Source organism: Aegilops tauschii, chromosome 2 (genome assembly GCF_002575655.3).
Source record: "Aegilops tauschii subsp. strangulata cultivar AL8/78 chromosome 2, Aet v6.0, whole genome shotgun sequence".
In the NCBI taxonomy this organism is placed as follows: Eukaryota; Viridiplantae; Streptophyta; class Magnoliopsida; order Poales; family Poaceae; genus Aegilops; species Aegilops tauschii.
The window spans coordinates 51,208,881-51,280,256 of record NC_053036.3 but is presented as its reverse complement, the minus strand read 5'-3'; the positions used below and the strand labels follow the sequence as shown (position 1 = coordinate 51,280,256).

At 43.8% G+C, this 71,376-nt stretch overlaps 5 protein-coding genes across 8 annotated transcripts in view; 4 read left to right on the top strand and 1 right to left on the bottom strand.

Annotated features, from left to right (window-relative positions):
* Positions 1-16,133: 16,133 nt before the first annotated feature.
* Positions 16,134-26,491, top strand: LOC109738385 (lon protease homolog, mitochondrial). The gene is made up of 20 exons (XM_020297487.4): positions 16,134-16,562; positions 17,074-17,139; positions 17,227-17,424; positions 17,517-17,582; positions 17,663-17,704; positions 18,210-18,332; positions 18,953-19,051; positions 19,621-19,686; positions 19,760-19,846; positions 20,111-20,150; positions 20,266-20,437; positions 20,516-20,640; positions 21,443-21,573; positions 21,669-21,773; positions 21,931-22,044; positions 22,489-22,656; positions 23,954-24,055; positions 24,400-24,627; positions 25,108-25,626; positions 26,022-26,491. Exons 1-20 carry the CDS (start codon positions 16,251-16,253, stop codon positions 26,202-26,204), a joined length of 2,946 nt encoding a protein of 981 aa, XP_020153076.1. The 5' UTR covers positions 16,134-16,250; the 3' UTR covers positions 26,205-26,491.
* Positions 26,492-30,824: 4,333 nt separating this feature from the next.
* Positions 30,825-33,723, top strand: LOC109738391 (acetylserotonin O-methyltransferase 1). 3 transcript variants are annotated; one of them, XM_045232570.2, is made up of 3 exons: positions 30,825-31,683; positions 31,760-32,026; positions 33,113-33,723. In XM_045232570.2, exons 1-3 carry the CDS (start codon positions 30,868-30,870, stop codon positions 33,116-33,118), a joined length of 1,089 nt encoding a protein of 362 aa, XP_045088505.2. In that variant the 5' UTR covers positions 30,825-30,867; the 3' UTR covers positions 33,119-33,723. The 3 variants fall into 3 exon arrangements, with proteins under 3 accessions (XP_045088505.2, XP_040257474.2, XP_020153081.3); XM_040401540.3 differs by having other exon boundaries at positions 31,760-32,070; XM_020297492.4 differs by lacking the exon at positions 33,113-33,723 and having other exon boundaries at positions 31,760-32,300.
* Positions 33,724-39,027: 5,304 nt separating this feature from the next.
* LOC109738409 (uncharacterized) lies at positions 39,028-39,922 on the top strand. Its single transcript, XM_020297516.4, has one exon. The coding sequence runs from the start codon at positions 39,225-39,227 to the stop codon at positions 39,843-39,845; it is 621 nt and encodes a 206-aa protein (XP_020153105.2). The 5' UTR covers positions 39,028-39,224; the 3' UTR covers positions 39,846-39,922.
* On the bottom strand, positions 39,866-50,787 carry LOC109738400 (serine/threonine-protein kinase TIO). The gene is made up of 23 exons (XM_020297505.4): positions 50,389-50,787; positions 50,169-50,284; positions 49,968-50,042; positions 49,379-49,471; positions 49,196-49,270; positions 49,013-49,105; positions 48,565-48,628; positions 48,047-48,131; positions 47,386-47,458; positions 47,232-47,300; positions 47,065-47,142; positions 46,761-46,863; positions 46,545-46,673; positions 45,670-45,808; positions 45,064-45,235; positions 44,595-44,693; positions 43,980-44,510; positions 42,241-43,386; positions 41,928-42,161; positions 41,671-41,814; positions 41,509-41,589; positions 41,198-41,386; positions 39,866-40,388 (listed from the first exon to the last, which is right to left on the bottom strand). The coding sequence occupies exons 2-23, from the start codon at positions 50,256-50,258 to the stop codon at positions 40,143-40,145; spliced, it is 4,008 nt and encodes a 1,335-aa protein (XP_020153094.1). The 5' UTR covers positions 50,259-50,284; positions 50,389-50,787; the 3' UTR covers positions 39,866-40,142.
* Positions 50,788-70,339: 19,552 nt separating this feature from the next.
* Positions 70,340-71,376, top strand: part of LOC109738420 (uncharacterized) — a 2,238-nt gene continuing 1,201 nt past the window's right edge. Inside the window, exons 1-2 of one of the 2 annotated variants that reach the window (XM_020297526.4) lie at positions 70,340-70,480; positions 70,584-70,742. In XM_020297526.4, the coding sequence (XP_020153115.1) occupies positions 70,683-70,742 (60 nt within the window). In that variant the 5' untranslated portion in view covers positions 70,340-70,480; positions 70,584-70,682. Of the gene's footprint in view, positions 70,485-70,583; positions 70,743-71,376 lie in introns of both variants that reach the window. The other variant, XM_020297533.4, reaches the window with a different exon arrangement.

Genomic DNA, 71,376 nt, shown 5'->3' with positions numbered 1-71,376 from the left:
ATGAGTCTCGGTCATGTCTACATAGTTCTCGAACCCGTAGGGTCCGCACGCTTAATGTTCGGTGACGATCGGTATTATGAGTTTATGTGTTTTGATGTACCGAAGATTCTTTAGAGTCCCGGATGTGATCACGGACATGACGAGGAGTCTCAAAATGGTCGAGACATAAAGATTGATATATTGGACGACTATGTTTGGACTTCGGAATGGTTCCGGGTGAGTTCGGGCAATTACTGGAGTACCGGGGGTTACCGGAACCCCCCGGGGATTCTAATGGGCCATATGGGCCTTAGTGGAGAGAGAGAGGGGCGGCCATGACAGGCCGCGCGCCCCCTCCCCCTTGGTCCGAATTGGACTAGGGAAGGGGGGCGGCGCCCCCCTTTCCTTCTCCCTCTCTCCTCCTTCCTTCCTCTCCTACTCCAACTAGGGAAGGGGGGAATCCTACTCCCGGTGGGAGTAGGACTCCCCTTGGGGCGCGCCATGAGAGGGCCGGCCCTCCCCCTCCTCCACTCCTTTATATACGGGGGAGGGAGCACCCCATAGACACACAAGTTGACAGTTGTCTTAACCGTGTGCGGTGCCCCCCTCCACAGATTCCACCTCGGTCATATTGTTGTAATGCTTAGGCGAAGCCCTGCGTCGGTAACTTCATCATCACCGTCATCACGCCGTCGTGCTGACGAAGCTCTCCCTCGACACTCACCTGGATCGAGAGTTCGTGGGACGTCACCGAGCCGAACGTGTGCAGATCGCGGAGGTGCCATACTTTCGATACTAGGATCGGTCGGATCGTGAAGACGTACGACTACATCAACCGCGTTGTCATAACGCTTCCGCTTTCGGTCTACGAGGGTACGTGGACAACACTCTCCCCTCTTGTTGCTATGCATTACCTAGATGGATCTTGCGTGTGCGTAGGAATTTTTTTGAAATCACTGCGTTCCCCAACAGTGGCATCCAAGCCAGGTCTATGCGTAGATGTTATATGCACGAGTAGAACACAAAGAGTTGTGGGCGATAATAATAGTCATACTGCTTACCAGCATGTCATACTTTGATTCGGCGGTATTGTTGGATGAAGCTGCCCGGACCGACATTACGTGTATGCTTACGCGAGACTGGTTCTACCGACCTGCTTTGCACACTGGTGGCTAGTGGGTGTCAATTTCTCCAACTTTAGTTGAATCGAGTGTGACTATGCCCGGTCCTTGTTGAAGGTTAAAACAGCACACTTGACGAAAAATCGTTGTGGTTTTGATGCGTAGGTAAGAACGGTTCTTGCTCAGCCCATAGCAGCCACGTAAAACTTGCAACAACAAAGTAGAGGACGTCTAACTTGTTTTTACAGGGCATGTTGTGATGTGATATGGTCAAGACATGATGCTAAATTTTATTGTATGAGATGATCATGTTTTGTAACACAGTTATCGGCAACTGGCAGGAGCCATATGGTTGTCGCCGTATTGTATGAAATGCAATCGCCATGTAATTGCTTTACTTTATCACTAAGCGGTAGCGGTAGTCGTGATAGCAATAGTTGGCGAGATGACAACGATGCTTCGATGGAGATCAAGGTGTCAAGCCGGTGACGATGGTGATCATGATGGTGCTTTGGAGATGGAGATCAAAGGCACAAGATGATGATGGCCATATCATATCACTTATATTGATTGCATGTGATGTTTATCCTTTATGCATCTTATTTTGCTTAGATCGGCGGTAGCATTATAAGATGATCTCTCACTAAATTTCAAGGTACAAGTGTTCTCCCTGAGTATGCACCATTGCGAAAGTTCGTCGTGCCGAGACACCACGTGATGATCGGGTGTGATAAGCTCTACGTTCACATACAATGGGTGCAAGCCAGTTTTGCACACGCAGAATACTCGGGTTAAACTTGACGAGCCTGGCATATGCAGATATGGCCTTGGAACACTAAGACCGAAAGGTCGAGCGTGCATCATATAGTAGATATGATCAACATAGTGATGTTCCATTGAAAACTACTCCATCTCACGTGATGATCTGTGACGCCTCGATAATTACGCTACAGTAATTCCCTGTTAATGATGCCACGTCACCACAATTACTGTTGTTGATCTCGCGTTAGTTCAAAACCGATTCAAATTCAAATTTGAATTAAAGGCAGACATCAAAGTTTTCAAACATTAAAAATAAAATGTTCGGGTTGTGCCAAATAATGCATAGGTAATCATGGTGTAGAAACCACACTTTTATAGAATGCTTAAATACTCTAAGATGAATAAAACCGTAGCGAAAACTATTATTTAAATACTTTTAAATAATAATTAATTGCGAGACTATTTTACTCTGGGTAGCAAAATTAATGTGGCAGTGGCATAATTTGTGACATCAATTTAGGTGCCACTTTGGTATATTGTTAACACTAGAATAAACAGCAACTAAAAGAAACAGAAAAGAAATAAAATAAATAAAAGAAAGAAAACAAAGAACCCCCCCCCACCCCCTGGGCCACGGCCCAGTTGGCCTAGCGACCAGGTCGGCCCACCCCGCGCCCCAGCCTACTAACCCTGGTCCGCACGACCGAAACCCTAACCCCCCCACTTCTCCCCACGATCCCCCACTCTCTCCTTGCGCCCCCTCCTCTCGGTCCCGATCTGGATCGAGGCAGGCGACCCCGTCGCCCCGCTTCTACCTCACCGGCGCCGCTTCCTCGCCGGACCGCCCCACCGTCGTCGTCGCCTCCTCGTCCTCCTCCCCGCCGGAAACGCCTCGAGCCCGGAGCCGCTCGACCCCGACGCCGGCACCTCCCCCGAACGACGCCGCCCCATGCTGGACTTCCTCCTCGGCCACCGCACGCCGCCACCGACTCCGGCCACCCTGAGCCTCCCCGAGCACGCTGCCTTGTCCCCTACACCCGCAGTGAGCTCCCCCTTCTCCTCTCTCCCTCGCGCATTCCGGCGCCCTGCTGCCCGCTCTGCCGCCCCTCCCGCTCGTCCAGCTCGGCGTGCTCGCCGGCTGCTTCTCATGCCCGTTGCGTCGCCGCCTCCCGCTTCCATCGCGTCCACCCGTTGCTGCCTACCTCACCGCCCCGCCCGCGCCTGCTTCTTGCGCCGGTTCCCTTCGCCCTTGATCGACCCAACGCGCAAACGCGCGCTCCCGTGCGCCGCCGCGTGCGCGACCCGCGCCATCCAGCCGCAGCCACGGCGCATGTCGACGCCTGCTCCACCCCGCACGCGCCCCTGCCCTCCCGCGCGTCCGCCTTGCTCGCCGTGGCCGCGCTCCGGCGACCACCTCGCCTCTCCCGCCTCGCGCGAGGCCGTAGCGCGCCTGCTGCTGCCTCCGGCGAGCCCCGCGCTGGCCGCCGGTGCGGTCTGGCGCCCGTGCCCCCGCCGCGGCCCGGTTCGCCCCTTGTTCGGGCGCCCGCCTCGTTAACCGCATCGCCCTGTGCCCGCTTTGGCCCCTCTGGGCCACAGACATGTGGGGCCTACCCCCAGAACGCTATTAAAAAAATAATTTAAAAAATAAATAACACATAAATAAGTAAATAGTAATTAAAATAATTAAAACATTTAATTAATTAATTAATTAATCCTGATTAGATTAGTCTAATTAACTAACTAAACTAATTAACTACTGTTAATTAACTAACAGTGTATGACATGCGGGACCCACCCGTTAGTTTGACCCAGTCAACGTCCTGTTGACAGCTGACGTCACGACGTCAGCATGCACTATTCTGGATAATGTTGATTTAAAATAATTAAATAAATCCTAAAAATGATTTAAATCTTTAGAAATTATTATAAAATAAACCGTAGCTCAGATGAAAATACTTTGTACATGAAAGTTGCTCAGAACGACGAGACGAATAGTCCGTTTGTTAGACACACGTCCCTAGCATAGCGAACATGGAACTTTCCCCCTCCGGTCCGTTTGTCCGAAAACGTCAAACACCGGGAATACTTTCCCGGATATTCCCCCCTTCACCAGCATCGCCTAGTACCGCATTAGCGCATACCTAGCACCGTGTATTGCCTCGTTATGTTTTGTGATGCTTTGTTTGCTCCGTATTTACTGTTTCCCCCCCCCCCTCTTCTTCTCCAGTAGACCCCGAGACCGGCGGTGATGCCGCCGAGTACGACTACGTCACCGACGACCCTTCTTCCTGTACAACAGAGCTTCCAGGCAAGCCCCCCTTGATCACCAGATATCGCCTATTTCTTCTCTCTACTGCTTGCATTAGAGTAGTGTAGCATGTTACTGCTTTCGGTTAATCCTATTCTGCTGCATAGCCTGTCTTTGCTACTACTGTTGTTACCCTTACCTGCTATCCTAATGCTTAGTATAGGATGCTAGTGTTCCATCAGTGGCCCTACACTCTTGTCCGTCTGCCATGCTATACTACTGGGCCGTGATCACTTCGGGAGGTGATCACGGGCATATGCTATATGCTTTATACTGTTACATTACTTATGATACTGTTCGGAGATGGGGGCTGAAGGGGTAGGTGGCTCCATCCCGGTAGAGGTGGGCCTGGGTTCCCGACGGCCCCCGCCTGTTACTTTGTGGCAGAGCGACATGGCAGGTTGAGACCACCTAGGAGAGAGGTGGGCCTGGCCCTGGTCGGCATTCGCGGATACTTAACACGCTTAACGAGATCTTGGTATTTGATCTGAGTCTGGCCACTAGCCTATACGCACTAACCAACTACGCGGGAACAGTTATGGGCACTCGGCGTCGTGGTATCAGCCGAAGCCTTCGTGACGTCAGCGACTGAGCGGCGTGCGCCGGATTAGAATGTAAGCTTGCTCTTGTATTAAGGGGGCTAGTTCTGCTTCCGGCCGCCCTCACAACATGCAGGTGTGCAATGGGCGATAGGCCCAGACCCCTCCGCCATAGGATTTAGACCGGCGTGCTGACCTCTCTATTGTGCCTAGGTAGGGCTGCGACGTGTTGATCTTCCGAGGCCGGGCATGACCCAGAAAAGTGTGTCCGGCCAAAGGGGATCGAGCGTGTTGGGTTATGTGGTGCACCCCTGCAGGGAAGTTTATCTATTCGAATAGCCGTGTCCCTCGATAAAAGGACGACCCGGAGTTGTACCTTGACCCTATGACAACTAGAACCAGATACTTAATAAAACACACCCTTCCAAGTGCCAGATATAACCCGGTGATCGCTCTCACACAGGGCGACGAGGAGAGGATCGCTGGGTAGGATTATGCTATGCGATGATACTTGGTGAACTTACCATCTACTCTCTTCTACATGCTGCAAGATGGAGGCTCCCAGAAGAGTAGTCTTCGATAGGACTAGCTATCCCCCTCTTATTTTGGCATTCTGCAGTTCAGTCCATCGATATTGCCCCTTTACACAGATACCCATGCATAAGTAGTGTAGATCCTTGCTTGCGAGTACTTTGGATGAGTACTCACGGTTGCTTTTCTCCCCCTTTCCCCCCTTTCCCTTCTTCCTGGTTGTCGCAACCAGATGCTGGAGCCCAGGAGCCAGACCCCACCGTCGACGACGACTCCTACTACACCGGAGGTGCCTACTACTACGTGCAGGCTGCTGACGACGACCAGGAGTAATTTAGAAGGATCCCAGGCAGGAGGCCTGCGCCTCTTTCGATCTGTATCCCAGTTTGTGCTAGCCTTCTTAAGGCAAACTTGTTTAACTTATGTCTGTACTCAGATATTGTTGCTTCCGTTGACTCATCTATGATCGAGAACTTGTATTCGAGCCCTCGAGGCCCCTGGCTTGTATTATGATGCTTGTATGACTTATTTTATTTTTAGAGTTGTGTTGTGATATCTTCCCGTGAGTCCCTGATCTTGATCGTACCCGTTTGCATGTATGATTAGTGTACGATTGAATCGGGGGCGTCACATGTCGGACATGGTTTAGTTGATTTGTATCACGTGATCACTTAGATGATTAGAGGGATGTCTATCTAAGTGGGAGTTCTTAAGTAATATGATTAATTGAATTTTAATTTATCATGAACTTAGTACCTGATAGTATTATGCATGTCTATGTTGTTGTAGATCAATGGCTCGTGCTACTATTCCTTTGAATTTTAATGCGTTCCTAGAGAAAGCTAAGTTGAAAGATAATGGTAGCAACTACACGGACTGGGTTCGTAACTTGAGGATTATTCTCATTGCTGCACAGAAGAATTACGTCCTGGAAGCACCGCTAGGTGCAACACCCGTTGCAGGAGCAACGCCGGACGTTGTGAACGCCTGGCAGAGCAAAGCTGTTGACTACTCGATAGTTCAGTGTGCCATGCTTTATGGCTTAGAACCGGGACTTCAACGACGTTTTGAACGTTATGGAGCCTATGAGATGTTCCAGGAGTTAAAGTTAATATTTCAAGCAAATGCCCGGATTGAGAGATATGAAGTCTCCAATAAGTTCTATAGCTGCAAAATGGAGGAGGATAGTTCTGTCAGTGAGCATATACTCAAAATGTATGGGTATCATAATCACTTGACTCAACTGGGAGTTAATCTTCCGGTTGATAGTGACATTGACAGAGTTCTTCAATCACTGCCATCAAGCTAGAAAAGCTTCATGATGAACTATAACATGCAAGGGATGGATAAGACGATTCCCGAGCTCTTCGCAATGCTAAAGGCTGCGGCGGAAGAAATCAAGAAGGAGCATCAAGTGTTGATGGTCAATAAGACCAGCAGTTTCAAGAAAAAAGGTAAAGGGAAGAAGGGGAACTTCAAGAAGAACAGCAAGCAAGTTGCTACTCAAGTGAAGAAGCCCAAGTCTGGACCTAAGCCTGAGACTGAGTGCTTTTACTGCAAAGGGACTGGTCACTGGAAGCGGAACTGCCCCAAGTATTTGGCGGATAAGAAGGATGACAAGGTGAACAAAGGTATATGTGATATACATGTTATTGATGTGTACCTTACTAATACTCGCAGTAGTACCTGGGTATTTGATACTGGTTCTGTTGCTAATATTTGCAACTCAAAACATGGACTACGGATTAAGCGAAGATTGGCTAAGGACGAGGTGACGATGCGCGTGGGAAATGGTTCCAAAGTCGATGTGATCGCCGTCGGAACGCTACCTCTACATCTACCTTCGGGATTAGTTTTAGACCTGAATAATTGTTATTTGGTGCCAGCGTTAAGCATGAACATTATATCTGGATCTTGTTTGATGCGAGACGGTTATTCATTTAAATCTGAGAATAATGATTGTTCTATTTATATGAGTAATATCTTTTATGGTCATGCACCCTTGAAGAGTGGTCTATTTTTGTTGAATCTCGATAGTAGTGATACACATATTCATAATATTGAAGCCAAAAGATGCAGAGTTGATAATGATAGTGCAACTTATTTGTGGCACTGCCGTTTGGGTCATATTGGTGCAAAGCGCATGAAGAAACTCCATTCTGATGGCCTTTTGGAATCACTTGATTATGAATCACTTGGTACTTGCGAACCATGCCTCATGGGCAAGATGACTAAAACTCCGTTCTCCGGAACAATGGAGCGAGCAACAGATTTGTTGGAAATCATACATACTGATGTACGTGGTCCGATGAATATTGAGGGCGGGTATCGTTATTTTCTGACCTTCACAGATGATTTGAGCAGATACTGGTATATCTACTTGATGAAACATAAGTCTGAAACATTTGAAAAGTTCAAATAATTTCATAGTGAAGTGGAAAATCATCTTAACAAGAAAATAAAGTTTCTACGATCTGATCGTGGAGGAGAATATTTGAGTTACGAGTTTGGTCTTCATTTGAAACAATGCGGAATAGTTTCGCAACTCACGCCACCTAGAACACCACAGCGAAATGGTGTGTCTGAACGTCGTAACCGCACTTTATTAGATATGGTGCGATCTATGATGTCTCTTACTGATTTACCGCTATTGTTTTGGGGTTATGCTTTAGAGACGGCTGCATTCACGTTAAATAGGGCACCATCTAAATTCGTTAAGACGATACCTTATGAACTGTGGTTTGGCAAGAAACCCAAATTGTCGTTTCTTAAAGTTTGGGGCTGCGATGCTTATGTGAAAAAGCTTCAACCTGATAAGCTCGAACCCAAATCGGAGAAATGTGTCTTCATAGGATACCCAAAGGAGACTATTGGGTACACCTTCTATCACAGATCCGAAGGCAAGACATTCGTTGCCAAGAATGGGTCCTTTCTAGAAAAGGAGTTTCTCTCGAAAGAAGTGAGTGCGAGAAAAGTATAACTTGATGAGGTAACTGTACCTACTCCCTTATTGGAAAGTAGTTCATCCCAGAAATCAGTTCATGTGACTACTACACCAATTAGTGAGGAAGCTAATGGTGATGATCATGTAACTTCAGATCAAGTTACTACTGAACCTCGTAGGTCAACCAGAGTAAGATCCGCACCAGAGTGGTACGGTAATCCAATTTTGGAGGTCATGTTACTTGACCATGACGAACCTACGAACTATGAGGAAGCGATTATGAGCCCAGATTCCGCGAAATGGCTTGAGGCCATGAAATCTGAGATGGGATCCATGTATGAGAACAAAGTGTGGACTTTGGTTGACTTGCCCGATGATCGGCAAGCCATAGAGAATAAATGGATCTTCAAGAAGAAGACTGACGCTGAAGGTAATGTTACTGTCTACAAAGCTCGACTTGTTGCGAAAGGTTTTCGACAAGTTCAAGGAGTTGACTACGATGAGACCTTCTCACCCATAGCGATGCTTAAGTCCGTCCGAATCATGTTAGCAATTGCTGCATTTTATGATTATAAAATTTGGAAAATGGATGTAAGATTGCATTCCTGAATGGATTTATGTAAGAAGAGTTGTATATGATGCAACCCGAAGGTTTTATCAATCCAAAGGATGCTAACAAAGTGTGTAAGCTCCAGCGATCCATTTATGGACTGGTGCAAGCATCTCGGAGTTGGAATAAACGTTTTGATAGTGTGATCAAAGCATATGGTTTTATACAGACTTTTGGAGAAGCCTGTATTTACAAGAAAGTGAGTGGGAACTCTGTAGCATTTCTAATATTATATGTGGATGACATATTGTTGATTGCAAATGATATAGAATTTCTGGATAGCATAAAAGGATACTTGAATAAGAGTTTTTCAATGAAAGACCTCGGTGAAGCTGCTTATATATTTGGCATCAAATCTATAGAGATAGATCAAGACGCTTAATTGGACTTTCACAAAGCACATACCTTGATAAAGTTTTGAAGAAGTTCAAAATGGATCGAGCAAAGAAAGGGTTCTTGCTTGTATTACAAGGTGTGAAATTGAGTCAGACTCAATGCCCGACCACTGCAGAAGATAGAGAGAAAATGAAAGTCATTCCCTATGCTTCAGCCATAGGTTCTATCATGTATGCAATGCTGTGTACCAGACCTGATGTGTGCCTTGCTATTAGTTTAGCAGGGAGGTACCAAAGTAATCCAGGAGTGGATCACTGGACAGCAGCCAAGAATATCCTGAAATACCTGAAAAGGACTAAGGATATGTTTCTCGTTTATGGAGGTGACAAAGAGCTCGTCGTAAATGGTTACATCGATGCAAGATTTGACACTGATCCGGATGACTCTAAGTCACAAACCGGTTACGTATTTATATTGAACGGTGAAGCTGTCAGTTGGTGCAGTTCTAAGCAAAGCGTCATGGCGGGATCTACGTGTGAAGCGGAGTACATAGTTGCTTCGGAAGCAGCAAATGAACGAGTCTGGATGAAGGAGTTCATATCCGATCTAGGTGTCATACCTAGTGCATCGGGTCCAATGAAAATCTTTTGTGACAATACTAGTGTGATTGCCTTGGCAAAGGAATCCAGATTTCACAAGAGAACCAAGCACATCAAGAGACGCTTCAATTCCATCCGCGATCAAGTCAGGGAGGGAGACATAGAGATTTGCAAGATACATACGGATCTGAATGTTGCAGACCCGTTGACTAAGCCTCTTCCAGGAGCAAAACATGATCAACACCAAGATTCCATGGGTGTTAGAATCATTACTGTGTAATCTAGATTATTGACTCTAGTGCAAGTGGGAGACTGAAGGAAATATGCCCTAGAGGCAATAATAAAGTTGTTATTTATATTTCCTTATATCATGATAAATGCTTATTATTGATGCTAGAATTGTATTAACGGGAAACTTAGTACATGTGTGAATACATAGACAAACATAGTGTCCCTAGTAGGCCTCTACTTGACTAGCTCGTTAATCAAAGATGGTTAAGTTTCCTAGCCATAGACATGAGTTGTCATTTGATGAACGGGATCACATCATTAGAGAATGATGTGATGGACAAGACCCATCCGTTAGCTTACTATAATGATCGTTTAAGTTTTATTGCTATTGCTTTCATCATGACTTATACATGTTCCTCTGACTATGAGATTATGCAACTCCCGAATACTGGAGGAACACCTTGTGTGCTATCAAACGTCACAACGTAACTGGGTGATTATAAAGATGCTCTACAGGTGTTTCCGAAGGTGTTTGTTGGGTTGGCATAGATCAAGATTAGGATTTGTCACTTCGTGTATCGGAGAGGTATCTCTAGGCCCTCTCGGTAATGCTCATCACTATAAGCCTTGCAAGCAATGTGACTAATGAGTTAGTTACGGGATGATGCATTATGGAACGAGTAAAGAGACTTGCCAGTAACGAGATTGAACTAGGTATGAGGATACCGACGATCGAATCTCGGGCAAGTAACATACCGATGACAAAGGGAACAACGTATGTTGTTATGCGGTTTGACCGATAAAGATCTTCGTAGAATATGTAGGAGCCAATATGAGCATCCAGGTTCCGCTATTGGTTATTGACCGGAGATGTGTCTCGGTCATGTCTGCATAGTTCTCGAACCCGTATGGTCCGCACGCTTAACGTTCGATGACGATTTGTATTGTGAGTTATGTGATTTGATGATCAAAGTTTGTTCGGAGTCCCGGATGAGATCACGGACATGACGAGGAGTATAGAAATGGTTAAGACATAAAGATGCATATATTGGAAGGTTGCATTTGGACATCGGAATGGTTCCGAGTGGTTCGGACATTTTTCCGGAGTACCGGGAGGTTACCGAAACCCCCCGGGAGAAGTATTGGGCCTAGTGGGCCTTATTGGAGGAGAGGAGAAAGGGCCACAAGAGAGGGGCGCACCCTCCCCTTGCCCAAACCAAACTGAACTAGGGGAGGGGCTGGCCCCCCTCTTTCCTCCCCCCTCTCTCTCCCTTCCCTTTCCCTCCGATGGAAGAAAGGAAAAGGGGGGCGAATCCTACTTGGACTAGGAGTCCAAGTAGGACTCCCCTAGCGCGCCCAACCTGGCCAGCCTCCTCTCTCCCTCCCTCCTTTATATATGTGGCCAGGGGGCACCCCAATAGCACAACAGACAATCTCTTAGCCGTGTGCGGTGCCCCCCTCCACAGTTACACACCTTGGTCATATCGTTGTAGTGCTTAGGCGAAGCCCTGCGCCGGTAACTTCATCATCACCGTCGCCACGCCATCGTGCTGACGGAACTCTCCCTCGGCCTCAACTGGATCAAGAGGCCGAGGGACGTCATCGAGTTGAACGTGTGCTGAACGCGGAGGTGTCGTACGTTCGGTACTTGGATCGGTTGGATCGCGAAGATGTTCGACTACATCAACCGCGTTACTAAACGCTTCCGCTTTCGGTCTACGAGGGTACGTGGACACACTCTCCCCGCTCGTTGCTATGCATCTCCTAGATAGATTTTGCGTGATCGTAGGTAAAATTTGGAAATACTGCGTTCCCCAACAATTGTTATATGACTTTGCTCTGTAATTGGATAACTACGAAATTGACTTGTTAGCTTGCTTATTTATCTTCATAGATGAAGTGGAATTCGTATGTGGTGTACACTGGGAAGAATCCACGAGTTTATGCATAATGGGAGATATGCAAGGAATAGGTGAACGGTTACAAGAACAACTGTTGTAAAGGATATATGACTAAAAAGAAGCAGAGAATCGTTACGTCGACTGTGTCCGCAAAGAGAAAATCAACAACGAAATATGCAAGACCGCGTGGACAAGTGGACGAGTAAAGAATTTGATTATCTTTATCCAGTTCATTGTCATTATGGTGTTGTTGTTATCATGAGGTCTTGTATGTATGTAACATGTTGAAGGCTTCTCTAAGAAGACTATGTGTACTAATGATGTGACGTGAGTTGTTGTACTCTAATGTGTACATCTATTTGTATTGAATTTAAATTACTGTTATGTAAATGTAATGTGTTTGATCGTTTACGTATTGTGTATTGGTTGTTGTGTATTGCCAATTGTCAGGTTTGTGTGTTCGCGGCTGAACAAGTAGTTGTGGCGGGTGTAGTATACAAATCCGCCACAACTAACAATATACTCTAGTGGCGGGCACAAAGGCATGCCCACCATTGTAGACTCTAGCAGTGGAGGGCGCACGCACGCCACCGATGCCATTATAGTAGTGCCTCGAAGTCAGTGGCGCCCCCCCGGGAGTATGGCCCGTCACTGCTAGGCATGCCTGAAGTAGTGAAGATAAAAGTTGAGTAGATTCCATATATAACCATTAACTCTGTCTCGACCAGGTAAGTTGTGGGAACCGTTCTGGGTGGATACAAGTGTTCTACTAGGACATGACTCCATATACTGTAAACACAATACAACTCAGAGTCTAACTATAACCGACCTTGTACACAATATTCGACACAATTCTAACAACACCTAGAGCGAATACCCATTTCTGAGCCCAGGCTCATCTGCACCTGGTTAACAAAAAAATTCACAAAAATACAAAAGAAATAAATTTTTATGTATGGTAGATAATTTGGTGCGCGAGGTGGGCTCCAAGTTTCAGGTCATTTGGACATATGAGTAGCTCTTAGCAAAAAAGACAAATTAGGATCAAAACAGTACATGAATCATGAACTTTTTACATACACGAAATTGTCTTTTTGCCGAGAGCTACTCAGATGTCCAAATGATCTGAAATTTAGAGTGCACCTCCGGCACCAAATTATCTACTCCCTCCATTCCACAATGTAGTGTACCCACACATCCCGAGGTTCAAATTTGACCGTAAATTTAACTACTGAGACCGACTGCGGCGGGAGCAAAAATTATACCACTGAGTTCATATTTTCGATATGAATTCAGTGATATAATTTTTGTCCCCGCCGTAGTCGGTCGCGTTGGTTAAATTTACGGTCAAACTTGGATCTCGGGAAGCGCGAGCGCACTACATTATGGAACAGAGGGAGTATCACGCAAAAAAATATTTTTTTATTTTTTTTCTAGTATTTTTTTTGAATTTTTTATAGCGAGGTGCAGATAAGCCTGGGCACCGAATCGCTCCACTTCACCTAGAGCGCCTTTGTTAAAAAAGTATGCTTCACCATATATCTAGATCTAGATGTGGTCTAATTCAGGCTGCCAATACCTGCATTGCAGGTATGTAGAGTTCTTTGTGTAAACTAGTACTGTAGTTGCAAACCAACCTGTGGGTTGGATGGTTAGAGTAACAGTGGTATCCCCAATCCATCTGGATTCAAGTCTTGGTGCTCGCATTATTCCTGGATTATTTCAGGATTTTTGATGATGTGATTTCAGTGGGAGGAGACGTTCCCGTCGACGACGAGACGTCTACGTTGGCTTCGTAAATCTTAAGATGATATGCCGGCTTAGTCCGTCGAAGGTGCTCATGAGGTAGGATATGCGTGTATGCATTCATATGGGTGAGCGTATACGCGTATTCACCGGCGGGCCTAGAGGGTGTGCCGCACACCCAGCATTTTGCATATATTTTTCACTATATGTCATCCTTTTTTCTGATTTTGTTGGTTTTGAAGTACTAGAACTAATTCACCTGAAGTTGTACACGTACATGCAAACGTAGCAAACCATAGAAGCAGCTTGACTGATTTTTCTACTAGCAGCACTACGTCTGTGTCCAGCCAAAGACTCCTGTACATACATGAGCCGGGTAGAAGCTAGCTAGCGTTTGCTCCAGCGTCGGCACGGAGGTTGGGAGGTAGTTTAGGCGGATGCAGATTGTGGTCTGCATTGACGACATCTGGAAGACGAAACATATGCTGGGCTCGTGGTTTGTGGATGGCAGGTATGGTTTCCTCCTTCGGCACCTTAGTCATGATGGGGTTCCAGATCTGGAGTTCGATGGCGTGTCCGGGGTATTGCCCCGGTCTGATTCGTTCAACGGCAAGGGCTTCACTTTTGGGGAGCCACCTTGGAGATCCGCAAAGCTGTATATCAGCGATGGAGCCGCGTCGAGCTCGGGTGAGGTGGTGATTCGTCATTTTTTCTTCGATGGCTGCTGCGGTGGTGCCTGAGGCAGGTGACGGGCATTGGTGTCAAGCTCAGAGATGTTTTGCTATCTTTTCAGTTTTGTCATGTTGGTCTTTACGTGACTTGTACTTTATTCTTTATGATATGAATGAGACACGTATTATCATGCAAAAAAAATTACATCGATCAACTCGACAAAAACTCTAGCGGCGACTCGTGTAGATTGCAAACAGAAAGAATGAAAAAAATAGGACTCTTCGATCTACCACGTTATTTTTTGAGACAACTTCGATCTACCACGTGATATTTTAAACTTTTTTTTTGCAAATGATCAAATCAATTATAAAGAACCACCGGAAGTATAAAATACCTCAAACATAATAAAAATTACATCGAGGTCCGTGGACCACCGAACGATCATTACCACCGCCAGAACAAGCCCACCAGAGCCGGCCTGACATTGTTAATGACAGCCGGGAAGTCTTTGTACACGTGCCTCTAAGGACCAGCGCCCCAGAGCCACAGTCGTCGCCGTTGAATTCTTGAATAGATCTGAAGAACCTGACACCAAATAACGCTGTTGCGTGCCCACGACGAGAAGTCCTAACCTCGCCGCCCCGAGAAGCTGGCAGGAATCTAGCTAGGCCGGAGCTTCGTCTAATCCGTCCCAACGGACGAACTTGAGGAGGATCAGAGCCGGAAGACTGTCTCGAAGAAGAAGCGCCGCCATCCATCCAAACTCCGCCCTGCGAGGACTAAAACCTTACCTATCTACTAGCCGGATTCGAGACACCAAAAATCCCCTCCCTGCCACCAGCCGTCGGAGCGGCAGGCGGAGGAGAGGTGAATCCACGGACTCGCCGGTGAAGATCGAGGGGAGGAAGGCTTTCCGTAACCGCCTTGCGAGAGGGGAAAAAGAGCTAGGTATAACAAGATTTGATATTTTCAACGTTAACCCACAAATTTTCTTCCGCATCCGTCCACGGACACGAATGCGGGAGCCAATCATCCAAACCTAACCACCTGTTTCGACTGCTCGTCTCATTTTGGACATCGCCGCTCCCTGTGCTTCCCTCCCCTCGGCCGCTCGCCTTGTCACCCGGTCCCTTCCCCTCCTTTCGCCACCGGCCGTCCGCCCCGAAACGCTTGCCATTGACCAGTCGGATGCACGGATCACCCGCATCAGCCGCCCGCTGGTCCATGGAAATAGGACATTGCAACCCATTTAAGCCCACATTCTTGTTTGTTTAAAGACATAAAAACTATTTATCCTTTGAACAAAACAATCGCCACAGTTTTGTTTTAATCGTAGGACTCTTACTTCTTATTTTTGTTGTATTTGCATAACTCAAGACAAAGAGCATTGGTAGTATTATGTCCATTTTGTTGAAAACATGAGGTCAAAATAAAGAAGGTTGCAGCTGAAGGGTAAACCGAAGTTATTCTTGTGTATCTTTCATGTAAATAATTTGTATTATAATTTTGCAAATTTGAAATTATTTTCGGAAACATAATATTGTGAGACTTGATTGAGTTATTTGTGTTATTCTTTTGCCATATATGATATGACACTTATATTAGGCAGATTTCTTTTCAAAGTGTTTCACCCACCATGTTTTTTCTAGGTCCGCCAATGCGTGTATTTATGAGCGTTTGCGTCTGTACTGTGTTAAAAAAATTAATACTGTAGTTGGCAGTGATTATCACAATTCCAACTGTATTAGCAGAAATAAAAAGAAAAAAAATAATCAGACGGCTACGAAATATTTAATCTTTTAGAGCAAAAAATAATCATAAAAAGGGTTTTGGAAGGGTTTCGCAGTTTGGCTCATTCCTTCCTTCCTTTCTTTCTTCTTCCCCAAACCAGAACGGCAGAGCACGCCGCCCGCACATTCGCGGCTGCTCGTCCAAACCCTAGAGTCGCATCGCCCACCGTCCGAATCCCTCATGCTGCGCGCGGCGGCGGCTGCCGCCGCTGCCTTCCCGGCGCGGTTCGCCGCTGTGCCGGCCGTGGCGGCGGCGGAGGAGATGCGGTCGCCGCTGCTCAGGGTCTTCGGGTCGCTGAGGGGCGGCCGGAGCTCGGTGATGGGGAGGAGGGCGCGCTTCTGCTCCAGCTCCTCCGGGAGCGACTCCGAGGCCGCGGCGGCGGCCGCAGCGGAGGCGAAGGCCGAGGATGCGGTTGCCGCAGAGGGTGAGGCGGAAGGCAAGGCGTCCTCCGCCATCGTCTCCACCAACCCCCGTCCTGAGGACTTCCTCTCGGTGCGCTCTCTCTCATTTCGGATAATAATCTTTTTGTTTAGTTGCCTGTATCAGCCATTCGGTGGAATTGTGCTTCTAACTAGTAGTAGATTGTGTATTTTGGTCTGAGCTCAGAATGATTTGTAAATGAATCCTTGATTCGTCGTGGAAGGCGGCTTACAGCGAGAGGAAAAGAAATGGAAAACAGGGGTAGTTATTATTAGGAGTAAATATTCATGAGACAAAGAGGGTGATGATAGGAAAAGAAATTGCGGACTGACCCACATCTAGTGGGAAATAGGAACAGATAAACTGGCTTAAATTCAGTGGCAGAGGAAGTAATGTATTTATTCTGGGGCCGATGTGATTGATTCATCTAATACTCTGGGTTGCACAGTGAAGGGACCAAAATGTATTTGATATGAAACTTGAAAAAGTCATAGAGAAGATTTTTTACAGTGAACAGTTGATGGGTGACTATATTTTCATGGTGCATTCTAATAAGCGTACCTTTTTTCTTACTTTACTCTAGGTCATTGCACTGCCTCTTCCACACCGACCACTCTTTCCAGGATTTTATATGCCGATCTATGTAAAGGTATGTTGTCGAGGAATTTGGTCTACTCTGTAATTTCCTTGCCTCGTACTGACATGGTAATTTTCCTCTCTTTTCAAAATACTTTAGGACCAAAAGCTGTTGCAAGCCTTAATTGAAAATCGCAAAAGATCAGCCCCATATGCAGGTGCCTTTCTCGTGAAGGATGAAGAGGGTACTGACCCTAGTATTGTAGCCAGTCCAGATTCATCAGACAATAAAACCATTGATAGTCTCAAAGGGAAGGAGTTGTTGAAGCGTCTTCATGAAGTTGGCACTCTGGCTCAGGTAATTGATGATTAGAAAGACTGGGATTGTCCTGTGCTAACAGAGTCTTACGTTAATATGTTTCCTGTAACCAGCCTTTGTTGTTTCTGTAGATAACTAGCATACAAGGGGATCAGGTTGTGCTTCTTGGTCACCGACGTTTGCGGATAACTGAGATGGTGAGATATGTTAGATTCACTGCTATTCAGTTTTGATGAGTTAGAGAACTTCCTTTACATCAAGATACCCAAAATTGCAGGTTGAGGAGGACCCACTTACAGTTAAAGTTGACCATCTGAAGGTAACTCTACAATGATATCACCAGCTCCCATGTTTTTGTTTTTGTATTTTCCATTATGAACATCTAATTCCTCCCTCCTGCCCCAAAGTGCAAAAGTACTGCTCAAATCCGTCACACAAAAAAAAGTGAACAAGCACACTAAAATTTTGTTTCTTGAAGCTATAAGGAGAAGTCATTTATGATTCTAATTTCTGCTCTAGCTGTGAATTTTAGCTGCATCCATGCAATACTATGTATATCACATACCAGTGTTCAGATCACCCTCCTTTTGCGATCTTATTTTGTGTGTGCTACTGTACCATTGTGTTTTTTTAGTGATGTAATTTTTTCTCACTTGTTTCTCATCGTGTACTTTTAGATGGCACAAGATTAATTGAGTCTGTAGTAAAATACTTTTTTCTTAGTTAACCCTGATTTCACTATGAAGTAAATGTGAGATTGCTTCGTTGCTATAAACAGTCAGAAGATACCTCGCATTTTAGACCATTTAACTTGTTCTTTGCAGGAAAATACCTACAACAAGGATGACGATGTTATAAAAGCAACCTCATTTGAAGTTATATCAACTTTAAGGGAGGTTCTCAAGACAAGTTCCCTTTGGAAGGATCATGTTCAGACCTACATACAGGTCTGAATTATTTCCTTAATTTCTTCCTTTGTTTGTGGTTGGTATGACACCAAATTTTGGCTTGCCAATATTTGGGCAAATCCAAAATATTGGCTATAAGTTGGTTGCTTACCAGACTGCATTGCCCACCTCTAGAAAAGTTGCCAATTGTTGGCAAGTTTGGCAATTTATTGGCTAGCTAATTTTAGGCTTCAAACCAAGCATGCCCTGTAATCATTTATTTGAATATTGTTTGAAAACCATAGAACTTGTCAAACTTGTGACACAACTGGTGTTTAGATTATTGAATGTTGTGTTAATATCTAACATAGGCAGGTAAGCATGTTACTGAACCTTATTAAGTTCTTTCATCCTATTTAGTTGCTGAAAGTGGATAACAGGCAGGGTTATCTATAGGAGCCAAATGAATAAGGGCTAGGATAGGCATCTCCTTTGCTCCCAGCTACCTGTACCTGCCATTAATGCCAGACTGTAATTACAATATATTAGAGCTATGACCAGTGGCCATGTAACAGTTGACATAGAAATCCCTGATGATAAATTTAACATGTATTTTTTCTTGGGTGCCATTGGATTACATAGTGGCATTCTGAATGTTTTTCTTCTTTCACTTGATTCAGCATGTAGGTGATTTCAACTACCCACGGCTAGCAGACTTCGGTGCTGCTATTTCTGGTGCCAACAAGTTGCTTTGCCAGGAAGTGCTTGAGGAATTAGATGTAAGAAGCTTACTTCATCCATATTACGTTTCTTTTACTTCTTTAAATCCAACGCCCTAAGCAATATGGATGTTACTTGAAACCTACCAAATTCTTACCCATACAGTTCTTTGTGAACTTTTACATTCGTTGAATGTCTAGATGCCATGGAAACTGTGAATTACCATGGGCACTGGACTTATTTGTGCTTCCCTTTGACTTTGTACTCTAAATATTTTATTGTGAGATATAATCATTTCATCTAAGCAATTGAACAGCATTCTCATGGATCAGCAGAAAGATTATTGTGTTTTGCTTTTTGTCCACTAAGCATACTTGTTGGCCTTCTTAAAACCAAATTGATAGCACAAGAATACTTGGCGAAACAATAATACTGGTCCTTGGACAAGCAAAAATTCTTTCCAAATACACAAAAATAAATAATTGTGAAAAAAAAGATCTACAGGATACTCTCTTTGTGTCATCAATACATCACTCATCTATGTGTTCTTGAATGAACAATATGTTGTTCGGACCACATCATAGCTTTCTTGTTCTGCTTCAATTCAAATGTGGCATTTCTTGAACAGGTAGATAAGCGTCTAAAGTTAACTCTTGAGTTAGTAAAGAAGGACATGGAGATCAGTAAGTTACAGGTAATTCATTATCTTAGTCTCCCTTGTTAGTTTTATTCTTAGCTTGAGCTTTCTTGTTATCTTTTTTTTACAGCAAGCAATTGCAAAGGCAATTGAAGAAAAAATTAGCGGTGATCAGCGACGTTATTTATTGAACGAACAACTTAAAGCAATCAAGAAGGTACTGATCATTCGTTGTTTCTCTTATCAATTTAATTATGCTCCTTCCAGTCTGACTTTCAAATAATTACTGTTGTATAAGCTAGCTCTTTTTAATGATCCATGACACCATTGATTCTCATTAAGCGTCGAATTGAACAATGCCACTATCTGGTGTCTGCTTCTTGAACCATTTGTGCACGCCAAATGTGAAATCACCATAACTTTTAGGTTGATCTGATTTTGTTGGTCCTTCATTATCACTCACCGTATCTCATGTTTGCAGGAGCTAGGTTTGGAGACTGATGACAAGACAGCATTGTCTGGTCTGTTCTTGAACCTTCATACTTCTTGTTGGCAACTAATGTGTTGTTTTTATCACTTTTAGAGCTTTCGCTTTTGTTGGCTTTTCATAATTGACTAATTATTCATGGGGTGCAGAAAAGTTTAGGGAAAGGATTGAAGCAAAGAAAGACAAGTGTCCTCCTCATGTTTTGCAAGTCATTGAAGAAGAGCTCACCAAGCTACAGCTGCTAGAAGCCAGTTCTAGTGAGTTCAATGTAACTCGCAATTATTTGGACTGGTTGACGGTATTACCTTGGGGAAATTATAGGTTTGTATTTATCCGCCTTTCTTTTGAAACATAGGTCAGTTATCTGAGCCTTATGTAGTGTTTGCCCTTTTGTTGCAGCAATGAGAATTTTGATGTTCATCATGCCCAACAAATCCTTGATGAAGACCATTATGGTCTGAGTGATGTTAAAGAGAGAATACTGGAGTTCATAGCAGTTGGGAAGCTAAGAGGGACTTCGCAAGGTTTACGTCCTAACATTTCCCTTTCTGTTTTGTGTTTCAAATATCATTTCTTTTGTTCACCGGTATGGTGTGGACCTACTCCCTCCGTTTCAGTTTACAAGTCCTGCGCGTATACCTAGGTTGCCAATTTTATCACCCTAATATAAACTATATAACACAAAAATTAAACCGTTTGAAAATAGAACATCTGAAGTTTATATTGGTATATTTTTTGTAATATAGGACTTGTATTAGGTTGGTCAAACTGATGACCCAGGGATACGCGCACGCCCTGTAAACTGAGAGAGAGGGAGTAGTTGTAAGTGCTCTATTGGCATCCTTAGTTATATACTGCATTCATGAAAAATGACATATAAAGGATCTGGTTCCTTTATTTCATCATAGCTCGTCATTTGGTAGAAGCTGGATTTTGGAAGCTGCATGCAGAGACTTCTGATAGACATACTGTAGCTGGATTACCGCTTATTTCTCGCTAAATTTGGTACTCCATCTGATCTGTCGCAATGAGTGCCATCTTTGACAAAGATGGTCTTCAGAACGTAACATTGACCACTCACCTTTTGTTATATATTAACAAACCAGTGAAACAATCATATCATTTAAATACTTGTTTTTCTAAATCTACACATTGTTTTCATACGCCATTTTTAATATTCAAAGATATATCTGTAGCCACCATAGCTTAAAGCTTTACTCTAAACAACACTAAAACACTTCTCTGTGAGTGGGAGTGGGTGGAGTACCTTCACATCTCACATGTAGCTATTCAACCAATGACTTTGTTCGTCTATCATTTATACAGGGAAGATCATATGTCTTTCTGGGCCACCAGGAGTCGGTAAAACTAGTATTGGTCGCTCTATTGCACGTGCATTGAATCGACAGTTTTACAGATTTTCTGTTGGAGGTTTGGCCGATGTTGCAGAAATCAAGGTGCGCAACAAATATCCATGTCACGTCTCTTGTTAAGTGTTGTATTCTTTAAAACTAGTTGAGCTGTTGTTCCAATAACATTTAAATAATCTTAGGGGCATCGGCGGACCTATGTTGGTGCAATGCCAGGGAAGATGGTGCAGTGTCTCAAATCAGTTGGGACAGCAAATCCTCTGGTATTGATAGATGAGATCGACAAGGTATTGTAACAATTTTTTTTATTCGTTTGAGTCAACGATTACTTGCATTTGTTTAGACATGGACTACATATTCAACACCAATTTATTTTGTTAGCCACTATGAATTTTTTGACTCAAATGCATTACTTCGAAATTTAACTGGCTTGTTTGCTGGCAGCTTGGGAGAGGGCATTCTGGTGATCCAGCGAGTGCACTGCTGGAACTTCTGGACCCTGAGCAGAATATTAATTTTTTGGACCACTACCTTGATGTTCCTATTGACCTATCCAAGGTTAGTCTGTTGCTTTCTCAAGGGCATTTGCCTGTTTTACCTATATATGCATTCGGGTAAGTTTACGGTTCAAAGTAATGTTTTCTAATGTCTCCTCAACAACTGTAGCAAACATCATCAGTTTACATCTCTTGGCATGCTGTTATGATTGGGTGTGCACCACGCTTGTTATTGCGCTATCACATGCAGTGTTTATGCTATTATTCATGAGGTGTGATAGAGCATTATTACCCTTGACTCCTTGAGAGTTTTGATTAAGTTAATGCGATATTGCTTTTTTGCTCGATTCCCTTCTCCGATCTTGCTAATTGCTGCTGTTTTGCTTGTGCTTCGTGACTTCTCTGCCATGCAATTTTCTGTTTATGATGTTCTTGTTCCATATAATAAGTTTTTGAACTTAATTATTGCAAAACATTCCCTGACATTTTGTTGTATGAAAATCAGGTTCTGTTTGTTTGCACAGCAAATGTCATCGATACAATACCTAATCCGTTGCTGGATAGAATGGAGATCATTTCAATAGCTGGTTATATAACTGATGAGAAGATGCATATTGCTCGGGACTATCTGGAGAAGAATACTAGAGAGGCTTGTGGCATTAAACCTGAACAGGTATCTGCAGATTTGGAAGTAGACTAGCCATTCAATCTGCTTTATTTTGTAGTATTGTTTATAACTTTAAAAGTTTAATTTCCTACAAAATGGAAGTCCACACCATGACATACAGAAAAACTAGTGGTCATGCTTTGCTTTGTATGATATAGATAGCTTAAATCTCACCAAGTTACCAAATCTCACCAAGCTATGCTTTGTTATGTATGACTTCTGAATTCTTACAACTTTCTATGCATTATTGCGCCACATAAGTTCTTATTTGTGATGCTGGAAAATGTGACGAGTTCTAGTAACTTAACAAATCCTAGTTCACCACAAGGCTTCCAGTGGACTTATCTTTAGATTGTTTTGGGATTACAGACTTAGGTGGTATATTCAACTATATTGCACTCTATGTGGTCAGCATATGGAAAATATCTACTGTATCTAGTAAGATAGTAACCCGTTGCCACTTCCAAAAATGATCTGCCAAATGGAATTCTCTTGAACCCACAATTCCAAACAGAGCCTTTACCCTGTGAAATTCTACTTTCACCCCGGGGGTGGGGTGGGGTGGGGGGAGACATGTAACTTGTGGATAAGTTTTACCTATGGTTGTGACTTGTTTTGCGAATTTTGTAAGCCTAATTGCAATGTAATGCTACCTCCATTCCGCAATGTAGTGCATATTACGTTTTTCAAAAGTCATACACGTTTATCTTTGACCAAGTTTATGGAATAAACTATTGACATCTAAAATACCAAATATATAAATACAAAAGTATACTTCATGATGAATCTAATGAACCTAATTTTGTATTGTGGATTTTGATATTTGTTCTATAAACGTGGTCAAACATAGATATATTCGACTTTTAGAAAACAAAATATGAACTACATTTTGGAAGGCAGGGAGTAGTTCGACATGTCCATCTGTGATTTCCTTTCAAGGTTGACACTCCTGTTATGCAGTTTCCTGTCATTAATATTATTATACATGAGTATGTCTTGAGAAACCTTTAGACCACCTATATAAGAGTATCTTTGGAAGTGCTTCCAGAGTGAACTAAAGAACAAAATGGAAATAACAATCAGATTAAGCTTGAAATTTCCACTTAGCTGTATCACTCGACTTATACAGTAATAGAGCTCGAGGCTTCCAGTGATATTTCTTTGTGAGTACTCCCTCCGTAAAGAAATATAAGGGCGTTTAGGTCACTAAAATAGTGATCTAAACGCTCTTATAATAGTTTACAGAGGGAGTACATTCTATTGTTAATTTCAGCTTTAATGGTCCATCTAAAAACATGTACAGGTTGAAGTTACAGATGCTGCCCTCCTTGCCCTTATTGAAAATTACTGCCGAGAAGCAGGAGTGCGGAACCTTCAAAAGCAGATTGAGAAAATTTACCGGAAGGTATGCAACACGGCTACAGAGTGCCAACCTAATTATCTTTGAGCTGTTAGTTTGTTGAAGCAAGGATGGGTTGTCTATACTCAATACCATGTAAAGAAAAGGAGGGCGACAAACCTGTTGTAATTCTGTGCACTTGAAATTAGTGTTTGTAGCAATACAGAATAGGAACATCATGACATATGCATTGTTTTTGGTGTCTGCTTAATCTTGATTAAAGTTACTTGTTCCCGCATTCCTGGCAGTGTACTGGCAATCAGACTATCTAGTAGTTCTTCAATAGTGAATAATTGAGTATAACTTTATCCTCGTACATACTTTACATACCATGTGACCCATCTTTGCAGATAGCTCTGCAGCTTGTCCGCCAAGGGGTATCAAATGAGCCCGCCCTAGAAGCTGTAATTGTCACACCAAGCGTAGAGCCTACTGATGGTGGTAGTGCAACAATCGTGAAAGATGAGAAGTTGAATGATCCTGCCGTCAAAGATCCCGAGGAAGCTAAAGAACCATCTCTGAAAGAAACTCTTGTAACTGAGCCAGCTCTGTCAACCGACACATTGAGCACACCAGAGGTAGTATGACCATCATCGATCCATTGTGTTTCTTATAGATACAATGTGAATAGCTTGATCCTGAATATGGTGCTCTACTGTGCAAACCCAATCATATACATGGTATTTTATGTGCTGCTGATTAACTCACCTGATGATAATTGGCCTAGGATAGATCTGAGACAAGCAATGCAGCAGAGTAAACTAGTATGTTTCATACGATATCTTGACTCTTGATGAAATGAACATATTAATGTTTCGTCATTTTTTTAAATAAATACTGGATACAACTGTTGCTCCCCATGCCCTGGCTACCGTGTTGCATGCAAATGTGTTAGCTAATTAACAGATGTTTAAATTTCTAACTGACTTAACAATGTATATAGATAGTCTATGCTGATGGGAGTTTTTTTTCGAGTGAGAATATTGCTGAGGAGAGTTGGTAATGATTGTAAGTTATAGCTGAAATCGTAATGAATTTACTAAGTGCTGATTCTGTAGGGCAACAAGGACACAGACGGAGTAAAGGAGGAGGCAGCAGACAAGGCAGTTAAGAAGGTACTAATTGATTCATCAAACCTTGACGATTTTGTCGGGAAACCCGTATTCCATGCCGAGCGTATATATGAGCAAACTCCTGTTGGAGTGGTCATGGGTTTAGCTTGGACTTCTATGGGTGGTTCTACTTTATACATCGAAACAACAAAAGTGGAGGAAGGAGAAGGAAAAGGTGCACTTGTGATGACGGGGCAGCTTGGAGATGTCATGAAAGAGAGTGCTCAGATTGCTCACACAGTTAGTAGAGCTATACTGCGAGATAAAGAGCCAGATAATAAATTCTTTGCAGACTCAAAGTTGCACTTGCATGTTCCTGCAGGGGCCACCCCTAAGGATGGCCCTAGTGCTGGATGTACCATGATTACATCAATGCTGTCCTTAGCTATGGGAAAACCTGCCAGGAAGGACTTAGCAATGACTGGTGAAGTAACATTGACTGGAAGAATCCTCCCAATCGGCGGGGTATGTTTCCTCTACTCCTTACTCATACTCGGTTTGTTGAATCCCTCTGTTGTTTACACACATGCAGTCTGGTCATCTAGAACAAGGGAACTTGCTTATTCACCAAAACATCAATTGATTTCATTGCTGTGATGTTTACATCTTGAGGCATTTCATCTTTAATTGTTCATGTTGACATTTACAGTTAGTGCTTGATCTGCAAAGAACAATACATGTCGTATCTGATGAATTGTATACCATGCATTCTTGTAGTCCTCTGCATGCATTTTACATACTCTAGTCTCTAGAAAAGCTAGATCATACTGTCATGGCCACTAATTGATCTTTTGTGCATGCTTTCATGTGCGCAAACACTTTCATCCTGACGTATTTATTATATCTAATCCTGAAAACAGGTAAAAGAGAAGGCGATTGCTGCCCGGCGAAGCTCGATAAAGACGATCATATTTCCAGCAGCAAACAAAAGGGATTTCGATGAGCTTGCTGATAACGTAAAGGAGGGTCTCGAGGTTCACTTTGTTGACACATACAGTGAAATATACAAGTTAGCTTTCCAGAATGAGACAGAAACAAGCTAGCAAGCAAGCAATTCAAACAGAGTATTCAGATTGCGCAAGGTCTTTGGGGCAAGACTGAATACTGAACGAAGTTTGCAGCTAGGCCATTCTTTTCAAGATCAGGAGTAACTTTTTGTTGTAATGATTTTTTTTCCTAGTGCCCCATGTGACTGTTTAAGGAAATTTTGACGAGAGTGTCCCTAGATAGCTGAGGAGCCATGTCAAATAAGAAAAATTAGAGGTTTGTTGCAAACCCAAGAATGTACAAGTTTTGCTTTTTCTTTAATGATTTTACGATTGTTTTATTATGGACTTTGTTGGTATCTTCAGTGACTGTTTATTTCTTTCTTGATTCCCCAATACACGGACACCGTAGGTAGAATAGAATGCAGCAGACCTTGAGATGTTCGCTTGGCCGTCTTTTTTTAGCAGAGCACAGATGGACGCAAAGTTTCTGCACCCGAGCTCAAATGAGCTTGGGTGAACAGTAAAATCAAAACAAAATCGATTTTTTTTTCAAAAAACTCCAAATTTTTTGGGAGAAACATTGACAAAAGTTTTAAGTGCTTGCAAAAATTCGTCATGAAATCACATTCCTAGAAGGTGTGGCAAAAAAATATCGATACTCTGAAAATGCTACTTTCAAAAGCATTTTGGAGCACTAAATTTGTTTTTTTGACATGCCTTACAAGAACATGATTCCATGACGAATTTTTGCAAGCACTCCGAACTTTTGTCAATGTTTCTCTAAAAAAAAAGGAATTTTTTGATTTTTTTTTTATTTTACTGTTCACCGAGCTCATTTGAGCTCGGGAGCAGAAAGGCACTTGCACATACCCTATCAATGAATGGACACACTGCCCATATGAGCAGATTTGAGAGACCAGGCCGGCATTGGTGGGCTGGTTCCACCAAAAAGAAAACTAAAATGTTGAGTACAAAAAAATAAAATGTTAAGTACTTTTCACGTCTTACCGTAGTGCCTGGTTTGATTTGATTGGTGATTGATAAACAAGAAGGAAAATAGAAAAGTAGAGAAGCTACATATTTATACCATTGAGATCGTTAGTTTAGTCAAGCAGGCGAGGGCATTTCCATCGCGAAGATTGAGACCCCACCGTGGTATGCGCTCCTCCCCCCCCTTTCATATCTCGGTCATCTACGGTCGAGGTACGAACCTCAGCCGTAGATGGATTGGCCCCACCCTCAACGTCGGATGCTGGGGGTGAGGGATGTGACGTGGCCTCTGGCATCTCGGCTCGAGGGCGGGAGGGATTGGCCTCCGCTTCCGAGGTAGCGGGAGAACCTCCCGCACGGGCCTGCGAGGAAGTAACCTCGTCCCCCTTGTCCATCTCGTCCACCTCGTCAGGTTGCTCCCTGAGAAAAGAGCAAAGTAAATATCCATGCACAAAAGAAGCCAAGACACAATTTGTTACAAACTTACTGATCGAGATGGGGGCGAACTCGGCGGGCCCGACCCACATGCCAGGAGTGATCCGCCGCCTGGATGACGGGCTCCCTCTGACTCCTTAGAAGGAGACGACTCGGCGTTGACTAATATGACCACCCTGGTCCTCCCACCTTGGCACAGCGAGGCCTCGTTGGACTCCTCTTGCTGCACCTCGGCGCCGGACCTGGAGCCCGAGCTCGGGGACGTTGTCTCGGATGGCCAGACCCTTTGAGGCTCTGGTCTCCCGGGGCCACATACAGGTCCACGACCAGCAGCTTCTCCAGCTCGTTGCTCACAGGCTCCCCACGCTGAGGAGTCGGAGATCGTAACTTGGCGAATGTACGCCAGTCTTGTAGCACAACAACTCGGGTTCAGTCGATTGGGCGAGATAAACAAAATGAAGCTCCTCGGGGGCTCGACATGCCTTGTAGTAGCTGACGTCATTCCCCTCAGTACGGAAGGTCTGGTCCTTGGTCTTGAAGAGGAGCTTCTGCATCCCGCCGATATCCTTCCCCCTATAGAAACCTCGGATGACCGAGGTAGCGCAGCCTGGGGCAAACCTCCATAGAGGAGATGCTCGGGCTTGGAGGGGTTGAACCTTGCGATGGAGCATGACGTGGATCACATCCACGTGAGTGATGCCCTCATCAACGCAAAATGCCACCCGATCCTCGAGGGCTTTGACCTCCTCTTGGTTTTCCCAGTCAAGGTTCTTGGTCGTCCAGGAGTGCAACCGATCTAGAGGCGCGTCCGAGAAGGGAGGGACTCCTTCCCTGTCCCCTAATGGCACATCAGCCATGTAAAACCACTCCTCATGCCACAACTTGACCGTCTCGATAAACTTATAGGTCAACCACTTGACGCCATGGATCTTGCTAACCATGTATCCTCCGCACTCCGTGACCTGGCCTCCATTGGTCTGCGGTTTCACGCAGAACAACTTGAGCCAGAGCCCGAAATAGGGCTCAATGCAGAGGAATGCTTCACAGAAGACAATGTAGGAGGCAATGTGGAGGATGGAGTTGGGGGCGATGTGATGGAATTGGAGGCCATAGGAATCCATAAGGTCCTCCGAAAAGGGTGGATCGGAAATCTCAGACCTCGGATGAGGTGGGAGATAAACAGGACACGCTTGCCTTCCCGAGGTTCTGGAACCCGGGAGGCTGAACGGGTGGCCTTCCCGACGAGTGGGAATGACATTGAACTTCGTATTGCGACGGGAGGCACCCGAGCGCCTGGAGCTCGGTGATATCGCCGGTGGTGACAACATAGCGGAGCCACACCCCCCTCTTGCTCGCCACTTTCTCCTTAGTGGTCGCCGCCGTTATGGTGCCCTTTCCCTTCCCAACCATCGATGGAGAACAGAAGGAGGAAAAAGGAGGTGGAAAGGTTGTGCTTGGGCTCTGGTCTCTGGGCACTGGAGCTTGAGGGTTGCAGGAGCAAAGAGCGAGAGGGGAGGTGTGAAAATGGACTGCATCCATCATCTACCTTTTATAAGACAGTAAAAATACCAAAGGGACGCACTGCGTGGCAGTAATTTTGCGAGTTCCCAACGCGATTTGCATTACGTGCGCGTGTGAATTGAGGGATTCTACTGATGATGCCATCGAAAATCCAGGGCACGATCTCTTTATTGATGGGACGTGCCAATGGCAACAGCCTCGAGCTACGCTAAACACGGGATAATGACTACTGATGGGACCTTTCGGTTCTACAGCACGTGGTGGCGGTCCGGGTTCGGTCAAAGTTGTCAGAACACGACCCAACCAGCGCGCCCACTCCAGCATAGGAAGACTTCACCGTTAAGTTAAGTAGGCGTAGGAAGGGTCTTCAGATCTGCTGAAAAGAAAATTGCTTCTCAGGAAGCTCAGTTGGGGCTCCTTGGATGTCTGAGGTATGATATTCCTCGGACAAAATTATGATTACTTTAAGGGGAGAGGCGCGAAGAAGGTGTTGAACCATTTTGCAAGACCGAAGGCCAATAACAGAGAACAAGTCGTCTGAGGATTGTCCTAGGCTTGGAAGTACGGTTCAGGGGCTACTAATGGTGTCCTAAATAGGGGGTGCTAACCACGTCAACTCCCAAACATGGGCTGGGCCAAGGACCTCCAAACAACCAAACAGGTAGGCCACGTCTGTCAGGTCCCACGACGTACTCAAGATGGAATCTTCCAAAGATTTGGCGCACACTCCAAGGCATATGTAATCATCGGCATGTTTTATCCCCTGATGTAACCGACCTAGTTACACCCTACGTACCCCCCGCGTCTATATAAGCCAGGGGGTTTAGACCTTAGAGGTAGATTCATTCACACATACGATCTTCAGGTAGATCAACATGTACTTTGTACCCCATCCATAATCAATACAATACAAGCAAGACGTCGAGTTTTACCGTTTCGAGAGGGCCCGAACCTAGGTAAATACTGTCTCTTCTTTGTCCTGTTACCATCATGCCAAGATCACCAGCTCGGGACCCTCTACTCGAGATCAGCCTCAGCAAGCTCGTGGCGAACATCAAACCTTTGGAGTTTCTGTTTTTTACGGGCTTGCTAAAACTCAGTTGGCCGAAACCAAGTCTCAGTCGACTGCATAGCTGTTGGATCTTTGCATGGGGATTCGTGTTGGACTAAGCACCATCCAACATCCCTCACAACATTCTTTCCCATCGTTTGCAACATGCCTTTCTACCGGTTGCAGCATCCATCATTGCTGGTTGTAGCATGTCATCTCATCGTACACAACATCTGCCCTCGTCGATTGTAGCACACCGTCACACCGGATGCAACATCTTCCATTGATGTTTGTAGCATGTAGTCACACAGGTTGTAGCATCTGTTGTTGTTGCTTGTAGCACTTCTTGCAACATTTTTAATCACTGTTCGCAGCATTTTTCATCACTGTTGGCAGCATCCAGATGTGCTGCTCGCAACACCACAACTACGCTGATGTCAGTCTACTAACGATTGAGTTCTAGCCACGCCTGTTTTTTTAATGTCTGCCTGCAAGTCAAAGGCTTTCTCCATCAATGTTGTCACGGAAAACAATCACCATCTTGCCTTTTTAATGCAATTTGTCACATCGCATCCAAAGACTTTTAATTTCCATGTGTTATGCCACGTCACGGTTAGCCGCCGGAGAGCAATCTTGATGCATTCATTGTCCAGAAGGTCAACCTTTCACCTCTATATGAGAACGGAGCTCAACAAAGGCCTTTCCATCATTCAACATACCATGGCGTCGCACGACCAAGAAGAGGAACTCACCATGTCCATGAGCAGCGACGAGTTGCTCCAAGCTCAGCTCGAGCTCTACAACCACTGCTTCGCCTTCGTCAAGTCCATGGCGCTCGCGGCTGCCACCGACCTGCGCATCGCCGACGCCATCCACCTCAGGGGCGGCGCTGCCACCTTGTCTGATCTTGCGGCCGAGACAGGGACCCACCCGACGAAGCTCTCCCACCTCCGGCGGCTCATGCGCGTGCTCACCACCTCTGGCGTCTTCTCCGCCGACGTCAAGGCTAGCGGCGGCGACGCCGTGTACAAGCTCACCCGGGTCTCTCGCCTCCTCGTGGGAGCTGGGGGCGAGGACTCGCGCCGCCGTGACCTGTCCCCGATGGTGGGCGTGTTTGTCAACCCGGTCGCCGTCACCGCTCTCTTCAGCATACGCGAGTGGTTCATCGACGAGACGAGCGCCGCCTCGTCGCTCTTCGAGGTGGCGCACGGCTGTACTCGGTGGGAGATGATAGCAAAGGACGCAGGCGACGACCGCGTGTTCAACGCCGGCATGGTAGCGGACAGCTGCCTCAGCATGGAGATCCTACTAAGAGAGTGCAGCGGCGTCTTTGGGTCCGTGGGCAGCTCACTGGTCGACGTCGGCGGCGCCCATGGCACCGCTGCCGCGGCGGTCGCCAAGGCGTTCCCGCACGTCAAGTGCAGCGTACTGGACCTCCCTCTCGTCGTCGCCGGGGCTCCTGCCGTTGACAATTTAACCTTCATCGCCGGCGACATGTTTGAGTACATCCCGCCGGCGGACACGGTTCTACTCAAGGTAAAAATACAAACAGCATAGCCCATTTCACTATAACAATACTGTGGGTTTATATAAGTATATATTTTTGTATCAGTGGATTTTGCATGATTGGCCGGACGAAGATTGCATCAAGATACTCCGCCAGTGCAAGAAAGCCATCCCAACAAGGGACGCCGGAGGGAAAGTGATAATCATGGATATGGTGGTCGGATCTGCGGTGCCGCAGCAGGGAACCGTGTCAAAGGAGGCGGAAGTTTTGTTCGATGTCTTCATGATGTACATCGACGGGATCCAGCGAGAGGAGCATGAGTGGAGCAAGGTTTTCTTTGAAGCTGGGTTCAGTGACTACAAGATTACACCGGTGACGGGAATTCGCTCAATTATTGAAGTCTACCCTTAAATACAGTACAAATCTTCATAATTCATGTTATGGATTTGAATGCAATGTTGTCTGCAATTGGTATCTTTATAATCTTATCATTATCACTTAAGTAAAATGAGTTGACTAACTCTTCCTCTATCCTTGCAAAAAAAAACATGTTTCACAGTCAAACGGTACGTTGCAAAATCGCCATGCTTTTAAGCTATAGATTGTGTATGCCACTGAGGAATTTACAACATCTTTATTCATGTGCAACATTTTCTTCTTGCAACCCAAACGAATATGAGTCTTAACTTCAATTTTCACATGTTTATAGAACATCACATTTCTAACATACCATATTCTTTTGAGAAATTTTTATAAACACTTCAAACGTGGTTTCCATGAAATTTTAAGTGTATTTGCTTTTCACTGGATACTTAATTTCTCATACAAAAATCACCGGGTTCAGATCCTCACAGGCACAAACTTATAGTATTATCATTATTATTCTTAAAAAAATCATCTATTACCCATGGTTAAAAAAACTGATGAACTATGTACTCCCTCCTTCCCGGTTTATAGGGCTTATCTCAAATAATTTGGTTTCCCATTTTATAAGTCTCAATTTGATTGTTTTCCATCACATGCTCAAATTTCAAGGTGCATTAATTCATTGCATGCAAGGATTATGAGAAACTTGACCAATGCATATACTTCATGCATGCATGCATTGCAATTAATGCATTGATAAACACAATTCCTTAAGAAAAACGAGCGCATTAATTGAGTGCTTTTACAAACCATGGAAATTATTCCACCACTCATCATCTACCTTGGTTGGTGAGATTTTTGAATAGAGCCTACGCCAGAACAATTGATATGTATCACGCCAGGATGATTAATGAGGTGGACACACACACTTTTCGTTCTAACCCTATAAATGTGGTTGGACCAGATGACATGCCTAGATTTTTCTATCCAATTGTTGCTTTCACAATCAAATCACTAACCACATCACTGCAATTCTTTTTTTTTCTTTGCGGTAGACGTTTATTTTCTATTTATCGAGAGTTGACTTGCCAGGCATGATTGGCCTTCATTATGGAGGAATGGATCGATCGAGAGGAATAAACCCTGATCCAAGAAAGAGGCGAGGATTAGCCACTCGTTGGGGCGCGGGGCTAGCTCCTCCTCGTCGGGCTCCGGCACCCGCCAACCGGTCTGTGGGAGCCAGTCGTCGCGAATGTATCCTTGCAGCACTTGCTCGTTCACTAAGAGCATGGTTAAGAATATAGACCGCAGCTGGCTATAACAAGTTGTCATGTCATTTGTAGTCAATGTAATAGCCAACACGTATAATAGTTGGCTTTAAAAAAGTACCAATCCCTCTATTTTTATATACAAGGCCACAAACTAAGATTATAGGTATCAATGTAAAATTTAATGCATGTTTTCCAAGTTAGCTTTTCTTTTCGTTTACTGGGATCATTAATATGCCGCATGCATGCAAGGAAACTGAGTGAAGGTAGTAGCTGATTGTCATTATGACTGCATGCATGCAAATATTAAATAAGTTGCTAGTACAAGGAAATACCATTAATTTTGCCTCGATTACCGTTAGTGGTCTTGTACAGATGCAAAATGTATATTCCATAGTGACCTTGTATAAGTAAATGAAGGGACTACTTTGTCAACATATGGCCCACCTACTCTCACAAAGCTTCTTGGAGTTTGTGCTACAGCCGGCTGTAAGTCTACAGCCCGCTTCTCTTCTCTCTCCTCTCCTCTCTCTTCCAACTCAACAACAATATAATATTTAAATCCTCACAGTCTGCTTACGTCATCTTATTATACTTGCTCTAAGAGGGAGAACCAATCTCCTCGCTCCCTCTCATCATGTGCCATGACGGCCGCCGCCGCAGCAACGGAAGCCTTGACAGCGGCTGAGGACCTCGTCGCCTTTGCCTTCTCCAACTTTCGCGCGCTCGACATTGACAAGAGATGGAAGCAGGGGAGGCAAAGAGTGGGAGTGGTTGCTCCGGCGGCGGCGTAGAGAAGAAGATGGGAGGTGTTTTGCTCTCCTAGACCCTTGCTATTTGTAGTGGCAGGACTGGAAACCGCCGCGAGAAACCCACACGCCATACATCAAAACGGGAAGGCAAAACGTCGATCGGGAGTCCAAACGGTTACATTTAAAACACACTACCCCTCGAAACGGTAGCTGGTCTTTTTCAATCGGAGCACAGAAGATGAGGAGTCCTTTCTCACAAGCAAGTCAGACGGATTGCCTGACAACACGCAAAAGATTTTGACGTGACAACTCGGAAAAGATTCGCAATGATGACACTTGACGATTTGCCTTCCAATTGGATGAAAGGATCAATCGGCTCAAGGAATTTGTTTTGGCACAGCTGTCAGGGTCAGTCCCAAGTCGAAAACTTCGTGCGCTTGGCACGATAAAATACCGAGCGTAAGATTCTCAAAGAAAACTGAGTGAGATGCCACTCGTCGCAGACCCGCTCCGTGTAAGAGCAAGGAGCGCCTTGGACACCCCCCATGGCACGAGCCAGATTTTTCTCAGAAAAAATCGAGTATTCGATGGCGCAAACTTGGTTCTCCAAAAAGGTGTCTGATCGGCTTTTTGCACGAAGGATATTGACTAGGGTCACTTGATCAGTTCAAACCCAGGCGTCTCAGACCACCACTCGAAATTTGATGATACACCCAAAGTCGGGCCACGAGCCATCCTCTCCCAAAGAGACTAAAAACAAGTATCATCAAGTTTTTTTTTTCAATTTTCTCACCCCTCATCTCCATGAGGCATGATCATAAGAGTCCGCCAAGGTATCTTCGCTAACCAACCAGTAGCGCTTCGGGTCCATCAGTCAGTTGAAATCTTGCCTGACGATGCACAGTCGGTTTTAGAAACGAAACTCGGTAGCTAGTGACGGGGTTATAACCAAGGGGTAGGTCCAAGGACACATATGACCCAACCAAAGGTCCAAGCTAGATATGGTCCAGGAAGACAACAAACCAAGGGCCAACTCACCAGGCCCATCGGAGTCATAGCCCAGGGCAAAGGATACCAGAGGGATACTCACTAAGAGACTAAGTGCCTGCAATCGGATCTCTCACCCCCTGATGGACTAGACCTGATAGTCGGTCGATAGGAAGACATGAGCAGTCAGAGCACCTACAGTCGGCTGCGTCCTAGGATATGTGACCCCCACAATGCGTTCATTATCGCCGTTACTCAACGGAGGAGTAATCTACTTAAATACGACAGTTACCAGTAGTAATAGCCACGTTCAGTTGGGCATTCATGCGATCATCAATAGCATTTATACCAAACCATTATGGCACTCACTCCTAGTGCACTCCATATAAGCCAGAAGAAGGCCACCGAGCCGAGGGTTGAACTCTCTCAGGTTGTAACCTATGCCAAGAGCAAGAACACCACAGGAGTAGGGTATTACCTCCAGCGTAGAGGGCCCGAACCTGTATAATTCCTTGAGCGTACTCCCATCCCTATAAATCAATAGATATGATTGCCTCCACATTCATATCTCATCAAGTTCTTTTTTAATCACTTCCTTCATCTCCATCTCATCATGATTTAAAAGATGTTTTTCAAAAAAAACATTGAGTATATCAAACTCCATAAGGAGTGCCTTCTTTTTCTCTTAATGTCAGCTTCTATATTAATACTCCAACCTTTCACTTTTTTCCTAAAAGCCTAACTTTAAATTGCAAAATCTCAATAGTAGAAGTGCAACATGTTGCGGTGTTCCAAACATCATGAACTAATTCCTTAAAACCAGGCTGAGAAAGCCACCATTTCTCAAATCCAAATATTTCAGGAGAGGAAATTTTCCTAGCACCAGTATCCAACACTAGAGGAGTGTGATTAGTCCCCACCCTAAGTAAGGCCACTAAAGAAGATAAAGGGAAATGAGCATCCCAACTCACACAAGTGAGGACTCAATCTAGCACGACAAACAATGGGATCCTCTTGATGATTAGACCAAGTGAAACCGACATTCTCCATCAAGCCACCTCTATGAATCGGTCATTAAAAAGGAAAGTGTACTGGAGATTAACAGAACCATTGCTCTTATCATTATCACTTCTGACCAAATTAAAATCACCCCCTTAGAAGGATAGGATAAGAAGCTTGCTCCATAATATCAAGAAGCTCGGCAAAGAAATCCATCTTGAACTCAGGGTAAGCAGTACCATAAACAATAAATAAATGCCATACAAAACCATCACACTTGTTTTTCACGAGAATGTATCTGGTGCACCGATGCTTCTGGTGCTACCGGTGCACCGGACGTTGTAGCATATTTTAAAATATTTTTAAAAGTCTAGAAAAAATCTAGCACATTGACACAACAACAATATATATTGTCACAAAATTTGAAACATTGCACGAGATACAAAAATGAAAATTTTGACATCAATTTTATAATGGGCCAGCCAAATCTAAAGCTCAATTTATATTATGTACTATTCAGTGTCGAATTTCTTGTTTTTGTACCTCGAGCAATACTTTGAATTTTTTTTTTAAATTTTGCAACAACATAGACCGATGTTGTGTGAATTAGCTAATTTTCTTTGAACTTTTTTTGAATATTTGTAAATGCGCTACGGGCATCCGGTGCACCGGTAGCACCATAAGCACCGGTGCACCAGATACATTCTCAGTTTTTCACAGTAGAAACCACACAAAAAGATTTATTGGAAAAACCAATAACTTCAAACATGTCGCCCAACTCAAATCCCCCTAGTAGTATTGACAGGAGGAAGGAAATGAAATTGAACAGACGGTTTTTATCATTGGCTTTGAGGAAACCCTCAGAAATAATCTTTATCTTAGTTTCTTGAAAGGCAATAAAATCAGGATTACTCTCAACATAGTATCACAAAGGCACTGAGATTTACCAGGTTGATCGAGACCTCAAATATTTGAAATGAGACCTATCGTATTAAGAGATTTTAAAGGGGTCTAACAAACCACAAGGTTTAACTTTGGTGAGAACTAGGGAGTTTTCCTAAAATGCCAGCAGTGCCCACTAGATTAAGAAGAAACCTCGGTCATATTCCATATTAACATCCAAATTATTAGGAAGAACTACTTCAGGATTATTATTAGCAAAAGCTAAGCAATTCTCCTTCTCATCGTCAATCATATCATTAATAATATCAGTTTTACTACTATCATCATCTCCAATCACCAACTTCATTTTATCAACTTGATTAGTCGGGGAAACATTGCTAAGGACATCAAAAGATGTACCTTGATAAGTAGCAGAGACTTCTAGGTTCTTCTTTCTCTTGTAGGCAACAACTCTTTCTATGATGTTAACATTCCCATGGTTCCTAGTAGCAGGTCTCTGCACAAGCACATATCCCCATTTGGAAGGACCAACGGTGAGCTGACTCTTCTTGTCAGCCACCTCATCTAAATATCCCAGAAGGGATCTCTTGAAACTGCCAGAACTGATCATCTCCATTGCCTCAGGGGGTAAAACATCTTTTTCCACTTCCAGTGTATCATCATCATCACAGTCATCCAAATCCACAGACTTCAGCATTTCAGAACACTACTTAAGATTCTTATATTGAGATCTTCCACTGATGTCATCCACTCCAAAAGCAGTGATAACAGGAGTAGAGACATTAACAGCTTCCATATCCTCAAGATTCAGACCTTTAGGGCTTTTTTCCAAACATTCCAAGATGAACTTCTCATGGGTAGTATCAGACAAGGGAAAGTAGTGGATGCACCCACCTTCGGTGCACCCACGCAAGAAAACATAGCAAAATATTTCAAAAAATTCTGAAACTTTGTGGGAATGATTATCAACAAATTTTATGGGTGCTTGCAAAGTTTGGTAGTTAAATAACATTCGAGGAACTCTGTACGAAAAAGACAAAATTACAAAATCTGCTCAAACAGTGCACTTACATTTTAACTTATTGTCAGTGATTTTGTCTTTTTTGTACAGTGCTCCTCCAATGTTTTTTGACCACCAAACTTTGCAAGTGCCCATAACATTTGTTTTCTTGCGAGGGTGCACCGAGTTGGGGTGTAGAAAAAACACTCTCCAAAGCAGATATATGAAAATCAGATTCAGCTTGAACTTTCTTGGCAGAGCCACCACCCTGCACAATCAGGTAAGCCTTGTCCAGCTCATCTATAGCATTATCCCCATTTTGGAGGTTTTCATCTTGGATGTCATCCATGTTATCATTAGGTAATTTGTCTGTATCATCATCAAAACTATCTTCATCATTGTCATCATCAAAAGGGTCAAAAGCTCCCACCTGTTCAAAACCCTCCACAGTGAAACCCAGGACGAAAATCTTCTTTTTCATCTCTTTTTTTTCTTAGTGGGTGTCTCTGCATGCAATTTTAATCCATCGCTTAAAGATAATGTAGTGAACCATTGCTTAATGCACCAACATTAGGGATGTAAGTGGCAAATAAATGGCGTCCGCAATCCCGTTTAGTTAGTTTTTGCTAGCTTGATAGTTCATTTTTCTCAAACAAACAAAAAACCTTTTTGAACTATCATATCATAAGTGGACTTTAAACGGGATTAAACGGGACCCGATTGACATCCCTCCAACATCTATCGCCAGCAACCGCGGTGCTTGTTTCCGATAGTTGGATGAGATCAAGAAGACGAAGAAGTGGCTGAAGTGCAGTGGGCTTGTCGATGGTGCGACGTCTTATGCAGTTATGCTAGATAATTTTGTATAGTGATTTTATCTTCTTATTTTTTGCGGCAAATAGTGATTTTATCTAGAAACCAGTATTTTAGATATTTTATCTTCTGGATCTGTTCTGTCCTGTGGCCACAACTGCAAGCATGAACGAACACGATCCAGTGAAAGTGAGTCGTGTGGATCGTAAAGAATGCGAGTGACCGAAGATCTCTGTTCCTACTCCACGCGATTTTTTTCTTTCTACTAATATCGCGTCAGCACACTCGCCTGACCAAACGGCGAGTATAACGGAAGAACAGACGTAGGACTAGCATATATCGTGAGACGCACGGTGTATGGGTCACCGTGCCGCCGGCGTTGTCCCGGCGCCGCGCCGTGACCGTCCAGCCATTGACGTTGGAGGTAGCGGAGCAGCTGTGGCTCGCTCCCGTCGATAGATCAGGTTCACACCGAACCCTCGATGGTTTTAAAAACCTCTCGCCGGATCCACGCCAACCGAACCTCGCAACCGCCAGCGTTTTTATACCCGCCGTCGCCTTCCACTCTTCCTCCCTCGGCCAGACGACATCAGCCACAATTCGCAGGAGCCGCCGCCGCCATGGGCAACCTGGTGTCGGCGAGCGCGGGCGGCGGCAAGATCGTGCTGCCCGACGGGAGCGTCCGGGCTTTGGGCGGCGAGACCGTGTCCGTGGCCGAGCTCATGGTGGAGCACCCGCGCCACTTCGTGGTGGACGCGCGCCTCGCGGCGTCCGGCGGAGGGGCCAAGGTCGCCGCGCTGCCGGCCGACCACCTGCTGGACGGTGCCGGGGTGTACGTCGTGCTCCCGGCCACCCGGGGCAGGGTCTCCGCCGACGAGGCCCGGCGAGCGCTCACGACGTCGCGGCTGCTTGCGCGGTGCCGGTCGATGCCGGCCAGCGCACAGGAGCAGCGGGGCGAGGCGGCGCCGTTGCTGGGCGGGCTCGGTGACCAGCAGCCGGAGTTCCTGAGCCAGGAGCTGACGCGCAGCGGGCCATGGAAGCCCAGCTTGAAGACGATCGAAGAGCGCGTGCTGCCGAGGAAGGTGCCTCACTGGCTCTTCTGACGCCAATCGACTCGTGCAGCTGCAAACGAATGTGATCTTGTTTATAAAAATAAAAAATGGCATGTGATTAGAGACTCTTTCTCTGAACCGATTTGGTGCTGCATATATGTACATATACATGGCAAAAGAGCGGAGATCTTACATACATGGAACAACTCGGTACGCCGGCCCGTGATACTGTTCTAATAAGTTACAATTCCAGAAACAGAATGGATTGCAGAATTGTTCAGCAAAACTGAACGACTGCTACGTTACAGAACAGGACCCCCTCGCGGTGCGCCTGCCAGGCGAAACTCGTCAAGCTTGGTTCGCTTTACTAGCGATGGCGGAGGCGTACTCGGAGATCGTTTGGTCAGGCGACTGCCTGAGGTGCACGATGATGGGGAGCAGCTCGGATGACCGCAGGAAGAGCCTGCACACGGTGTGATCGCACATCTTGCGCAGCGCGAAGAGCACGATTCTTAGTGGGGATTCGGTCAGAGCATCCTTTCTGCTGGGGCTCAGAGCAACCGCGGAGTAGCTGCTGACCATCTTCAGTAGGGCCTGCACATGAATAAGTCGAGGGATGAGAGTGTCTGATGAGTATCACAAAGAAATTAAGAATCGGCAATTTACCACTGAATAGACGACCAAAGCATTAGAAATGATGGTCAGAATATAGTAGAACTCGAATACATATATTCCAATTTTTAAATATGTATCTGATCCATCTAACTTCTTAAAAATGATGTCAGAATATAGTAGAACTCGATGGAATGAAGCAATAGCAGACTTGATACTTTTGCTAACACTGAGATGACAATAATTGACTTATGCGGTTATAGCCCATTAGTAGCTGAGTGAAGCGTTTTGCTCAGCCTCCATGGAGCCCTTTGCTTTGAAACATTCAAAAATCACATTTCAAGTAAAATTTCATGAGAAAATACATTGACTCGCAAGCTACACAAAAAAGTGAAAATCGTCTGTTTTTATAGTGCAGAGTGTGTGCAGACACTGTTCACTATTTTCAAAATCACCAATCTGTCTTTTTTTGTGTAGCTTGCGTGTCAATGTATTTCTTCATGAATATTTGCACACATGCAGTATAAATCCATATGATACTGTGGAATTTTGTTCGGTATTTTTGAAACATTGAATCATTTTTTCTGAATTTTTCAAGACAAAACTGGCTTCATGGAGCCCGAGCACCAAAAGGCATTGCTGTTTAGTAGCTTCACCATATATCAAGAAAAAGAATCTATGAAGTATGGATGTCGGTTTCCCTCCTTTACGCTAAAAGTAAAAAATGCAAGGATCGGAAGACATGACATGGCAGAACATGAATCATGAGCAGTACGCAAGGGGTGGCAAACCTGAATTGCGCCTTGGGATACAATGTCTCCACAGAGTACGTCAGAGTTCCTGACTAGATTACTCAGGGCCCCTGCAGCATTGCCTTTGGTTTTATCTTCCTCGGGAGCAAGAAGTAGCTTTGTGAGCTGAGGTATAGATCGTCTGAGTTCTTCATACAGCTTGTCATTGTGATAAGCAGCATTGCCTACCTGAAATAGCAACAGCTAAATTAGGTTCCAAAATCAATCACGAAAACATTAACAGGATTGAGGATTATCATCTCAGTATGAAGATAAAAATACAACAATCAGAAGCCAGTTTACAAACTTACAGCAAAACATGCAAACTTCCGCGTCCGCTTGTCAGGGTCAGAACACCTGTCAACTACAAGCTCAATCACCTTATTTGCTGCCTGTTCCCAGATAACAAGGTTAAATATCCCTTCCATAAAATTTTAATCTGCAAATAAATAGATAACTAAATCATGTCTTACAAATGGACCATAGAAGTAGGGACTGTGTCGGCACATGTTGCCAATGGCACTGCAAGCTTTTGCTCTTATATCGGGGTCCTCATTTGATAGAAAGTTCTTCAAATATTCAACCATGCCTGCCTTGTTGATGGGCTCATAGAAGTCCTGAGGCAATAGCGTAACTCGTGTCACTATGCATATCCAACAAAGTTTTGATATCTCAACGTGACTTCTTTGTGCAACCAAGACATGTGCAAAGAGGCCAACAAAAGACAAACCTTTGACATGCGTGCAAGATCAGAAATTATCATGAGGAAGTCGAGCAAAGTCTCCTTGGCAAGAGGACCTTTGAGTAGCTTTGCTACTCTAGAAGGATTGAGAAGACCTTCTCTTAGAAGCTGCAACGCAAGTGGACGGTAGCCCACCATTTTGGCCACAATGGCCAAGGGCCTTGATATGTCTTCCATATTGAGATTATCAAGACAGCGAAGTATACAACCAGGAACACCAACCTGAAAAGGAAAGGGAGGAGAAAGGTTATGGAAATGAGTACTTATGAATAAGAACAAGTTCAAAGTTAGTTAGTCAGACCTCTAGGAGAACTTGAAAGTATTGAGGCATATTATGCTCTATAGTTTTGAGCATTTCCTTGTTCTCAGTACCAATTCTTCCCCCAGGTGATCCAATGTTGAGGAGAAAACCACTATTGATGGATGCTGATGTTGATGGCATGTTTGGAGAACTCTGCACTGCGACAAATGGAAATGCCAAAATATCAACAACTGAATTTATCAGTTCCCGCACTCCCTTTTTCCCACCACCAAGACCAGTCCAAGCTGCCAAAACCTTGAGGTGCATATCAGACAGCATGTCAGTCAACAGCTTTAGATGTTCCCTTTTATACAAAATTTCACGGAAAACGCCACCAGGAAGGCATTGAGATAAAGCTGAAAGAGTCCAGGCAACTCCCAACGGTGATAATCCACTGCGGTGTGTTAAAACTTCTTTCCCATCAGAAGGCTCCCTTGAGAAACCATCGGTAAGCAAACGAATTAGGAGCTGTGGGATACCAACTGAGCAGGCTTGCTCGACAGCCAATGGTCCACCCCATTTCAATCTAGTTTCCAACAGCCCGATACTCCCATCACGAAGGCCAAACAGATTCAGTAAACCAGCATTATATCTGCAAAGTTCCTCACTTCCATCAGATAGCCAAAGCTTCAGCAATGTGTGCAGTGTTGCCATACGGGGAAACAAAGCAAGGGCAGTTTCACATAGGGAAGATCTGGTTTGCCCTCCATTTTCAAGTGAAATAAGCGTTGACAGTGCAAGTGTTGCAGCTGCACAGTGTGGCTGCAGGCAACTCTTCACTGTATCATCGGCTGAAGAGAGGTGCGCAAGAACAGAAAGCCGGGACCGCTGTTTCTTGTGGGAACTTGTTAAAATAATTGATGCTGAAGATTTCCCCTCCGACTTTAGACACGCTGCTATTGTTGCCAATGCAAGACAACAGTGCACTACAAGGGCATGAGGATTGGACAGTTTGCATTTCTGATTACTGTTCTGCTTCGACTCCTTGTTCAAATATGAGCCACACAGCGACAGCAGTGAAAACATATCAGATACAATTGTCCCATCTCCACCATATTCTATTTCATTGGCCTCCGGTGATGAATTCATTGGACCACACATAATAGCACAGAAAGACAGATTCAGCAGGCAGGCCCTAGCAATGAGCTGAAAAGCAACATTTAGAATATAATAAACTCAACTGTCATAAGTTGGGAGTTAAGTTACACTTTCAATGTACAAAAATATAATAAGCTCAACCATCAATAGTTCTTGGTGTAAAAGAGATAATCAACTGACAACCTTAAGCTTATTAATTTCTATAATTTGGGTATATTGCATTAACTAAAAATATAGCAGCAGAGTATAACCTCCATCAATGTGAATATACTAAATGTACTTTCTTTAATGGAAAGCCAGGCTCATATTGATTTCATTGTTACTCGATGTACAAGAAGATAACCAGAAGTACAGAATCTGAAGTCTCAGAATGTAGCGTAGTGGAATTATATGAGATAAAAACGGCAGGTGAGGCTGCTAGTGAGTTTGCCCGCGAGTTGATGAAATCAGAGAGCAATGGGGTACAAAGTTGTAGTTAACTGGAAACAGTGCAAAGAGGTGAAGAACAAATTGTGTTTGAGTTAGAACCGAAATATTCACCCTATATTATTAACATTCCACTAGGGCTACAAAAAGGATAACTGATCGTACTCAAAAGAATCATATGGAGAGACTTATTTGCCCAAGCATGAAAGAATTACCTGAAGAGAAGCATGAATAGCTGACTCTAAACCATTATGCAAGCAGTGGTAAACTGCAATCTGCATTGGCCGTGAAGCCAGAAATGATTTGACAAATATGTTTATCAAACTGCTGGAGTTTGAATCTGGTAATGAATCTTGCTCTTGCATTTTACCATCCAACTTTGAGTGACCTTGTCGCCATGAGCTAGCTAATGGAAATGAAAAATTGTGTGCACCAAGGGACACAATGTCAACAGCATGAGCGAGATACCAGATGGCCTTGCATGCCTCACATGCTGCCGGTACCATGTTTGTAGAACCTGATATTATGTCTGAACCTGAAGCTATCAGACACTCACACAAGAGTTCTAGTAGCTGTGACTTTCTTGCATGATCTATAATGTTGACGAGACTTTCTTCAACTGGATTTGGACTCTCAGAGGAGATGCTCGCTTTCAACACAGAGATAACCCTGGATAACATCAGAGCAAGACATGCAGTTGACTCGCGAGATATTCTTCCAGATGGATCAACAGTGGAAGCCAGAATCTGCAGATCAAAACTCTTAGCTAGTCAAGACAAAAGGAAAAAAAAATCAGACAATAGAGCCTGAAGTGAGTGGCAAAGGGTGACCTGTGAATAAAGATCACACAGAGAGGACCAGTGTCTGCCATAAGAATTTAGCACAGCACCTTCACTTGTATCAAGTAGCTTCCGTGCTATAGCTAGACACTGCCAAGAGAAGCATTGTTTAACAATGTCAATTATATCATAAAATACATCTCAACCGTTACATGTACAACAACAACAACAACAACAAAGCCTTTAGTCCCAAACAAGTTGAGGTAGGCTAGAGGTGAAACCCATAAGATCTCGTGACCAACTCATGGTTCTGGCACATGGATAGCAAGCTTCCACGCACCCCTGTCTATAGCTAGTAACGGTTACATGTACATTTTCAAAATTAATATTAGCATAGCATGCTCTTCATATATATGTCAAAAGAACGAGGAGTTTTCCTTGGGTAGCACTTCTATTTCACATGGCAAAGTCAATAATATTTCAAGTGAATATGAATCTGCAAGATGTCTGGTGTGAATACCTTCACTGCAAGGCTGTAAGCACCTGAAAGCTTCATTCTGATAATGAGACTTGTAAACTCTAGAAATAGACAGATGATGTCATCAAGTGCTGCACAAGACTGATAAGACCCAGCTTCAATTAGATTTTTAACAATTCTGAGAGACTGATTTGCACCATCAATATGCAGTTCCCTGCAAAGTTGACAAAGCATAAATTGTAGTTAGAAAGACAATAAATCAGACACAGTACAGCTGATCTAATAAAAAAATACAGTACAGCTAGTGATTTTTATTCTGAATGAGTAATTGTCAGTTATACAGTGTGATATCCTCATCCAAATAATCTGTTTGATAGAAAATCTGTGGACAATCCCAAAGTTTAAATCCTTATAGAGTGGAACCTACCACTAAAATGATGCCAAAATTTGTAACAAATACATGAAGAAGAGATAGGATGCATACAATCACACATACAAGTATAAACACTGTTCTTCAGATATTGTATGGATTTAGTGGATAGCAACCATATTGCTACAAGTTTGCCATTATCATTCTTCATTTTTCTACAATAAAACAATAACCTGAATAGCTCACGTTAAATGTGAAAGCATAAGCTACAAATCTACCTCGGGGAACTTGGAGGATTGCTCAACCAATTTTTTATGGGACTGAGGACAGTGGACAGGACTGCACTATCTCCAATAATGCTGCTAGCACCATTCACTGTTTGTGAAGTTTTTTCCAGCTTATCTAAAGCTGTACGCTCTGCAATGCAACAAACAAGTCTGTGCAGGTTAGTAGGTTTGTAAATGATTAATGAAAGTATAAAGTACAGCATTAACAAGTTACTAAGCCTTAAGACACTATTGCTTCTACTGGTGACCGTTCCAGGTGGGGTCCGATTATTCGAGATATTAGACATCGATTGATGTGGCTTCTACAGGATGTGCATGTACGCGAGATAAAGAGAGATTGTAAAAAAGTATGATGGTATATTGGTATGTTCAATTAGCTAGAAAGAATTCTGTGTGCGGTTTGTGGAATGCGCATGTACCGTCATGTACTTTACCACTCTGCATGAACAGATCATTCATAGTTAAGTAATATAATATCTCTTCCTAGGAAACTCTATACTATGACTAAGAATTAGTGAAGTGACTTAAATCAGTCCAGTATTGTCCTTCCCTCAAAGGCATGTGTCCCTTGTACCCTATGCATTGGCCCGTCAGCCAACCAATTAGCAATACAATACTAGTCGTCCACCGCTACCTTATCATCATTGGCTGAAAGATCAACTACATTCAGGATAGTTATATTATACCATTAATATATCATGAACTCTGAAGAACAACTCCCTACCCAACAGCTGGCAATTAGTGGCGTGTGGTATATTCAGTTCACAAAAACATCTAATTATACGGTCCATAGAAAAGTCAAAACTGCTGCCATAATAAGTACAAATATTAGTAACAATTAAACTTGTGTTTGGAAGAAAACATGCCTGATGGAGCATCCGAAATAGCACCAGGAGATGAACCATGATGATCGTCAGTAGTTGATGTAGGGCCATCTTTTTTACTGCTTTTTTGTTTATCATGATCACCGTCTGTATTGTTAGCAGCATTTCTACCTGCCAAACATTTGTATGAGTTTAAGTTGGCATCCAGGACTCTAAATGCTTAAGCCTGAGAACATGTTTAGCATTAAAATCATTTACTTGGTGGTTCAGCAGCAGAAGGTTGGTTCTTTGATGTTTGAATTTCATCAGCCTTCCGCGTGGCCTCAGATCTTTTCACTTCAAAAGGTGTGGATTGAGTGTCCTAGAAAATAATGGGGCCAAAAATCATTAGCTTACAGATGTAAGTCCGTGGTATGCAAATACTCCTTCTGTACACAAATGTAAGACATTTTTGCAGTTTAATTTAAACTTCAAAAACGTCCTACATATGTCTACAGAGAGAGCATATAACTAGTTATTTCTAGAATCCATTTTCTTAGAAGAAATAATTCAAGGCACTTACAGCCACTAAATCCATTGAATCATCTTTGACAAACGGGTGCTCCAACAATGCTGGCCAGCTTAGTCTACTTTGAGGCAACTGCTAACATCATACAGCATTAGCAAAGAAAAGAAGGAATAAATAAATTCGATTACTGTGCACTAGTAGGAAAAAAATTCAGTTAGGACCTTGTTTAGTAAACCCTTTAAGAAGCTCTTAAAGTTTGCACTCATATTATCTGGATATTTCACAGGATCCTGCCATGACACACATAGAGCATATGTGAAAAAAATGTTGAAATTCAAAGAACAGATATTTGAAACAAGCAGTAAACAGACCAACCTTGACAATGTGTCGTATAAGTGCGTAAACTGAATTTGTATAAAAGGGGGGTTGACCCACAAATAGTTCATATCTGACATTCAAAACAAAATAGCATGATGAGAGTAAATAGAGTGATAGACTATCAGACACAAAGTGGAAGAGTTTAACATGTGCACTACAATGTTAAGTACGTCAAAGCAAGCAAGCAGGGTTATAAGAAAAATATTCTTTACAAAAAGGGTGAACCATACACTTGCTACAGAAAGTCCTAATTAAGCATACCAACAAAGCAATAAGATGAGCTATTCATGATTAAATTGTGTATTACCATCTGGATAAAGTAAAGTATACAAGAAATGAGGGTGGAATTACATAGCCAGCCGTGTTCAGAATTTGTAGACAAAATGTTATATCACCTGACAAAATTAGCTTATCCCTAATCAAACTGGGGTCGATCTTACTTCATACCGTACTTGCACCAGAGCATGTCTGGACTGAGAGTTATATTTTGTTTGTTTCACTTATCCCTAATCTAGCTCACACATTGTTGGAATAAAATCATGGAATACAGGTCAGTAGGTCACACAAAAAGAAGCACGACAGTAGAATACAGAGTACACAAGAGACTATTTGTCAAAATAACAATGTACAATAGGGGAAAAAAGAAGAATTTACATACAAGATGACCCCAAGGGACCATAAATCTGCTGTGTGATTATAAGGTTGCTCCCTCACAAGTTCTGGAGCCATATATAATGGCGTTCCTGTGGGTGAGAGAAGCATGCTTAGTGAAATGGTCCAAATGGATGACTGGCAAAGGGGTCTCATAAGCCATCATGAAATACTTGGAAAACATCCATATAAGTATCATGTTATGCCACAATAAGCTAAGTAAGAACCAACAAGGAGATGCTCGACTACAATGGTGTACAGTATTGACTGTTCTAGAATGTAGGGACTAAGGAGTATTAAGTAAAATCAGAAATTTATTGCTAACTCCGGATAAATTCATTTTCAATAAAGTTTAATTCTAACACAAACATACATTTTATGTTAGAAATCCAACATGTTCAGACAAATGGATTTTAAAAAATCCAAAGATACTTACACAATAACAAATGAAACATATCAACAGAGGCATACATGAAGGAAATGATTTTGTAAGAAGATCAGCTAGCATGCAAAGATGAAATGTACCTTTTATAGAGCGTAGCACAACAGTATTAGCTGACATCGCACGAGCAAACCCAAAATCACAAAGCTGTGAATACGGCAGGAAAAACCTCAATCAGAATTCCAACCACAATAATTTAAATCTCTTATGGATAATAAATACTAGAACTAGAACAGTAAAGAATGTAGAAAGTGTCATAAATGACAGTAATTGAATTTGTCCTATGTCATCAGTTAGGTCTTTGATGTAAGGATTGTAGTTACTGAGATAAATACTTCTTTTTAGAAGCATAAAAAGACACAACTAGCCAACATCATACTGAAAGAAGCACACTGTGATCAGCACAGGTGTTTAATGTTTTACATCATAAGAAGTTCTTGTAACTGAAGTGTGTGCTTATGCCTAAATCAAAAATACTTCTCTGGCTGGTCCAAAACTATTAACTGTACACAGATGTGAAATAGTATATACCTTCACAATAGATCCTTTCCCGATAAGGATGTTCTGGGGTTTCATATCCCGATGGATAATACGATTGGAGTGCAAGTAATGGAGTGCTTTTACCTGAAACGAAGGCACAAGCTCAAAGCATGAAGGCAAATGGGTTCTAGACTGGTATTGTGCATAAGGAACAAGATAACGTTGAGTGTGTACCAGCTGCTTAGCAATAGCTTGAACTTGCTCTTCTGGAAGGCATTTATCATCCTCGAGCACCTCAAATAGCTCTCCCTGAAACAGGCACTGTCCCATTAGTACTGAAATTTGGCCAACCCAAATCCATTCAAACCAATCATTGGTGAGAAAGCACAATGTGATTAGAAAAAAGTACTTGTGTACCTGGGCAAACTCTGTGACGACACAAAACTCCTGAGGGGTTTCAAAAGCATCGATCATTTCAATTATATTCTCATGTTTGAGCTTCCTCAGAATCTACAGAAATTTTGACGAGAACAACCATTGAGATGGTACAGTGAGAATACACCATAGCGAGCTAACAAATACAACTATGTGGCAAACTATTGTAAGCTTCTAGCTATATGGTTACCGCTTGTTCTGTACATGATACATCATACATCTCTGACTCACACAGCAGACTAATAAACAAATAAATGACTGCAAGACTTGGAATTTTTTAAGGTGTTGCATGCCTTAAGTTTAGATTGAGCAACGGGTATCATCATGACTCTCAAGTTGCGCCCATCCCCCATGACGAACTGGAAGCCCCCCCACACCAAAACATGCAATTGAAGGAAGTTTGAGATTACCCTTACATCTTCAAACAAACTAGCAATTGTGAATTTGTGATGTGACATCCCCAAGCAAGGATGTGATTTGAAGGCACAGATAAATTGCCACAGGCAGGAAACCTGAATCTCTACGGATGTTGATCTGAATTAGAAAAAACTAGCAGCAGCAGAGCACTTGCCTCGATCTCCTGCCTTAGGTTGTGGATGTCCTTGTCGCTCTTCCCATGCTTAAGAATAAACTTCATGGCGACAGTCTGCATCAAATTCAGACAGGAGGAGGAATTAAAACTTTATATTGGGGGAAAACGCGGACAAATCGATCACTCCTCCGTTGGCACCACCGGAGCGCGGTAGAGGGGAGGGAGGGGTTTGATGCGAACCTGTCGGCTGTACTTGCGCCTGCCCTTGTACACCTTCCCGAAGGACCCCTCCCCGACGAGCTCGACCACGTGGTAGTCCTCCACCCCCATCTCCTGCTAGTCGCGCGCGCAAAACCCTAGCCGCAAATCCACGCTTCAGTCAGGGGGAAAAAAAGTCGAGCGCCAAACGCGACCCGAATTCGAGCCGCACGCCCAAGGGGAGCAGCAGAATCGAACTCACAGTGCACTGGTGGTGGATTCGCCGCTGTTGGAGCCGCGCGAATCGGGGCGAAGCTCCCCGCCGGCCGAATCCAGTCGAGGTCGACGACGTGAGGCGCGGGGAGGGCCTGAGGGCTTGGGGGCAAGTCAATCCGCGCGCGGCTCGACTTGGGGCCCGCTGTGCCTCGCCGTGCGAGCGTGCGTGGGCGCAGGGCCCGGCCGCGTCCTCCGCCGCCGGCCGCCGGAGAGGGGAGGAGGGGGCGAGTCGGGCGCAGGCGCCGCCGCCGCCGGCGATCTGGGTGGATGGGGGCTGGGGAACCGGAGGTCGCCTGATCTGCGCAGTGGCCTCCGCTCCGCTCCGCGCCCGTGCACTGGCTTCGGGGTTGGGAGTTCGATTTGGAATTTCGAATGGCTTTTCCGTGAGGGGGAGAAAGTTGCTCTGGGAGCTTAAATATTTTTCCCGCTCGCTGCGGAAAATCTCGGTCAGGTCAAAAACGGCTATCTTGAGTATTTGGGCCGTAATGCCTAGAGGTTTTCTTCCGTGTGTGTCATTAGCAGGCCTGTTTGGCGGAAGAGTGTGCCATGGCAAGCGAAATGTGGCCCATGAGAGTTTCCACCAAACAACCCCAGGTACTCTTTTTTCTATTGATTGATGAGAACCCAAAGGTACAAACTATATCTATATACCATCTATAGCTATATCTATATATGTATCTATACCAATATAAAAAGACCCAAAAAGACATATCTAATTAATCTCAGCCATCAGACCATGTCAATCAAATGACCTATAATTGCTACAACAGTGGGCGTTCAACATGTTTAGCATTCAATTAATATCATACCGGATATCAACGTATGAATTAATCACATAATTAATGCGTAATTGATATCCACCTAATATTAACGTGCAATTAATTTTCTCCCTAACATTAACGTGCATTGAACGTATCATTTACTAGTTTGGATAAAGCGCAATTCTGAAATCACTAGTTAAGGGAATACCCCCTTGCAAATGTCACTCCCGCTTTCTCTGGTGATGACAAATGACGCGCTGCATGTGCTTCACTTGTCGCAACCTATGAGTATTGTGTTCCTTTTGTAGATTCCTTTCTTCAAAATGTTTTATTGCTCGAACGCGTCCAAATCACAAATTATTTTCACCGTTGCGTTCTAGTGTCAAGATTTTCAAAACTAGATCACTTGTTAATAGGTTTAGATGAACTTAGAAAAGAAACAAGAAAAGTAAGCGATAAAAACCGAAAGATAAAGAAAGGAAAACCGGAAGCACAACTGTGTTGTGCTTCACACGGAAGCGCATTTTGTGTTTCACTTTTTCTACAACCATAGTCTGTGCTTGACGCGAAAAACACAACTATGAATTTCACTTTTCGGAAAGCACAGGTTGTGCTTCACGCGATGCACAACTGTGATTTTCACTTTTTCACGCGGAAGCACAATTGTGCTTTTTCATTGGGAAACATAATGTGTTTTTCAAATTGTGTGCTTCACAAGGGGAAAACCCCCCAAAAATCATTTTTTTTCCTTGAGGAAACTTAAGAAAAATCAAGCAAATTTTGAAAAGCCAAAAGATGAGAGAAAAGTCCAAAAACGTGTGCAGAAAACCAAAAAAAAATGTGCTACCACGAGTGCATCCAGCGCGCAACATGCGGCAACAGTTGGTCCACCACTTGGTAGCTGGATGAGCATCCCGAGCACAAGGGGTATCCTTTGGATAGTTGTTCCCACACAATTTGTATTTATCCACGCAATCCCTCTACAATGTTTTTTTTTTGGTTTTCCCCTCTGTTTACATTTTTATTCCATTCTTTATTTATGTAATTACTTTCTTTCTATGTCTATATTTTGATTCTTAATTTTGTGCCATGTTTTATGTTTCTACATTTTTCCTAAAAACAACTCAAAGTTAATTAAGCATATACAGACGTTCATGAATTGTATTTTTAAACATGTACAAAATTCAATACTTGATTATATTTTTAATAAACAATGAACATTTCTCAAATAAGAAATTAATATTTTATTTCAAATATATGGACTTTAACAGTAAAAAATAATATATGAACCTACATATTTGGTACATGAAACACTTTTTTGTATATATGATTTTCGTTATTCAAAACTTAATTTTCACAATAGTTTTTCAAAACAATTAATAAAATACTTAAAAACAGAATAGTTTGAATTTTATTGGGTTGTGTCAGTGCTAAGCCCGTATAGGGGCCTTTAAGTTATTAGCCCAACCATGCATCCCATAAGGCGTTGAATTGCGAAAGTACCCTTCTGAGCTCGAGATCAAACGAGCTTGGATGAACAGTAAAATAAAATAAAAAATTCTGACTTTTTTTTGTTATACTTTGACAAATGTTCTAAGTGTTTGCAAATTTTCATCATGAGATCACATACGTAGAAGGCTTGGCAAAAAAATCAATGCTCCAGAATGCTTTCAAAACTAAGGGAGCCAGTTTGAATGCGGTAGACAACCGTCAAGTCTCTCCGGCATTGAGCAGACGCGGAGATTGAGTAACGCTCTCGGCCGACGAGTCAGCTCGATACTGGCTCCAATGAGTGGTTGTGTTTGCTCTGAACTGGCATGGAAGCGGTGCTGGCGCTCTAGAGCGGTGCTAATCGTCATGGATGTGCTGCAACTACTTCACGCAGGAGAGATTTTGGGTGGGTCGGAGGTGCCGGACCCACACGTGGCAGCGGTTCGGATGCCCGCAAAGGCTCCCTGGTTTATGTCTGGTTTGCGGGGTTTCGGTCATCCGGACAGGTGCACGAAGCAATGGATACCGGCAACCTATTCCGGCCGAGGAGAACAGGCTATTCTACAGGTGGATTCAAAAATTGCGAATGGCAAACTGCATCCGAACAACTGCATCCGGATGTGTTGGCAGGCGTTTTGAGGATCTATGTTGGAGATGCCTTAGTTACATACCGGTAAAGTGGTGATTACTAGCTAAAGAAAAGTTTAGAGACCGTTGTCCCGTGGAAGACCAAGATATGTGCCCTTATTTTTTTTCCGTATGAAGGATGGATTTGGGTGCATGGACGTCACGTCAAACTGTATGCACGCCCGACATGAAAGCACGAGAGAAGAGACAAAGCCGATCGTCCGAGAGAAAAACAGCCAGGCAGGCCAGGTAGTAAACAAATGGGTGTGTTTAGGACATATCTTGATGTGCTCTAGTTATTGCACATCTAAGTGAGTGAATCAAGCATAAAGAGAAAAAGAAAAAAATATCCACACGAATCTCAATGTAAGATCAATGACATATGATTTAGATGTGCTATACTTATAACACATCTAGATATGCTTTAGCAAAACTGTAAACAAATCGAGTGATTAGTACCACCGTCGACGGCATGCATGCACCGTCGCACTGCAGTCGCCTGATTTACTACAAATACTCCGGTCGCGGCTGACGTACGTACGTCGACCCTTCTTCCCCCCTTCAAAATACGCATGCACGGGACGCCGAAACGTACGACAAAAACAAGCAGGCGAGCGTACGCCCGTGTGCCGGCCGCCCGGCCGTTCATGCACGCACGCACGACCTCTCCCAATCATGGACAAACCTGAAGCCAGGACTGAACCGACCGAACAAGCACCGATTCGCAGGCTCTTCACCAAGACCATTGCTGTGCCGACAGAAGCAAATCATGCTGGTTTTTCCCTCTTCTTTTTGGCGTATACGCGGGACGGCAGGAAGTAGTCCGTGACAAAGAATAAACGGCAGCAGAGAGTCGTGGCACAAGCATGTCCATCCTTTCGTGCGTGCAAGTGCAACGCTGCCGCAACTTGCAAGCAATGCGTGTGTGCGTGTGTGTGTGTCCCCAGCCACCCATGCAAACTGCAAAGAGAGAACACACGGGCGCCTGCTCTGCTCATATCATATGTACGTGGGTGAAAACGGAGGGGAAAGGGAACACACGAGCGACGAGTCCACGCGATCCGATCCGCCTCCTTGGATATGGAAGAACATTTGAAAGCGGACAAGGCAGGGGAAAACCGAAAGGGGAAACAATTGGCTGAGATGCCTGGCCAGTCGGCCATGCGGCGGAGAGCGGCGCGCAAGGCAGGCACCATCGATCGAGACTCTGATGGCTAGGGAATCGAAGGCAGGGATCAGACAGGCCGCAAGAAAACAAACGCTTCCAACTCGGAGACTCTTGTTGGAAGGAATCCAAGCAAGGAATACGGCCGACTGTGCCGACGACATGTGGGGCCAGGCTGTGATATTCTTTCTTTGTTGGCGATTTTTCAGCGCTCGCCCGTCCGACCTTGTGTCTATCTTTTTTCTTTTCAAGCTTAACAAGTTCTGTTTGTTTGCATGTGTGTCCTCAGGTGTTCGACTGATTCTGCTCATTTGCGGGTTGCCAAGTTCTTGTCATGGGCTCCCTACCCGAACCGCACCAGGGTCGCACCTACTGTTCTTCCACGTATGTCGTGTGCTGTTGTATATACATCCATACATATAAGTATGTATGCTGCGCAACATCATGTTCTTTCTTGACGCATCATCATGCGTAGCATGCGTGAACGGTTAGACGTACTGACGTGCATCTCGACCGATTGTGTATTTCTTATGTTATATAAACATATAAAAAATGCAGCCAGCCTGCACGCATACATGTACTCCCTTCGTTCCTAAATATAAGTCATTTTAAACATTTCAAATAGAATACAACATACGGATGTATGTAGACATATTTTAAAATGTAGATTCACTCATTTGCTCCGTATGTAGTCACTTATTGAAATCTCTAGAAAGATTTATATTTGGGAACGGAGGGAGTATGATATAGCAGGAATGACGGCTCATTTTCCCTTGTGGTTGCGGGACACGCATCACTACAAATCAGGGGTCATGTCTCCCGTGCAGCTATCTCACCTTCCAAGCAACCATAGCGCAGCGCGACATAAAGGAGGACACAATAGCATATCGCCAATTTTTTTTTTGACCCCTGCGATTTCCATTAGAGAAATTAAATGGTTCATCTAAGAACAAACTACTACAGAAAAGAAATTAATCTTAGAGCATCAACCGGCCCACGGCCACACACCATCCCGCGGAGCCACCTGATGACACAAAAGAGCAGGACAAAGGCGCAGTGCAAAAGTAACCAGGTTTGAGGCGACCTTATTACACCAGAAACTAAAGAAAATGCAGCTAAGACGACCACAAAGGTTCAGCGAAGTCTTTCATCACACTCTCGGTCTGTAGACTCCGTTGCGCCATCCATGAGAAGCTTTGTAGACCTCATTTGCTACATGTCTGAGAGCCTATGCCCCCACCATCGGCGCCTCTTTTCACTCCTTTATCTGCAAAATTGACCATCCCACGATCCAATAGCAAATCAGCTTAACTAGTATCAATGGGTCTGCATATGTTTTATTCTCAAAAATAAGATTCTTTCTACACTTTCAAAGAGTCCAGAAAACAACAGATATACCAACTAGCACAAGTTTTTTTATCCTTCGGAAAGCTTCAAAGTCAGACCCCAAAACAAGAATTTAGAGTCTAGTGTAGAGTTTATACTAAAAGCACACTTCGGTAAATTTCAGACCAAGACAGTTGCCGAGCATTTTAAAAAAAGATCTATGTTTTCATCCTGCCTGCAGAAACACATTGTTTACTTCCTTTCCAACTCCCCCTAAGTTGTCTTTGGTTAAAATACTCTTTTTAGCCAATAACCAAAGGAAAACTTTAATTTTAACAGGTACTTCAAATTTCCACCAAAATTTGTGAGGGAAGTTACAATCGTTTTCTATCAACTTCCTATATAAGGATTTGATAGTAAATTGTTTGTGGAAGTCATCATCCACTCAGTCTGATCTTTGTCAGTGTTCATTTCCACCTCTTCACATCTCATTCTAGGATTGTTCCATAGATCCAGAGTTTCTCCATGTAATTAAAGTTTTGCGAAATTGAAACCCTTGCCAACCCCTCACAAGAGCTTCGGCCGGTGTAATATTGTGGTCAAAGCTAAGCATATACAATCTTGGATATGCATGTTTTAAGGGTTTGTCATCCACCCATGTGCCCTCCCAAAATCTGGTATTTGTTCCATCTCCTAGTTTTTTCTTGCAGAATTTATAAAAGATCTCTTTAACCTTCACGATGCTAGTCCAAAACTAGGAATCACCATTTTTAGACTTACCCCTTGACAAGCATCCATTAGGAACATATTTTTCTAGTAAGACTGTTTGCCAGAGTCCTTTCTCATTTCTAATTTCTAAAAGCACTTGTGAAAGAACATGTGGTGCCCCCATGTGTGGTTTTGGTAATTGATGACATTCGCTATGGACTAATGGTTGCATTGAGTTATATTTGAAGGATTTGTCCATAGGATTGTCTTGAATTCCATGTGTTGGTTTCAAGGAGTTTATGAGATGGCCAAAGTGTTTTTCAAGGAATTATTCAAAGATTGGTCATGTGAGAGTTGAGCTTATTGCAAGGATGTCTTGAAGAAGAAGAAGATTGTGTGAACATTCAAGTTTACCTTCAAGACATCATCCTAATGAAGAGAGTTGGAAAGATTCAAGGTTGATCAAGACTAAGTACAAAGAGTGATTCAAGTTGATCAACACACAAAGCGCACAAGTTGTACCGAGAGGGACCAAGTGATCCCATGGTATGGTAAGCATTGTCGATTACGCTTTGTGTACTAACCCATGGTCTACGTGAAAGTTCTGTGTGGGGTTAGGTATGTTTCCATGGTCTTGCGTCAAGAGGAAGATCTCATACAACCCATGGAGGATGACATCAAGTGGTGATCGTCATCAAGCTTGCAGTGTGCAAGTTCAAGTGGAGCAACACGAAGAGTGGCTCACCCCATAATGGAGTATGGGGAGCAATCAAGCTTGAAACTTGTCGTTGATGTCTACTACACAACCTTCTTCTTGTAGACGTTGTTGGGCCTCCAAGTGCAGAGGTTTGTAGGACAGTAGCAAATTTCCCTCAAGTGGATGACCTAAGGTTTATCAATCCGTGGGAGGCGTAGGATGAAGATGGTCTCTCTCAAGCAACCCTGAAACCAAATAACAAAGAGTCTCTTGTGTCCCCAACACACCCAATACAATGGTAAGTTGTATAGGTGCACTAGTTCGGCGAAGAGATGGTGATACAAGTGCAATATGGATGGTAGATATAGGTTTTTGTAATCTGAAAATATAAAAACAGCAAGGTAACAAGTAGTAAAAGTGAGCGTAAACGGTATTGCAATGCTAGGAAACAAGGCATAGGGTTCATACTTTCACTAGTGCAAGTTCTCTCAACAATAATAACATAATTGGATCATATAACTATCCCTCAACATGCAACAAAGAGTCACTCCAAAGTCACTAATAGCGGAGAACAAACGAAGAGATTATTGTAGGGTACGAAACCACCTCAAAGTTATCCTTTCTGATCGATCTATTCAAGAGTCGGTAGTAAAATAACACGAAGCTATTCTTTCCGTTCGATCTATAATAGAGTTCGTACTAGAATAACACCTTAAGACACAAATCAACCAAAACCCTAATGTCACCTAGATACTCCAATGTCACCTCAAGTATCTGTGGGTATGATTATACGATATGCATCACACAATCTCGGATTCATCTATTCAACCAACACAAAAGTACTTCAAAGAGTGCCCCAAAGTTTCTACCGGAGAGTCAAGACGAAAACGTGTGCCAACCCCTATGCATAGGTTCATGGGCGGAACCCGCAAGTTGATCACCAAAACATACATCAAGTGGATCACGTGATATCCCATTGTCACCACAGATACGCACGACAAGACATACATCAAGTGTTCTCAAATCCTTAAAGACTCAATCCGATAAGATAACTTCAAAGGGAAAACTCAATCCATTACAAGAGAGTAGAGAGGGAGAAACATCATAAGATCCAACTATAATAGCAAAGCTCGCGATACATCAAGATCGTATCACCTCAAGAACACGAGAGAGAGAGAGAGAGATCAAACACATAGCTACTGGTACATACCCTCAGCCCCGAGGGTGAACTACTCCCTCCTCGTCATGGAGAGCGCCGGGATGATGAAGATGGCAACCGGTGAGGGTTCCCCCCCTCCGGCAGGGTGCCGGAACGGGTCTAGATTGGTTTTCGGTGGCTACAGAGGCTTGCGGCGGCGGAACTCCCGATCTATTCTGTTCCCCGATGGTTTTAGGGTATATGGAGATATATAGGTGAAAGAAGTCGGTCAGGGGAGCCACGAGGGGCCCACGAGGGTGGAGGGCGTGCCCAGGGGGCTGGGCGCGCCCCCCTGCCTCGTGCTCTCCTCGTTGATCCCCTGACGTGCACTCAAAGTCTCCCGGATTGCTTTCCTTCCAAAAATAACTCTCCCGAAGGTTTCATTCCGTTTGGACTCCGTTTGATATTCCTTTTCTGCGAAACACTGAAACAAGGGAAAAACAGGAACTGGCACTGGGCTCTGGGTTAATAGGTTAGCCCCAAAAATAATAGAGAAGTGTTTAATAAAGCCCATAAACATCCAAAACTGATAATATAATAGCATGGAACAATCAAAAATTATAGATATGTTGGAGACGTATCAGCATCCCCAAGCTTAATTCCTGCTCGTCCTCGAGTAGGTAAATGATAAAAACAGAATTTTGGATGTGGAATGCTTCTTAGCATAATTCTCAATGTAAATCTTTTATTTGTGGCATGAATATTTAGATCCGAAAGATTCAAGATAAAAGTTTAATGTTGACATAAAAACAATAATACTTCAAACATGCTAACCAAGCAATTATGTCTGATCAAAATAACATAGCCAAAGAAAGCTTATCCCTACAAAATCATATAGTTAGGCTATGTTTCAATATTGTCACACAAACGTTCTCATCTTAAATAACCCCGATGACAAGCCGAGCAATTGGTTCATACTTTTAACGCACTTCAGCCTTTTCAACTCTTACGCAATACATGAGCGCAAGCCATGGATATAGCACTATGGGTGGAGTAGAGTATAATGATGGGGGTTATGAGAGAAGACAAAAAGGTAGAAAGTCTCACATTGACGCGGCTAATCAATAGGCTATGGAGATGCCCATCGATTGATGTCAATGAGAGGAGTAGGGATTGCCATGCAACGGATGCACTAGAGCTATAAATATGTGAAAGCTCAACAAAAGAAACTAAGTGGGTGTGCATCCAACTTGCTTGCTCACGAAGACCTAGGGCATTTTGAGGAAGCCCATCATTGGAATATACAAGCCAAGTTCTATAATGAAAAATTCTCACTAGTATATGAAAGTGACAACATAGGAGACTCTCTATCATGAAGATCATGGTGCTACTTTGAAGCACAAGTGTGGTAAAAGGATAGTAGCATTGTCCCTTCTCTCTTTTTCTCTCATATTTTATTTATTTATTTGGCCTTTTCTCCTTTTTTTCATGGCCTCTTTTTTTTTGTTCGGAGTCTCATCCTGACTTGTGGGGGAATCATAGTCTCCATCATCCTTTCCTCACTGGGACAATGCTCTAATAATGATGATCATCACACTTTTATTTACTTACAACTCAAGAATTACAACTCGATACTTAGAACAAAATATGACTCTATATGAATGCCTCCGGCGGTGTACCGGGATATGCAATGAATCAAGAGCGACATGTATGAAAGAATTATGAATGGTGGCTTTGCCACAAATATAATGTCAACTACATGATCATGCAAAGCAATATGACAATGATGGGGCGTGTCATGATAAACGGAAACGGTGGAAAGTTGCATGGCAATATATCTCGGAATGGCTATGGAAATGCCATAATAGGTAGGTATGGTGGCTGTTTTGAGGAAGATATAAGGAGGTTTATGTGTGATAGAGCGTATCATATCACGGGGTTTGGACGCAACGGCGAAGTTTGCACCAACTCTCAAGGTGAGAAAGGGCAATGCACGGTACCATAGAGGCTAGAAAATTGTGGAAGGTTGAGAGTGCGTATAATCCATGGACTCACATTAGTCATAAAGAACTCATATACTTATTGCAAAAGTTTATTAGCCCTCGAAGCAAAGTACTACTATGCATGCCTCTAGAGGGATAGATTGATAGGAAAAGACCATCGCTCGTCCCCGACCGCCACTCATAAGGAAAGCAATAAAAGAACACCTATGTGTCAAAATTGTTACACAACTTTTACCATACGTGCATGCTACAGGACTTTCCAACTTTAACACAAGTATTTCTCAATTTCATAATTACTCAACTAGAACACTCTAATATTACCACCTTTATATCTCAAAACACTTATCAAGTATCTAACTTCTCATGATATTCAATGAACTCAATATGGGAGATTGATTTCACAATTAAAGCAAATTACCATGCTGTTTAAGACTCTCAAAATAATATAAGTGAAGCATGAGAGTCCATCTATTTCTTCAAAATAAAACTACCGTCGTGCTCTAAAAGGATATAAGTGAAGCACTAGAGCAAATGACAAAACTACTCCCAAAAGATATAAGTGAAGATCAATGAGTAGTCAAATAATTATGTAACTATGTGAAGATTCTTTAACATTTAAGAATTTCAGATCTTGGTATTTTATTCAAACAGCAAGCAAAACAAAATAAAATGACATGACGCTCCAAGCAAAACACATATCATGTGGTGAATAAAAATATAGCTCCAAGTAAAGTTACCGATGAACGAAGACGAAAGAGGGGATGCCTTCCGGGGCATCCCCAAGCTTAGGCTCTTGCCACTCCTTATTCCATAGTCCATCGAATCTTTACCCAAAACTTGAAAACTTCACAACACAAAACTTAACAGAAAATCTCGTAAGCTCCGTTAGCGAAAGAAAACAAAACACCACTTCAAGGTACTGTAATAAACTCATTCTTTATTTATATTGGTGTTAAACCTACTGTATTCCAACTTCTTTATGGTTTATAAACTATTTTACTAGCCATAGATTCATTAAAATAAGCAAACAACACACGAAAAACAGAATCTGTCAAAAACAGAACAATCTGTAGTAATATGTAACTAACGCAAACTTATGGAACTCCAAAAATTCTACCAAAATAGGACGACCTAGAAAATTTGTTTATTGATCTTCTGCAATTGGAATCAATATTTTATCACGTTCTGGTGATTTTTAACAATTGTTTTCGTGAACAGAAAGTTTCTGGAATTTTCAGCAAGATCAAATAACTATCATCCAAGAAGATCCTATAGGTCTTAATTGGCACAAACACTAATTAAAACACAAAACCACATCTAAACAGAAGCTAGATGGATTATTTATTACTAAACAGAAGCAAAAAGCAAGGAACAAAAATAAAATTGGGTTGCCTCCCAACAAGCACTAACGTTTAACGCCCTTAGCTAGGCATGATGATTTCAATGATGCTCACGTAAAAGATAAGAATTGAAACATAAAGAGAGCATCATGAAGAATATGACTAGCACATTTAAATCTAACCCACTTCCTATGCATAGGTATTTTGTGAGCAAACAACTTATGGGAACAATAATCAACTAGCATAGGAAGGCAAAACAAGCATAACTTTAAAACTTTAAGCACATAGAGAGGAAACTTGATATTATTGCAATTCCTACAAGCATATGTTCCTCCCTTATAATAATTTTCAGTAGCATCATGAATGAATTCAACAATATAACCATCACATAAAGCATTCTTTTCATGATCTACAAGCATAGAATTTTTATTACTCTCCACATAAGCAAATTTATTCTCATCAATAGTAGTGGGAGTAAACTCAACAAAATAACTATCATGTGAAGCATAATCCAATTGAAAACTAAAATCATGATGACAAGTTTCATGGTTATAATTATTCTTTATAGCATACATGTCATCACAACAATCATCATAGATAGCAACTTTATTCTCATAATCAATTGGAACCTCTTCCGAAGTAGTGGATTCATCACTAAATAAAGTCATGACCTCTCCAAATCCACTTTCATCAATATAATCATCATAAATAGGAGGCATGCTTTCATCATAATAAATTTTCTCATCAAAACTTGGGGGACAAAAAATATCATCTTCATCAAACATAGCTTCCCCAAGCTTGTGGCTTTGCATATCATCAGCATCATGGATATTCAAAGAATTTGTACTAACAACATTGCAATCATGCTCATCATTCACATATTTTATGCCAAGCATTCTATGTTATTCTTCTTCTAGTACTTGAGCACAATTTTCCTTCCCATCATTTTCACGAAAGACATTAAAAAGATGAAGCATATGAGGCGCCCTTAATTCCTTTTTTTTGTAGTTTTATTTTATAGACTAAACTAGTGATAAAACAAGAAACTAAAAGATTCCATTGCAAGATCTAAAGATATACCTTCAAGCGCTAACCTCCCCGGCAACGGCGCCAGAAAAGAGCTTGATGTCTACTACGCAACCTTCTTCTTGTAGACGTTGTTGGGCCTCCAAGTGCAGAGGTTTGTAGGACAGTAGCAAATTTCCCTCAAGTGGATAACCTAAGGTTTATCAATCCGTGGGAGGCGTAGGATGAAGATGGTCTCTCTCAAGCAACCCTGCAACCAAATAACAAAGAGTCTCTTGTGTCCCCAACACACCCAATACAATGGTAAATTGTATAGGTGCACTAGTTCGGCGAAGAGATGGTGATACAAGTGCAATATGGATGGTAGATATAGGTTTTTGTAATCTGAAAATATAAAAACAGCAAGGTAACAAGTAGTAAAAGTGAGCATAAACGGTATTGCAATGCTAGGAAACAAGGCCTAGGGTTCATACTTTCACTAGTGCAAGTTCTCTCAACAATAATAACATAATTGGATCATATAACTATCCCTCAACATGCAACAAAGAGTCACTCCAAAGTCACTAATAGCGGAGAACAAACGAAGAGATTATGGTAGGGTACGAAACCACCTCAAAGTTATCCTTTCTGATCGATCTATTCAAGAGTCCATAGTAAAATAACATGAAGCTATTCTTTCCGTTCGATCTATCATAGAGTTCGTACTAGAATAACACCTTAAGACACAAATCAACCAAAACCCTAATGTCACCTCAAGTATCTGTGGGTATGATTATACGATATGCATCACACAATCTCGGATTCATCTATTCAACCAACACAAAAGTACTTCAAAGAGTGCCCCAAAGTTTCTACCGGAGAGTCAAGACGAAAACGTGTGCCAACCCCTATGCATAGGTTCATGGGCGGAACCCGTAAGTTGATCACCAAAACATACATCAAGTGGATCACATGATATCCCATTGTCACCACAGATACACACGGCAAGACATACATCAAGTGTTCTCAAATCCTTAAAGACTCAATCCGATAAGATAACTTCAAAGGGAAAACTCAATCCATTACAAGAGAGTAGAGGGGGAGAAACATCATAAGATCCAACTATAATAGCAAAGCTCGCGATACATCAAGATCGTATCACCTCAAGAACACGAGAGAGAGAGATCAAACACATAGCTACTGGTACATACCCTCAGCCTCGAGGGTGAACTACTCCCTCCTCGTCATGGAGAGCGCCGGGATGATGAAGATGGCCACCGGTGAGGGTTCCCCCCCTCCGGCAGGGTGCCGGAACGGGTCTAGATTGGTTTTCGGTGGCTACAGAGGCTTGCGGCGGCGGAACTCCCGATCTATTCTGTTCCCCGATGGTTTTAGGGTATATGGAGATATATAGGCGAAAGAAGTCGGTCAGGGGAGCCACGAGGGGCCCACGAGGGTGGAGGGCGTGCCCAGGGGGGGTGGAAGTGCCCCTGCCTCGTGCTCTCCTCGTTGATCCCCTAACGTGCACTCCAAGTCTCCTGGATTGCTTTCCTTCCAAAAATAACTCTCCCGAAGGTTTCATTCCGTTTGGACTCCGTTTGATATTCCTTTTCTGGGAAACACTGAAACAAGGGAAAAACAGGATCTGGCACTGGGCTCTGGGTTAATAGGTTAGCCCCAAAAATAATAGAGAAGTGTTTAATAAAGCCCATAAACATCCAAAACTGATAATATAATAGCATGGAACAATCAAAAATTATAGATACATTGGAGACGTATCAGCCGTCATTGTGGTGTCAATGGAATTGTGAAGATGTGCCGAAGAGTGGCTCACCCATAGTGGAGTATGGGGGAGCAATCAACTAGTCTTCATCGAGCCAACACAATCAAGAAAGGTGGTCCAACTTGAGGAAGTAAAGATCGTCATCATCTAGCTCAAGTGGACTATGTGCAAGGCAAAGGTTTGTCCTTGATAGGTTTTCTATTTTACCGGTCTCATAGTGGTAGTTGGGAGACCGGGTTGTAGGATTGATTGCCGTACTATCAAGGGGGGCTCTCTAGTGAGTAGCTTGATCGTATCGTTCATCGAGGGCTCAAACAATTGCATCCTTGCATCATCTCTCTTGGTTCTTGTTTGGTTCTACTCCTTGTGAGATTTGGATCTTATGGTCATCTTCATGACAAGCTCAAGTTCATCAAAAACCGATTTCATATGCATCTTCTTTTGTGTTTTCGGTGTTGGAGTTTTTACCGGTCTTAATTGAGAAAGGGTTCTCACCATTTTATTTTGGGTATTTTCTCAGTTGCTATTTCTTGATATGTCTATAAATATTGTGTTTGCTCTTGTCCTTAGCTTTCCAACAAACTTGATTTCGTCAAATTCGGAGCTCGTATGCGAAAGTTCTGGCTGTTTTGATCTTACCTGTTTTACATAGAGAGGTTGTACCGCCCCATAGAGAGGTTGTACCGGTTGACCGGTACAACCGGTGTTTGGAGCGGTTGTACCGCTCCAGAATTGGTCTGAAGGTTGTACCGGCCATGTACTGCTCTACCACCGGACTAGTTTCTGTTTTGGAGCGGTTCTTGGGCGGTTGTTGACCGGTTGTACCGGTTAGTTTAGTTTAACCGGTACTACCGGTTCCCCGGGTGATGTCTACTACACAACCTTCTTCTTATAGACGTTGTTGGGCCTCCAAGTGCAGAGGTTTATAGGACAGTAGCAAATTTCCCTCAAGTGGATGACCTAAGGTTTATCAATCCGTGGGAGACGTAGGATGAAGATGGTCTCTCTCAAGCAACCCTGCAACCAAATAACAAAGAGTCTCTTGTATACCCAACACACCCAATACAATGGTAAATTGTATAGCTGCACTAGTTCGGCGAAGAGATGGTGATACAAATGCAATATGGATGGTAGATATGGGTATTTGTAATCTGAAAATATAAAAACAGCAACGTAACTAATGATAAAAGTGAGCACAAACGATATTGCAATGCTAGAAAACAAGGCCTAGGGTTCATACTTTCACTAGTGCAAGTTCTCTCAACAATAATAACATAATTGGATCATATAACTATCCCTCAACATGCAACAAAGCGTCACTCCAAAGTCACTAATAGCGGAGAACAAACGAAGAGATTATTGTAGGGTACGAAACCACCTCAAAGTTATCCTTTCTGATCGATCTATTCAAGAGTCAGTAGTAAAATAACACGAAGCTATTCTTTCCGTTCGATCTATCATAGAGTTCGTACTAGAATAACACCTTAAGACACAAATCAACCAAAACCCTAATGTCACCTAGATACTCCAATGTCACCTCAAGTATCCGTGGGTATGATTATACGATATGCATCACACAATCTCGGATTCATCTATTCAACCAACACAAAAGTACTTCAAAGAGTGCCCCAAAGTTTCTACCGGAGAGTCAAGACGAAAACGTGTGCCAACCCCTATGCATAGGTTCATGGGCGGAACCCGCAAGTTGATCACCAAAACATACATCAAGTGGATCACGTGATATCCCATTGTCACCACAGATACGCACGACAAGACATACATCAAGTGTTCTCAAATCCTTAAAGACTCAATCCGATAAGATAACTTCAAAGGGAAAACTCAATCCATTACAAGAGAGTAGAGAGGGAGAAACATCATAAGATCCAACTATAATAGCAAAGCTCGCGATACATCAAGATCGTATCACCTCAAGAACACGAGAGAGAGAGAGAGAGAGAGAGATCAAACACATAGCTACTGGTACATACCCTCAGCCCCGAGGGTGAACTACTCCCTCCTCGTCATGGAGAGCGCCGGGATGATGAAGATGGCAACCGGTGAGGGTTCCCCCCCTCCGGCAGGGTGCCGGAACGGGTCTAGATTGGTTTTCGGTGGCTACAGAGGCTTGCGGCGGCGGAACTCCCGATCTAGGTTATGTTCTGGGGGTTTCTGTATATATAAGAGGTTTTGGCATCGGGAACAAGTCAGGGGGTCTCCGGGCTGTCCACGAGGCAGGGGGCGCGCCCAGGGGGTGGGCGCGCCCCCCACCCTCGTGGGCAGCCCGGGACTCTTCTGGTCCATCTCCGATGCTCCGTGGGCTTCTTCTGGTCCAAAAATGATCTCCGTCAAGTTTCAGGTCAATTGGACTCCGTTTGGTTTTCCTTTTCTGCAATACTCAAAAACAAGGAAAAAAACATAAACTGGCACTGGGCTCTAGGTTAATAGGTTAGTCCCAAAAATCATATAAAAGTGTATAATAAAGCCCATTAAACATCCAAAACAGAATATATAATAGCATGGAACAATTAAAAATTATAGATACGTTGGAGACGTATCACCGAGCTGTTGTACCACTTAGGGCTTTTTCCTACAGGTTGGTTTTTCCCCTGCTTTGACCGGTTGTACCGGTTCGTGCACCGGTTGTACCGGTCCTACAGTTTTCTGCACATAACGGGCAGATTCGTGGGGACCTACAAAGGGGGTCTTCTTCCCCATTGGAATCTATCCTTTGAGCTTGTATTCTTCCCCCATTGTTGACCTTCTTCGAGATTGATATCTCTCAATCCCTCCATGGATTCTTGCACATTTCCACCAATCAGTTTCTCCTCTATGTGAGGGGAACCCCTTGGATCTAGATCTTGGAGTTCTTGGTGTTCTCCTTCTTGTTCTTCCTCTCATTTTGCTCCCTAGCATTAGTTGTTTTGGTGGGATTTGGGAGAGAAGGACTTGGACACTCCGTGTGCCCTTGCCATTGCATTTGGTGCATCGGTTTGAGTTCTCCACGGTGATACGTGGAAGTTACAAGTTGAGAAGCTTATTACTCTTGGGTGCTTGGTACCCTTGAGCTTGTTCCTCTTGGGTGCTTGGGCGCCCTAGATGGTTGGTGGTGTTCGGAGCTCAATCATTGTGGTGTAAAGCTCCGTGAAAGCGTCGGGGTCTCCAATTAGGTTGTGGAGACTGCCCCGAGCAATTTGACGGGTACCGGTGACCGCCCCCAAGGGTTGCCAAAGTGTACGGGTTCGGTGACCACCCCCAAGGGTTGCCATTTGTACGGGTTCGGTGACCGCCCTCAAGGGTCCCTTAGTGGAATCACGGCATCTTGCATTGTGCGAGGGTGTGAGGAAATTACGGTGGCCCTAGTGGCTTCTTGGGGAGCATTGTGCCTCCACACCACTCCAAACGGAGATTAGCATCCGCAAGGGTGTGAACTTCGGGATACATCGTCATCTTCGCGTGCCTCGGTTATCTCTTACCCAAGCCCTTTACTTATGCACTTTACTTTGTGATAGCCATATCGTTTCTTGTCATATATCTTGCTATCACTTTGTTGTTTATCTTGCCTACCATAAGTTGTTGGTGCACATAGGTGAGCCTAGTCGTTGTAGGTTTTGTGCTTATCAAATTAACTGCTAGGTTTATTCTGCATTTGTTCAAGCCTAAACCGTAATTATTTTAAAGCGCATATTCACCCCCCCCTCTAGGCGACATCCTTGATCTTTCAACTTGGCTAGCAGTGCAGTGTTCATGATGTTTAAATTTAGACTCCCCAATCCACCCATATCTTTAGGCTTGCAGCAGGAATTCCAATTGACTAAATGATACTTTTTCTTATCCTCATCTTCCTGCCAGACCAATCTAGCCCTATAGAAATCAACTTTCTTGAGCACACCAACAGGGATAGGATAGAAAGACATCATGAGAAGGGGTATATTGGTCAAACAGGATTGCACTAGTGTGATTCTCCCAGCAGTTGATCCCAAGAGTTACCCTTGCCAACATCTACATCTTTTCTCTATTTTGTTAGTCACACAAGACCTTCTAATTCTAATACCAAATATAGGCGCACCCAAATATTTCATAGGAAGTGTCCCCATACCACATGTAGAAATTTCTTGATATTCCCCTCTTTTGTTATTAGCATCCTCAAAAAGAAACAACTCACTCTTGTGAAAATTAATAGCGAGTCTAGACATTTGCTCAAACGCACACATAATGAATTTCATTTTTTTGCACTTTCTATGTCATCTTGTAGATGAAAAATAGTATCATCAGCATATTGTAGTATTGTTGAACATTGTAGGGCATGTGTCTGGTGGAAAAGGCCCATTCTCTCTAAAGCACGGGTCCACCTCACTTTCTAGAAAGTCCAAATATGTCCCAACTCATTGGGCCTCCTCCTCAATCCCGCTCGCCTCCAGCGCGTGCTGCTGGGCTAGCTCGAGGGTGGCTTGGTACGCCGCCTCTTCGTCCTGCTCGTGCGGCAAAACCTCAGGCGGCGGCGGAGGAACGTCGTGGTCGACGTGGACGCCCTGGCGGCGCTCCTCCTCGTGCTCTAGTGCGAACCAGCGCTCCCAGTTGGGGGAGTCTAGCGCGTAGGCACGCATCTGCCGCTGCTCCGGAGTGAGGGCCTCACGACGCCAGCGAACCTCCTCGGCGTGTGCCCGCGGCGTGCGTGGCACTGTTGGAATAGGGATCCGCTGCGGATCCAGATGCCAGCCGTGAGGCAGGTTGACATCCGGATACTGCAGTGGCCGGCGGTACTGCCAGTGCCACCGCGCCTGATGGACTGGTATGTACAGACGTTGCCGCTCCGGTGGCGAGCCGTGTCTAGGAGGCGACGGTGAAAGAGCTCGCCCCGGCGAGCCGCGGGAAGAGCTCGCACCAGGGGTCAGCTTCCCCCTTCCCTTGCCACTGAAAAGCACCATGGTGGTTTGGGCTTGCTAGGGTTCCTAGTCGCCGGCGAGGGAGCACGGTGTGGCCAGATGTGGACGGGTGTTGGAAGTGGATGAGGCCGGCCCCGCCACACGCTTCCATTAAAAAGGACGGGCTCGCGGATCTTCCACACGCTGCCAAGCGGGCCCGAGGTAGGTGTTGTCATTTAATAAGAAGTGGGTGGTGGTTGGGCGGCCGATAAGTGGGACCACGGCGGACATCGAGGGGACGCGCGGCGCGTCCGCGCCGATGCATTTCAGGCGTAATTTTGGGCCCGAAATGGGTCCGCACGGACGTGATGCAGACAGATTTTGAGAATGGGTCGGTGCGTTGGCCCGGCGTTTTGTCCGCGGCGACCCAAACGGACGTGAGCGGACGAAATGGGTCGCCCCGTTGGAGTTGCTCTTATGTTGTTTGTTTATCTGCATGCACTCAGGCGTTCGGCTAATTCTGCTTATTTGCTACTCCCCGGTCCCATAATATAAGAACGACTTTCAAGCTGAGTATTTATCAGGTTCTTGTCATGGGATCCCTACCTGAACCACCACCAGGATCGCACCTACTGTACTTGCACGTACCTGATTTTTATCCACCCGCAAAAAAAAAGCTATCTGATTTTCATTGACAGATTAGGGGTTGGAGGACAAGCAGCACTACAAATCAGGGGTGCTGTCTCCCGTGCGGCGATCTCTTTACCTTCCAAGCAAGCAAACCATGGCGCGTAGCGCGACAGGAAGGGGGACACAATAACACGCTGCCATGGACGCCATCGCCGCAAACTTGGAAGCAAATAACCTCACTCCTAATTACAGAATTACCACGCGCCCCGCCATATACTAGGAAAGTCATAAGCGAATTAACATCTCTCTAATCTAAACCACGAGTTCTCCACGCGCGACCGGGTAAAAATCGCCACCTTTTTCCTGCCTTTTCCTTCCTACCCCCTCCCTCCCCCGGCCACATCCACGGGCATATTCCCAGCTCCCTCGCTATATATAGGCCATTTCCATTCACACGTTTTCTCCCGTCTCCGTTCACGATCGAGCCATCCGCATCGCCGTCGCCCTCGATCGCCTTCCCTTCCGTCCCTCGCTTCCACACAGTAGGTGCCCCCCTCACCTACCCCAAATCTTTGCGCAATTCACACGGATTCGCGCAAGCACATGCTTATTATATAGCCCCCGATTGTCCATCTGCTGTTCCAGACTCCCAGGGCCTGCTGCTGAAACCTGCTTCTTCTTCTTCTTCTTCTTCGTCGTCGTCTTGTTTGCTGTGGATATATCCGACGGGGGGAGATCGACCAGATGACTGGCTGCAACGGCAACGGCAACGGCAACTCGTCCGCATCCACCATGGGACAGCAGGTATCTTGATCGACGCCATCTCTCTGAATTCAGAACCCATCCCCTGTTCCTGAGAAAGTTTCAAGGGAGACCAACCAGTTTCTTGAGGAATTTTTCCGTTTCACCGCTCACAGGCGGTGCCCTGTTGCTATCGTTGATGCTGTCTTGCTCTCGATTTTTCCTCCCTCTCCCTGTGAGTTGGCGTAGAAACAATGCAGTGTTGCGTGTCGACGACCGGTTACCGGAAGATATTTTCTAGCTGAGCGTTATCTCAAGATTTTATTTTAGGCCCGTTGATGTTTCTTCATACAGCATGCCGAGGACGAGGAGCGTTATCTGAACATTTTATTTCCGGACCGGTTACCAGAATAACACTCCAGCACAAAGGAGAACACTCTTCGGTTGGGGCATCTAACTAGTCGCGTGCTGTCTAATTTTCTAGCGCAAAAGAGAGACTTTTGCACAGCACGGGAGATTGGAGTCTTCTTATTTGAATCGCACCCCGGCCACGCAGTGCATATCTTTTCTTCCACTTATCCCCAACAGCTACACAACAAAACCGGTCAAATCAAATCAAATCAAATCATGCGTGTCGTCGATCGATAGGGCCATGGGAGGGGGTTGCTTTTGTTGACTACACATACAAACCATATAA

Bases quoted from the DNA above. Each gene is read 5' to 3' on its own strand.
- LOC109738385 (XM_020297487.4), top strand. From the start codon at position 16,251: ATGCTGCGCGCGGCGGCGGCTGCCGCCGCTGCCTTCCCGGCGCGGTTC. The intron at 22,657-23,953 runs GTATCTGCAGAT...AAACATGTACAG, and splicing joins GTGGCATTAAACCTGAACAG to GTTGAAGTTACAGATGCTGC. The intron at 24,056-24,399 runs GTATGCAACACG...CCATCTTTGCAG, and splicing joins TTGAGAAAATTTACCGGAAG to ATAGCTCTGCAGCTTGTCCG.
- LOC109738391 (XM_040401540.3), top strand. From the start codon at position 30,868: ATGGCGTCGCACGACCAAGAAGAGGAACTCACCATGTCCATGAGCAGC. The intron at 31,684-31,759 runs GTAAAAATACAA...TTTTTGTATCAG, and splicing joins CGGACACGGTTCTACTCAAG to TGGATTTTGCATGATTGGCC.
- LOC109738409 (XM_020297516.4), top strand. From the start codon at position 39,225: ATGGTTTTAAAAACCTCTCGCCGGATCCACGCCAACCGAACCTCGCAA.
- LOC109738400 (XM_020297505.4), bottom strand. From the start codon at position 50,258: ATGGGGGTGGAGGACTACCACGTGGTCGAGCTCGTCGGGGAGGGGTCC. The intron at 49,472-49,967 runs GCAAGTGCTCTG...AAATTTCTGTAG, and splicing joins ACCTAAGGCAGGAGATCGAG to ATTCTGAGGAAGCTCAAACA. The intron at 47,143-47,231 runs GTCCTAACTGAA...TGATGTTAGCAG, and splicing joins TAAAGGGTTTACTAAACAAG to TTGCCTCAAAGTAGACTAAG.